This window comes from Ostrinia nubilalis, chromosome 20, assembly GCF_963855985.1.
Source record: "Ostrinia nubilalis chromosome 20, ilOstNubi1.1, whole genome shotgun sequence".
Lineage (NCBI taxonomy): Eukaryota > Metazoa > Arthropoda > Insecta > Lepidoptera > Crambidae > Ostrinia > Ostrinia nubilalis.
The window spans coordinates 607,230-679,318 of record NC_087107.1 but is presented as its reverse complement, the minus strand read 5'-3'; the positions used below and the strand labels follow the sequence as shown (position 1 = coordinate 679,318).

The 72,089-nt window shown below is 38.5% G+C and overlaps 3 protein-coding genes across 3 annotated transcripts; 1 reads left to right on the top strand and 2 right to left on the bottom strand.

Annotated features, from left to right (window-relative positions):
* Positions 1 to 2,217: 2,217 nt before the first annotated feature.
* Positions 2,218 to 5,947, bottom strand: LOC135081837 (transcription initiation factor TFIID subunit 3). The gene is made up of 2 exons (XM_063976616.1): positions 5,732 to 5,947; positions 2,218 to 5,573 (listed from the first exon to the last, which is right to left on the bottom strand). The coding sequence occupies exons 1-2, from the start codon at positions 5,793 to 5,795 to the stop codon at positions 2,218 to 2,220; spliced, it is 3,420 nt and encodes a 1,139-aa protein (XP_063832686.1). The 5' UTR covers positions 5,796 to 5,947.
* Positions 5,948 to 7,623: 1,676 nt separating this feature from the next.
* Positions 7,624 to 21,999, top strand: LOC135081836 (general transcription factor IIH subunit 1). Its single transcript, XM_063976615.1, has 13 exons — positions 7,624 to 8,036; positions 8,445 to 8,646; positions 9,461 to 9,597; positions 14,949 to 15,150; positions 15,680 to 15,785; positions 16,328 to 16,450; positions 17,022 to 17,270; positions 18,739 to 18,834; positions 19,367 to 19,658; positions 19,952 to 20,179; positions 20,228 to 20,350; positions 20,399 to 20,487; positions 21,521 to 21,999. Exons 1-13 carry the CDS (start codon positions 7,883 to 7,885, stop codon positions 21,641 to 21,643), a joined length of 2,124 nt encoding a protein of 707 aa, XP_063832685.1. The 5' UTR covers positions 7,624 to 7,882; the 3' UTR covers positions 21,644 to 21,999.
* Positions 22,000 to 34,366: 12,367 nt separating this feature from the next.
* LOC135081835 (syntaxin-7) lies at positions 34,367 to 64,602 on the bottom strand. Its single transcript, XM_063976614.1, has 9 exons — positions 64,156 to 64,602; positions 62,573 to 62,797; positions 60,869 to 61,034; positions 59,895 to 60,023; positions 59,707 to 59,796; positions 59,228 to 59,317; positions 59,042 to 59,131; positions 37,618 to 37,756; positions 34,367 to 36,832 (listed from the first exon to the last, which is right to left on the bottom strand). The coding sequence occupies exons 2-9, from the start codon at positions 62,791 to 62,793 to the stop codon at positions 36,657 to 36,659; spliced, it is 1,101 nt and encodes a 366-aa protein (XP_063832684.1). The 5' UTR covers positions 62,794 to 62,797; positions 64,156 to 64,602; the 3' UTR covers positions 34,367 to 36,656.
* Positions 64,603 to 72,089: the final 7,487 nt, after the last annotated feature.

The following is a 72,089-nucleotide window of genomic DNA, read 5'->3' as shown; positions in this document are numbered from 1 at the left end:
GATTTCCATAGTGGCCGGTTGGTATCTGCCTATAGGTAGGTGCTTATATCCAGCGCCTTCCTTCTCCACCTTTGGGCTTTGGGTTGGGGGTGGACGTCCTATTGTCCCTTCGGGCATTCCGTAGGTAACGTGACCCCTCTACTACTCTCTCTTACGAAAGAGGCGATTGTGAGTCTGAATTTAGAACCTCTATAGCCTTCGCCTGCTTAGGTCATATCGAATGCTATGACATTTAATAACGCCGAAATATTGGTCGCTCGCTCCCCTCGCTCAGCCCAGCAGCCTCACAGTTGTCCTATACTTAGTAGGTTGGTAGGTAGTACGATCGTTAGTCGCCACCTGCAAGCGCGAGTATTCATACATTTAGTTATGTCAGTTACTCGATACCAAGTTAGACCGGTAAATATTTTGAGTACTAAGTTTGAAATGATAAGAATAAAAACCAACTACATACAATAGTTGCTCTACACAAAATATTGGTAGGCTACTTAGATATCCAAAGTTTCTGCTCTAGCGCATACCGCCATGGCAAGCACGTGACTGTGACAGGTGTTTGTATTCCACCCTATAGCTTCATGATCCCACCCACGTAGCATCACAGAATATCTATATATATATAAAAGAAAGTCGTGTTAGTTACTTACTCCACTTATAACTCAAGAACGGCTGAACCGATTTAGCTGAAAATTGTCAGGGAGGTAGTTTAGAACCAGGAGAAGGACATAGGATACTTTTTATCCCGTTCGAAATTAAAAAAAGTCTGCTTATTTATTGCCATTAAGGCGGAACAAAGTTCGCCGGGTCAGCTAGTTAGTAATAATACGTGGCATAGGGATGTGCCCTCAACTAAGCCCTCTTCTACTACCCTCTGCTAATGTTAGTAGGTATACGCAAGTGCTTCTTTTGCGGGCTTCTTGCTAAAAAAATATGAAAGGGTGTACTTAGTAAAGAAAAGTAATAGATTCAATGGGGCTATTCCGCTTTTACCATTACAAAAGTCCCATTACCCCATAAGCACGCCACGTGGCATTATGAATACATAGTTTTACTAAAACTTGTCCCTCTTGCCACCTGTTTTGGGATAACAGCCACAAGTGGTTGAACTGCTTTATGTTGTTAAATGGAAAGGTGCCATCATAGAGAAAAGTGCCATTTTTGCATTTCAAATGAATGATTCAGTGAACCTCTATTCCATTCTATTCTCTAGCTAGTGTGTGACAGACTACAGAGGATGTGCACATTATGTATTTTGTATTTTCGAAACTGAAATAAAAATATAAATTCATTATTCAAAATCGTATTTATTTTAATTTTGTTATAACAGCTAACGTAATTGACCTTATGTATGTGGATTTTTTGCGGACCAAAAAATTGGCACCCTACCTAAAATATATAACAATTTATTTAATTTAATCTTACAGTAAAGGAGTTAAATGATTACCACAATTTCGAGTACCAATATATTTAATTGGCCACTGGCTGAAATCAAAAAATTTACATTTGCTTCCCTCCAAGTTAGTCGATTGCGAGGGGCGCGCGGCCTCGCGCCCGCTCTCGTCTCCGCCGTCCAAAGGACTTCAGGCGCTATCCCCAACAAATAAAGACTTATATTAAACAACTGTTAATTTATGATTTTGCGTTAAAAGCCATACAAACGAAGAACTATAACTACCCCCCACGCGCCCTGCGGAGACCGGAGAGATCGCGACGCTGCGACAGCCCTATACATAAAAATTGAAGGAAGAACTTCAACAAAAAAAAAAACAGGGTTATATTAAAATTATAATATGAAAATATTCAAATATCGACCGAAAATACATCCGGCCCTTCTGTTTATTTAAATATGCACTACATTTAACTTTATACATCACCAATTTCTTAAGTAAATTCAGTTTTTGTACAATATAAAAAGAATCTTACAATATTATTCTCTATGTTTACTCGCGAGTAGTGTATAACACGCCCGCGGATCTTGATCTAACCGAGCGAACGACAAATAAGAAGAATCGTAACAAAATATCTAAAATTATGGTAATTACGGTAATCATACAGGCGACTACGCTACTCATGTTCAACATTTTATGTCAATATTCAATATCATTATCTACGCTTAACCTAGCCTACGACAGTGTAACGTAAACGGCGAAAACGTCTCATTCGTTTCATTCAACAACTAAACGGTCAACAAGAGCGCGGCCCCGCGGCGGGGCGCCGCCATCAATGGCGCTCGGCCTTCGGCTTGCGGCCGCGCCGCCGCGAGCCCGGGCCCGCGCGCTTGGCCAGGCAGCCCGCGCAGAACCAGTCCTCCGTGGCGCCCGGCTCCTCCGTGATGCCCACGCACACCCAGTGGTACCAGCCGTCGCAGCCGTCGCAGCCGATCATCGGCGAGCCGTTGTCGGGCCGCCCGCACGCCGGGCACACCCACACCTTGTTGCCCTGCTCGTCCACGTAGTACGGCGTCGGCAGCGGCCCGTCCGGCGCCGGCGCCTCGTCGTCCGCCTTCAGCGGCTTGAACAGGATGCGCTTGTACTTGGACGCCGACGGCGGGCGGTTGCGGCGCGGCGGCGAGGCGGCGGGCGGCGGCGACGCGTCCTCGGGCTCGTGGTTGGGCGCGGGCTTGGGCTTGGGCGGGCGCGTCACGAGCGCCGAGATCTGCGCCAGCTCGGGCGAGCGGCTGTGCGAGCGTGACGGCGAGCGCGGCGGACTGGCGGGCTCCTCGCGCTTGACCACGGGCTTGATGTTGAGCTTGTACACGTCGGGCGAGCTGGGCGGCATCGGCGAGCTGGAGTTGGACGAGGCGAGCTTGAGCGTGAGCTTGGGCACGAGCCCGTCGCCCGCGCGCTCCTTCCTTTTATCTCTTTTCTCCTTTTTGATCTTCTCCTTCACCTCCTGCTTCAGCTTCTTGTCTTTGCTCTTGTCTTTCTTGTCCTTTTTCTTTTTTATTTTGATGCCGTCCCGGTCCTTTTTATCTTTTTTGTGGGACTTGTCCTTCTTCCTCTCGGGGTCGGCGCTCTCGGGCGCGAGCTCGACCGGCTCGAGTTTCGGCTTTATGTCGCGCGGCGGCTCGGGCTCGGGCGGCGGCGGCGCAGGCTGCGGCGTGGGCAGGCACGGCCGCGGCGGCTCCCGCGGCGGCTCGCGCGGCGGCTCGCGCGGCGGCTCCCGCGGCGGCTCCGTCTTGGGCGGGTTCAGCTCTATCGTGATGTCCGGTTGGACGGGAGGCATTTTGTATATCGCCTTGTGGTCTTTGCTCGACTTGGACTTGTGTTTCTGCAGAATGTTCGGAATGGTCGGAGATTTGTGCTTGTCGTGGCGCTCCTTGTGCGACATGGGCGACTTGTGCAGCCCCCGGTCGTCGTCGTTGTCGACGGGGATCACCTCGAGGCTCGGCCGACGGAGCATCTGAGGTATTTTCATCGATCTCGACGTGTGGGGGAAGTTGCCCATGTTCATCAGAGGGTTGGACAGCCCGGACGCGTGGAGGAAGCTCGGCCCCGGTATCAGCCCCGGGCCCGCCGCGCCGAGCGCGAACGGATTCGTGAGCAGGTTCGGGTTCGGCAGGCCTCTTAACGCAGGGTTATTGGCGAGACCCGCGAGGAATTCCCCGCCCGGTATGAGTCCCGGATTCGGTATTAACCCGGGGCCGGGCATGAGACCTCTCCCGGGCGTCAAGCCGTGGAAGAACGGGAATCCCGGCGGCATCTGCGGCACCTTCGCGTCGTTCTTCCGATTTTTCGGCGATTTCGTACTCAGTTTCATCGATTGCCTCTCCGCCTGCGCCATTTCGAACGCCAGTGCCTGTTGCTGTTTCTTCAACAGTTTCGCCTCCAATTTGGCGGCTTTATCTTTTTTATCTTTATGTTTTTTCTCCTTCTTTATTTTTGGACTAACACTAGCTACATCTTTGGGATATGGTACTTGCAAAGACTTATTAACCGATATACTCGGCCGCGGCTCGGCGTGGGGAGCGGGCCTGGATTGTTGTGTTGTATGCGTGTCCATGGAATCATCGTCGATACTTATAACTTCATTAGTTCTTAAATCCATCACTTTAGAATAATCTAGTGCACTATTATCATTATTATTAACAACGGGTTCTTCATGTTTCACTCTGACGTTTTCGTGGGCGTGCCTTTCGACTGAATTCACATGAGTCGAGTTCTGCAACCTTGAGATCAAACTATCAGACTGCAACTTATCAGAAACAACCTCTGGAGCGTTTTTGTCTTCTTTTGATTTGTTCGATATTCTTTTAAATATATTAACTTTTGATCTGTCCGGTTGAGAAGCCAGTTTCTCGTCCTCATCGATGACCTCTTTCTTAATTTCTACATCCGGTATGAGGGAGTTCGTGGAAGACTGTTTATGTACAGGTATGGAATTCGCAACCAGCGGTGATTTGTGGATTGGAATTTTCCTCGGGACCGGAATGGAGTCCTCCGTGGGGACGGGTTGCTTGGGGGCGACGGATGGCTGCGGCGGCAGGTCGGGAGGCTCCTGCTTGATGACGGGCTTGGGTTCCGGGACCGGCACGTGCGGCGGCGGCGGCCGAGGCGGCGGCGCGGGCGCGCGCGGCGCCGCGCTCACGTGGTTGTGTGTAGGCTGCGCGTGCATGTCCTTACTCTTATGCGGCACGGGATATCCCGGGGGATACTTACTCAATTTACTACTATCCTTAGATTTACTACTCTCACCTTTATGACTCTTATCTTTTCTTTTACTCTTCATAATTTTACCATTCAATAATTTATTTTTCTTAGATTTCTTATCACTTTTGTCTAACATTGGTACTTTCATAGGATTAGAATGATGTGAGTTCGCTTTGTGTTTGTCGTAATGTTTTTCTGATACGACTGTTGGGGGTCGGGCTTCCGGCAGCTTCCCCTCTCTGGCGGGGGACAGGAAGCCCGACATGGTCATCATTACACTACTGATTTCTCTGGTCCGCTCCTCCTCATCCAGACGTAACCTCGGCCTTTTGCTGTTTGGCAGTGAAACGGGATCGATTGGTCTCTTGAATATGTCTTTAGGTTTCTCTGGACTGTCTGTGACAGATATCTCTGGGCTTGTGCATGTGGCGTTACTGTCACCGTTGTCGAGGCCGTTTTGTCGGATCTCCACAGTGCCAGCCACCGCCGGTGTGTCCCGTTCCTTCTCAGGATACATGGGAGGGAGATGCTCATGCACATGCATTGGCCTTGTGACGACTTCATGGCTGCCGGGTTTGAGAAAGTTCAAGTTTGAGTCCTTGGGTTTTGGGAACTTTTCCACACCCACCGGGGCCGGAACGGGCGGCACACACCTTGTGTACTCTACTAGCTCGGGCAACTGCACGTGTAGGTCACGAAATACTAATCCTAAGTCATGTAAATTTGGTTCAGTCCTATTAAATTGTTCGGCGTATCTGCTAGCCTGAGTGCCAAGTGACCTAATATACTTTTCCAGCACATGCACCAAAATGTCCAGTGGCGTTGAGTTTATACCGTTCCATCCTATAGTTTGGCATATTTGCGCAACATTCCTCCGTAGTATATCTCGGGCGAACGCCTCTGACATTATGACACCAACAAACTTATCTGGAACAAACGAAATTCAAACAATTACAACTAAACAATACCACAAAATGAACTGAAAAGACCTGCTTCAGCACATTGACCGCGTTTAGCGAGGACCAACGTCACGTTACAAACTATAGCATAGCTGAAACAGTGAATCTCATGATTTTCATACTTGCAAGTGTCTAGTGGTGCAGAGACGTGACTGCGAACAGGTGGAAACCTCAAGCTTGGAACGCACATGTATGCTTCACTACAGTCTTTGAAAGTCACAGATAATATATACAAACAGAAAATTAAGTTACAATGCAAAATAATGAAGTGTTTACGTAAAAACTTCTCAGCATTCTAAAAACACAGTGCCCCGTGCGCCATGATTGCATTTTGGATTGTCAATGTTCAATGCTGCCAGATTAAAATAAAAAAAATGGCGGTTGTTAATGGGTGCATTCACATTACCCGTTATTATTATACCGTTAAACACCATTTCTAAATAACCAATAACGTTACGTATGTTTCGATATTATAAAACCGGAAATCCAGTGCATGTTTTAACCTATAGCCTGACCAGGAACATAAAAACCCTCGCCATGTTGCGGAAAACTAATGGTACTAATTTCTTTTAATGGCAACAGTAACTGAAAACTTCATTGACATGTCACCTTGCATGTCAGTCTATTGCTGTCAAAGTGTAAACAAACTTTATTTTAAATGTGCGCAATTGGTTTTATGAATTGAATTGCTAAAATATTTTTATAGTCGTGAAAGAAAAGTGGTTCACAATGTGTTAAAGTATTTGTCGAAGAGAAATACTAAGGGTTCGGACAATATTTTCATTGAATAATGTTTCCGACAAAGGTTGTCAAATTGACTGACATGTTTATCGTATAGTACAGTCCACTATGAAAATTAGCTGTGGTTTGTTTCAACTACCTATTTTAAAAATTTTGTCACTTTCTAAGTGTTGAATTTTATAGGATTGGGAAAGAAGTACCGAGTTTGAAGCGTTCATGAGCAGACATTGCAGTTGAATATTCAAGTTCTGAATTTGATTATTGATGAATAATAAAATAAATTCTTCTAGCTCGATTGATGGTTTCATTTAATTTATTTAAATCAGGTTACCTATAATAATATTTTTTCGTTAATTTATGAAAATATCAAATTAGCCCGTAATCCTGAATGCTGATACATAAAGTTAGCCTATTAATTTAACACAGGTACGACTGTACTCAGTGTTGCACTATCAAATGCAATTGAAGCGCCTCTATGCCAGGGTTTTTATGTTCCTGGTCAGGCTATACATAATAAACAAAAACATGTCAACATTCAACAAAATTGCTTAAAAAAAAATGTCAGTCGAACACGCGCGTAAGTTTACGCTGGAGACCCCGCTTAATGATAAAAATCATAAAAATAATAATTAAACTAATATAGGGTGAGTCAGGTAGCCACGTCCGCTATTGTATGATTTGTATGTAGGTATACCACGTTGGATTTGTAAGATATAAATATTTTTTGTTTGGTTTTGCGATAGGTATGTAAAAAAAATTCCAACATCATCAAAAAAGAAGAAGAAGAAGATGTTTCATGTAATTCTTCGCTCTTTAGGTATTACAGTAGGGTAGGGCTATTATTATTGTCAAAATGGCTACCCCTTAAGTATATTCTACGATTTTACTAAACTTAGTTTAGGTCTAGGATCTAACCTAGACTCTAGGTTAAAGACCGGAACAGTAAGAAAATTTATTGTCTATTTTGATAATATACAAAGGCCTCTATTTAAAATATAAATATGAGTTTAGGGTTTTAGGTAGGTAATCGTAAAGATACGCACAAAATGAAGACATTTTAATAAGGTTTGTTGTGATTAGTTAATGTTCTTAAAAGACGTAGCATGAAGGGCATGGAAACGTGCTGACTTTTAAAGAAGTCCGTGGCACTAAAACGGTTATAAACCATAGCATGATCGCATTAAAACATACGAGTATTCAATTATGTTCAATTGTATATCTGAGTCAGATAATTTGATTGTTCACTCACCTCACTATAAATTTGACAGTTTGTCAAAACTGCAAATGGTTGATGGACTTGTGATGTGCTTTTTGTAGAAAAAAAATTTGTTAAACCCATTTTTACACTCTAAAACCACTTCTCTGATGTGATAAACATTATATTTTTGCTGCGACGTGCGAGAAATTTAAATTTTGTGACTCTAGGGGTCATTCACACCGAGTCAAATTTTCAACCTCAAGTTCGGACTTACAAAAAAATATAACTTTGGTGGATTGCTGATAAACTTGTAATAGATTTGTTCTGAAGCTGAGAAGATGACGACGTCTTCGGAGGACGTCTTGCTCAGCGTGGGCCATGTGCGGTTTAAGAAGGGGGATGGTACATTATATGTTATGAACCAAAGATTGGCATGGATGCTGGAGAATCGGGATACAGTAGCCGTATCTCACAAATATGCTGATATTAAAAGTGAGTAGCTCTATTATATGGTAGCTGTGGAGTTCTGTGTCTTGTCAAAAGTGTTGTTCTGTGTGTGTCGGTGGAATGAAAAGGAGCGGTGAATGTATTTATTTGCAGCATTTTAATGTCTATGCTACATACTGCAATCCTCAATAATATTCAAATACAGTCCCAGAGCAGTCCCATTTGTTGATTGGATACAGTATTCACCTTGTAAGACCTTTAATCTGCTCGGCGATTAGTCACAACTTGTGAGTGTACCAAGACAACAAATTAGTTCGTACTGTCATCGCACCAATAAAATTAAGATTTTATTACTAAAGACTGTTGTTGATTTACTCTGTTATTAATTAAAGGCCTAATAAAACCAATGTTCACAAATATTATTTAATGCTAGTGGGTATTTTTTATTTTCAGCACAAAAAATATCACCGGCTGGCAAACCAAAAGTTCAATTACAAGTAGTGCTGCACGACGGGACATGTTCGACGTTCCACTTCGTGAACCCGGCGGGTGCTGAGGCTCAGGCCAAAGACAGGGACCAGGTCAAGATGCTATTGCAGAACTTGCTGCCGAAGTTTAAGAGGCAAATTGATGGAGAGCTGGAAATGAAATCTAGGTGAGAAATACTTCTTCAGTTATTTCAATTCAGCTAACTGGCCACTTATTATTCTGTTAATATTTGTACATTGATATAATGATTGTAGTAAAAAGGAATAAAAAGTGGCAGATTAACTCTGTGATTGGGATGATAACATGCACTTAATAATTGTGTGTCAGACATGTTTTCATGTAGACTGATTTACAAATCTAATAAATAGACTTGAAAATGTATTGAACATTGATGCATAATTTTAGACTCAAATTTTGCTTTATAACACTATTTTATTTAGGTGCATTATTTCTTAAGTTTTAATATGAATTTATTAATCAATAAATCAAAACATGAATCTTGACGGGACCGAAAACGCGACAATTTGCGTTCATTTGGTCATGTAAATATGAAAGTATGAATAACTGGAAAGGTCACATTGCTACATACTTGTCCTGACATTTTGGCCTTGACTTGTTTGTCTGGGGCATTGATATTGTATGTAAATATGGACCACAATTTGTAATTTGATTTCCTTTAAGATAATTCCAAATGTGATACAATACAAACTAATGTAGGTATATTGTATAAATCACAATACATTTTATTTACATCTTAAAGTCAAACACCGTTATCTAATAAAAGTGTAATTTTGAACACTTGTTTAAAGTGATGTTTAGTTTGGAAATGTCATTTTAAATAACTGTTCAATGCTTGTGTAACTTTTTATTAGTAAGGGGGTTAAACTTAAAATAAAACACACAATTATTGCAATATTCATCTATTTTGTACTTATAAACATAAAATAGTCAGGAACCAAATTTCTAAATGATTGTTCCAGGTTATTATCCCTACACCCTACCCTGAAGCATTTATACGAGGATCTGGTCATATCAAAAGTGATAAATAGCGAAGAATATTGGAACACACCTACATTAAAAAACTATACAGAATCAAATAACATTAAGCAGGAAGCTGGTAAGTTATGTTAAGGCTTGGTATTTCTGCTAAAGTAGGTATTTCGCGCTGTCAAAATCTGCGCGCGCAATACTTCGCCGAAGACAGCGCGCCAAAGAGCTCTCGCGGCTACACAGTATAGAAATACGCAGTTGGTTAGGTTAGGTTGACTTCCTTCCGTTCAAGCGTCACACTCACAGCACTTTCTAATACAAATCATATCCAAGTGATACAAATTAAAACAACTTTCAAAATTTTTGGGAATATATTTTAGAATCGAATAAATTTAGAATATAACTGCCAAAGTAAACACGGTTCAAACAGGGGTGGCGTCACCCGACCTTCCGGAAGTTCCGCGCCGGCTAAAAGAATTTCAAGATTACGTCACTCGACCTATCGGTAGATCCTCGGGAGCTTGAGCGATTGGAAAAACATTTTATGATCAGTTACTCGTAGTAGCGATTATTTAGAGCTTGGATAATAAATTATAGTTGTTGCAATTCACGAAACTTTGCATGAGGTTAATTACATTAATCAGTACACGCATCAATTTTGTTCAGTCTTTTTGTTTATTAATAAATAAAAATATCATACTAAAATTGCATACATATTTGTTTGTGGTCTGGGTGTTTTCTTTCCATAATTTATGTATAACGTATGTACGGGGCTCTGTATCGAAAATCACTATGAGCAATGAGCATCACACACGGTTACCTGGAGTGCATTACCGCAGCAAAATTTTCATAAATGTTGTGCTTTAGAGAGTCGAGAGTAGGTATAGCAGATAATTAGTCCATCGTGAGCAGAAAATTGTCCACTAATAGCAAAATTCGTTGAAATTATAGTTTTAAAGTTATTAGGAAAAAACAGATTTTGCTGGGGTAACGTTCAAACATTACCCTAGCAAATTTTTTTTTGAAAGTTCTATCCCGGAACCAAATACATGGATAGATAGCTCTTGTTGCGTAGTAATTCGTCCACGAATAGCAAAACTTGTTCGTGTTCCGGTTCTCAAGTTATTTAGAATATTGCTGGGGTAATGTTTTGTGATGTCCCAGATCTCGTAAATGGCTCAACGCAGAAGTTTGAAAAAATTACAATGATAGACCTTGATATGTCCAAATTAGTTCAAACATTAATCATTGATTTGAATGATAAACACCAGTGTAATTAAAAGATTTCGAAAATCAGATAAAACGGATTTGTGAGTAAACCAGTACTCTTACAATCGAATAAAAAGATGTATAATGTACCCCTGGTACACCTTTATAACCACAGTAAATATAAATGATGTGGCTTTGCGCAAAAGAGAGATTTCAAGAAATCTAATTTATTTTAACAGTCTTACTTTCGTGGCCGAATACGCGATTCCCTTATAACAAGGGAACATGGCATACAATGGACAAATTAAAATGTTCCTTGAATAAGCTATCCTGTTAATTTCAGCTTTATATTACGACTTATAAGAAAGTTATCGAACTGCAAAAAAATATCAGGAATTCTTCTATAAGCCGACCAAATTATAAAGGTTACAAAAAAGCGACCGTTCCATACATAAGGCTTGCCATCTTAAATGAACGGTATAATATCGAGGTTTCGTCAGTACAGTTGCGAACAAAGGTGTTTGTGTAGTGTAGTTGAGTTGAGAGGTCAGATTATTGAAATAATAAAACGAACATTTTATTTTTTAAATACATTTTAAAATAATTTACATTACAGATAACAATGAGAGGATGACATTGCAAGGTGGTGCCAGTCCAGTCTTAAATCCGTTGATATAATTATGCTGCATCTGGCATGTTTTTGGCTAAAAGATTCTTCTATCTTACGGCTTAGACCTTTAGCTACAGACCTTAGACAGTATTTTTGAAACATTCTTACGCATGGTGGAGGAAGGGACGCTCTAGAGACTCAAGTCTACAAGGAGTCATATGAACTCCAGTTTTAAATCCGTTGACATCTGCTGCATCTGCCATCTTTTTGGCTAGAAGATTCTTCTATCTTACAGCTTAGACCTTTAGCTACAGACCTTAGACAGTATTTTTATTATTTATTTGTGTCAGTGTGCTCTTCTAAAGAGTGTAAGACGATTGTATGTAGGTAATATTAAAATGTAATTTTAACTCATTGGTTTTGTCTCATATTTCAGGAATTTACTATGTATCATGAGTAGAGTCTTCGTTTAAAAGGATACGAACGATTTAAATTTCAATAGGTAGACAAAATTGATAATAAATTCTTAATTATCAAAAATTTAAGCTTCCTCCAGTAACACTGATATTATTATACTGTGACTCATCAAAGTCATCATTGTCAAAAATATTGACAAATCGCGAACTGTCACGGCCAAAAAACTGACACGCGTCCGTCCTCCGTAAGCGCCACCGCGCGACTGATTGAGATTGTCCAAGCCGTCATGGACGATTTTTCCACATTTTTTAACATAGTAACTAAATAAGACGCAATATAAAAATTTCATCCGTTAAAAGCCCTCAAGTTATTTCTGAACTTTAGTTTAGTAAAAGATTTAGAATCTCAAATCGCTTATTTTAAAAATAAAACCATAAATAGAAAACGAATAGAGGTAACTTTGGGAATTTATTCTATCGAGTCAACTTCATCAAATCGTGTTTCCATCCGTTAATAGCCCTAGAAAATATCCTCAACTATGCCCAATAAAAATCTTAGCCTTTAATTTTACTGTTTAGTACCTCAAAAATGAAAAATGAAAACCTCATTTTCGCCATTTTCTCTGCTACCCGGCCTTAACAATATGTTACACAGCAGAAAGTAATTAGTGGGTTAGACGCTCAAAATCTGTGTCTTGAGTTTATCCCCAATACGAAAATAACTTTCTTTAGGGAAATTAGGGATAACACATTGCAGAGCAGTGTGGACGTAATCGTCGTCGTCGTTTCAGCCGAAAGACGTCCACTGCTGGACAAAGGCCTCCCCCAAGGATTTCCACAAAGACCGGTCCTGCGCCGCTTGCATCCAGGTACCTCCCGCGACCTGTGGTGGACGTAATATTGCAACATAAAGTATTGTGATGCTTCTCTTTTCCTCTCCATTCTTATGAATCCGAAAAACTCATATGAATGCGTAATAATAGGGGTGCATGACATAATAAATAACTTATACTACATTGAAAGTACACTACAATAAATGAACTGTAACAGTAGCACTGCGAAATTCTCATTATCTTGATATTATATTGTGCTGTATACAGGGCCGGATCTACCTATGGGCTGATTGGGCTGCAGCCCAGGGCCCCGGGGTTACAAGGGGCCCCCAGATCCCGCTAAAAAGTAGGCAATAATTTGAAAAAAAAAAAAAGTGGTCTGTAAAGTCGGTTTACGGACGATATTTTTACGTGACAACGTCATAAGAAAATATTGATTAAAAATTGCATACTATATTTTTGAGATTTTTTTTAGTTTTTTTTTCTTCCATTTACTTCTTGTAAAGAAAACGTAATAACTTTTAAACTAAGAGGTATATCCTGATGAAATAAAAACAGTAATAATGCTAAATAACAGGCAATATTAAAGAAATACATAAAATACTCAGAAAATGGCAACAAATAATAAAAAAATGATACATTTTGAGAAAAATCTGTATTTTAACTCGTGTTTTTTTGGTTATTTGATAAATTTATCCAAATAATGCCCCCATAACAGATTGTTTTTATTACTTTGTGTTATTCTTTATCGTATTACTTTTGTAAACCTAAAAATAGCATGTCTCTATCCCTATCACAATGTTTACAATGATCGTTTGAACTAAGCCTCTCCGGGCGCGCCATTCAACACTTCGTTAACACGAAACTGAAAGTGGCTCTAGATTTGTAATTTTGATAAAAACAAGTTACATTTCAAATAAAAACAAAAGATTTCGAAGTAAAATAAGCATTTTAGTTAAAATTAAAATTGTCTCTACCTGTAGCGGATAATAATGTGGTGGCAGGCCTTTGTTCAAACGATCATAGCAAATGTTGTGATAGGGATAGAGACTTCCGATTTTTGGTTTTACAATATTAATACGATAGAGAATAATACAAAGTAATAAAAACCACCTGTTATGGGGGCATTTTTTGGAGAAATTTATCAAATAACCAAAAAAACACGAATTTAAAAGTAGATTTTTTTTCAAAAAGTATATTTTTTTATTATTTGTTGGCATTTTCTGGGCATTTTATGTATTTTTTTAGTATCGCCTGTTATTTAGCATTGTTACTGTTTTTATTTTATCAGGATATACCTCTTAGTTTAAAAGTTATTACGTTTTCTTTACAAGAAGTATTAATTGGCAGAAAAAAAAATAGAAAAAAAACTCAAAAATTTAGTATGCAATTTTTAATCAATATTTTCTTATGACGTTGTCACGTAAAAATATCGTCCGTAAACCGACTTTACAGACAACTTTTTTTTTTTTTTTTTTTTTTTCAAATTATTGCCTACTTTTTAGCGGGATCTGGGGGCCCCTTGTAACCCCGGGGCCCTTACGTTACCTAAAGTAAGTAATTGGAAGAAATTTTTTTTTTTAAAATCTCAAAAAAATTTTGACCTCTTTTTTGTCGATAAAAATAGGTCTAGTTTCACCTATTTTCATATGTGCACTTTATCGTGACTCACACTGTATGTATAAGAATAATATATCATTATAGAAACAGTTTTTTGGCATGTCTATAGGCCCCCAAGTAGTTTCAGCCCAGGGCCCCACAAATTCACGATCCGGCCCTGGCTGTATACATATTTTTCATAATGTAACATTAGAAAAAAATATAATATTGTTAAATAGTCTAGAGATGTGAGTGGTTGATGTAGCAAACTCAATAACGAATCGCGTCTATGTAGAATCGCGCGTCAGCTAAAGTACTTACCTACCTAATGAATGCAAACAATGTGACTAGTCTAAACAAGTAATGGTCCTAATGAGCTAGCTAGTTGATGACTACAATGTAATGTCTTATTGATTTACTAGGCAAAATGTACTGTGCAAGTTTAAATAAGTATTAAATGATTATGAGTTTTCAACCATAAAAGTAATTCTTGATCAAGGATATTACAGCTGCATTTCTGTTACAATTTATCAATAACTAGAATATTTTACTTTATTTATAGTTCTATCCACAGTAGTACAATTAGTCGGACTATCGATAAATCTATCAAACAAGCTATTTACTGGCATCTCTAAAATAGAGTCTTAATCTCCAAATCCCTAACTTTGCAAAAAGAAATGCTGTGTATACCTGTACTTGAGGTCATATACGCATCATGTGTTAACATGTTAAAATGTACCTAAATACTACTTGTTACTACTGTATCTGACTTTGTTGGTGTACCTAATAAATAAAAAAAAACATTTCGCAGGAGTGTCAGGCGCGTTCCTTGCTGACATACAGCCTCAAACCGACGGCTGCAACGGCCTGAAATACAACCTGACGCAGGACGTCATCGACGCGATATTCAAGACGTACCCCGCCGTGCGCAAGAAACACGGCGACTACGTGCCCAAGAAGATGACCGAGGCCGAGTTCTGGACTAAGTTCTTCCAGTCGCATTACTTCCACAGGTCAGTGGGTGGAAGAAATAAAATTAATCAAAATTATGAAGGTACTTGGACATTTCACACAGCGCCATCTAGTCGCAAATTGAACAAACTTGTGCTATAAATATCAGACAGTTGTCACTGTAATAAATAAAATAAATAAATTCTTTATTGAATAACTTATTGACAGTTTTTAACAATAGGCTAATATTAAACTATAATAGGTAAAAGTACATACGTGCCTGAACTAAGAATTATAATTCCTGTATCTCATAATAATAATATCATAATCATCATGTCAGCCACAGGACGTCCCCTGCTGAACATAGGCCTCCCCCAATGATTTCCATATCGCGCGGTTGGTAGCAGCCTACATCCAGCAGGTCGTTGGTCCACTTACCTTTAGCCAATAGTAATATACCTTTTACTATTAGCCTTTGCGAAAAAACTAGTTCTTCGAGCTTTCCACAGTGGTCACTGGTACAGATTTTTTAGATCCATGTTACGTCGACTAAATAACAAATTCTCTGTGTGATTGACCAATTATTTACAGGGACCGCATCGCCTCATCATCGAGTAAAGATCTGTTCGGTGAATGTGCCAAAATGGACGACCAAGCGATTGCGTCCGCCATGAAACACACCACACTGGATCTCACGGTAAGTTGCACAGTGGAAGAAAAAAAAGTTTCTTGTGAGCGAGACCGAGATAGGCCACAGCAGTGGCGTAGCGTGCCAATCGTGCCATAGACGGGCTCTGTATCAAAAGTTGTTGGGTTCCCTAACCCACTTCATCGTAGAAATCGTAGGACCCCCAGGCACTTGTTTCCTCTGCTTATTGGTTATTTCAGCCTTCTCTACACCCCTGGGCGATAGAAACCTAAGTCCAGTAACGGTCGCGGTCCCGTCTCGGTCGCTTATTTATTGTGGCGTGAACCGCCGATTTTATCTGTTTCCAACACATTTGGAATTCTTTGCGGAGGAAATAGGGACCAAATTATTTATTTCGAAACGAAGTTTTAGTATCCACCTGTACAGCACCAAATAGCACTTTCATCATTTCAGCGATAGCTCATAGGTCGTCCACTGCTGAACATAGCTTCCCCCAATGCTTTCCATGTTGATCGATTGGTAGCGGTCTGCGTCCAGCGCTTCCATAATAACTCTTTATGTAGTGGTAATGGATCGATAATTGTTTCCAGGTGGACATACCGTCGTTCACGGAACCTCAGCCGCTGGCGGACGACGAGCCGCCGGAGCCGAAGGGCGACTCCACGTCCATCCACCGCAACATGATCAAGCGGTTCAACCAACACTCCATCATGGTGAGAGGGCTTGATGATGCTACTTTCAGTTTTAGGGGACTTGGCAGTTAGGTTCCATGCCAGGTACGCACGGAAAAAAATGTGGGTTAAATAATTCAGAAGATTATTCCGTAAATAAGGTCAGATGATATCTAAAACAAGAGTATTATGCCCGTTTTCACCATTAATTCCTAATTTTTAAATGACCGCTATGAAATTCGTCTACGAAACTAAAATAGTTACTAAACGCTTAAGGATTGATGGTGAGAACGGGCATTAGAGAATAGGCTAGATGACAAAATTTCAACTATTTGTCCGTCAAACAGATAATTAGAAAATATTAGACTCATATGACGTCATATGTAACGTATTCATGCCAACGTCATAGTATGAGACGCTGCATGTATTTTCTCTCGCTAGTTATTATTTCAAGGCTTCAGCACCAGAAAGTATTTATTGATGAAATAAATATTTGGACATGTTACACAATGCCATCTAGTCCTAAACTAGGCTTAGTTTGTTGTAATATGGAGCTAGGCAACTGATATTTTATTATTTCATAACTATGTATAATTGTCTAATCTTGTTCCAGGTGCTCAAAGCTAGTCATAAAACAAATAATAGTAATAACAGTAGCAGTAGTAGTAACAGTAACAAAACGACAAACAACAACAACAAAACGGAAAACGGCGTCGTCGGCAACGGAGTTGAGAAACGCGCTGCCGAGACCAAACCCGACGCGCCGCCGGATAAAAAGCGGAGGATAATGGAGCAGATACATTACGAGGATTTAGAAGCGGGAAACGATAATGGGGAGACGCAGGAGTTGAAACTGTCTAAGGTAAGATAGATACAACACATTTTATTGTACACCACACAAACCAAGAGAAGAAAAAGAAATGAACAGAAGTTACGGCACAATTTAGGCGGTCATATCGCTATAAGGCGACCAGACAACCTAGAGGACAGTAAGCTTTGTAGGATTGTTTGATGTCACAACAATTTTAAGGTACTGGTATAGGTGGTAGATGTACTTTTATAAAGCATCGTCGGCGACGGTGTGGCCTAATGCGTGGACGAAACCAAACCCGACGCGCCGCCGGATAAAAAGCGGAGGATATTGGAACAGATACATTACGAGGATTTAGAAGCGGGGAACGATAATGGGGAGACGCAGGAGTTGAAATTGTCGAAGGTAAGCTTTGTAGGATTGTTTGAATAGAATAGAATAGTTTTTATTTGAAAGAAAGACATACAAGCAGGCAAGACATAGGTACATAATTAAAGAGATACACAAATGGACAGATAGCTGCTTGTGCCCCTCTGACAAAAAGGCACCGCTCAGCATACGTCAAGACCGCGCCAGGGCTTGTCTCGAAACTGATTTTCAGCGGGGGCCCTCTGTTGTCAGCAGAGGAGCGCAATGTACAGGAAGAGAAGAAGAAAAACAAGGCAAACTTATAAGAGTAAACAAACAAAAAAAACACCATAACTATTAAATTTACATTGAAATTGAATTTTATTAAATTTAGATTGTAATGTGGGGACCGGTAGTGAATGTACACATACTACCAGATTTTAATTATTGATTTACTAAAACATTTTTTGACGTCATAATCATTTTATGGTACTGGTATAAGTGGTAGATCAATTTTGTCGTTGGCAATGGGGTGGATAAATGCGTGACTGAAACCAAACCCAATGCACCGCCGGGTAAGAAACTATAGATACTTGAGTAGATACACTATATGGATATACGATACGGATTTAGAAGTGGGGAACGATAGGACCATAATGTTTACCCAAATATGTGCAAATAAATATTTTAATTTGGATTTGATAATGGGCTAACGCAAGAGTTGAAACTGTCGAAGGTAAACAATTTTAGCCGTATCAGCAATGTGGTGAATTCGGAAAAAGTGGGTGGTCCTATTCTAGACCCCTCCCACTCTTTCCATGGATGTCGTAAGAGGCGACTAAGGGACAAGATATGCGAATATCAGGCCTTCCCAACCCGTCTGTTTCGAGAGGGAAGTGTGGACCAAATCCTCCATTTGCCGTCGGTAAATTAGATATGGTCATGCTCCTGCAGTAAAGACCTGATGATGAAGCAATGTTGTTAGAATTTGACGTCAAAAAAGTTTCAGGTTCATTTACACATTTGTTCTAATGAGACAAGTCGCAAACATGATAGAACAGCGCAGGATCCTTTGTTATAGAAATCTTTGGGGGAGGAAAGAGGAGACCTTTGTCTTTTGATTGTAATTAAATGAAAGAAAAACGAGTGCCAAATGTTTATCGTTTTGCAGGTGGAACGATATCTCCTCGGTCCTTCGTCGCAGGTGCACCAGAGCGGGCCTAACACGAATCCCCCGCCATTATCAGCGCTAGCGTCGATATGTCAGGTAAGCCGCTTTTTCCGGTAAGATACACAGCCAGTTTCAAGTAGAATATGATAATAATTTAATAAATAGACGATGTTTCCCCACTCCCTTTGAGTTTCAGCAAAAATATAGCACTTTATTATTAAACTGTGAAGTCTCAACATCACATTTAAAATGCTCGAGAAATTGTTTCGTGTGACAGGTGCCACGCTTCATGGCGCTTCCAATGTGACATTCCAATTTGACGTATCGTCACTGTCGCGTTGACGTCTCGTCACTGTCGCGTTGACGTATCGTCATTGTCGCGTCACCGTTTCGTCAATGTCGCGTCACCGTCTCGTCACTTTCGCGTCACCGTCTCGTCACATTCGCGTCACCGTTTCGTCAATGTCGCGTCACCGTCTCGTCACTTTCGCGTCACCGTCTCGTCACTGTCGCGTCACCGTCTCGTCACTGTCGCGTCACCGTCTCGTCACTGTCGCGTCACCGTCTCGTCACTGTGGCGTCTTCATCTCCTTTCTTGCTGGTTTTTAATAATTGATTTGTATCCCAGGCGTGGAGCAGCGGGCAGCAGTGCTCGCGGCCGGCGCGCGTGTCGGCGGCGGCGGCGGTGGCGGCGCTCGGCGAGCTCAGTCCCGGCGGCGCGCTCATGCGGCACCACCACGCCGCCAGCATGGCGCGTGAGTACACAGCCGTCTGTGCTGTACCCCAGGCGTGTCGGCGGGGCGAGCTCAGTCCCGGCGGCGCGCTCATGCGGCACCACCACGCCGCCAGCATGGCGCGTGAGTACCTGTGTACAGACGGCTGTCCGTCTGTGCTGCACCCCAGGCGTGTCGGCGGCGGCGGTAGCGATGCTACAAAACTTAGCTCCGTTCAGTCCACCGCTACGTCATAGACTCAATCGAGCACCGACAGCGCTGCGGCGTCCGTTTTGACGTAACTAATTAAAAAGAGGCTGACAAACATGACTTGAGTTTCTTTCGTCACTTCTTTTCAACAACTGCCCATAGGTTGTCCCAAAGTGGTGGTAGAGCCAGCTTTATGAATTTGGGCCCCCTGGAAGGAGCCTAAGTCTTGTACTGAATAAATGATTCGATTTGATTGATTTGTTAATATTTCTTTTATTTGATTCCCTCAGAACTAATACCTCCCGACGTGGCGAGCGAACTCCAACGCATCTACTTGTCCGGCGGGGAGTTGCTGCGCGAGCTGTGGCGCTGCTTCCCCGCGCCCGCCGCCGCCGGCGCCGACGCCGACGACAACGTGGCCAAGGCCGACAAGTTCTACGAGGCGCTGCTGAGGTTCCGGAACGTCAAGCTGCGCCCGTTCGAGGTGAGCGACCTGTCTGTTGCTTGTGACGTCGCCGGTTACATTGCTCCTGATGTAAGCTAGTCACAACGCATCTACCTCTGAGGCGCCGACGCCGACGACAACGTGGCCAAGGCCGACAAGTTCTACGAGGCGCTGCTGAGGTTCCGGAACGTCAAGCTGCGCCCGTTCGAGGTGAGCGACCTGTCTGTTGCTTGTGACGTCGCCGGTTACATTGCTCCTGATGTAAGCTAGTCACAACGCATCTACCTCTGAGGCGCCGACGCCGACGACAACGTGGCCAAGGCCGACAAGTTCTACGAGGCGCTGCTGAGGTTCCGGAACGTCAAGCTGCGCCCGTTCGAGGTGAGCGACCTGTCTGTTGCTTGTGACCCGGCGACATTGCTCCTGAGTAAGCGAGCTAGTTACATTGCTCCAGACGTACGCGAGCTAGTAATAACTAGGTTTAGGAAATTATCACTTTACGGGATTTATTGCAACAATATATCTATTTTAACGGTCTGCCCGCGACCATGACTCGTGCAACCGAGCCGAAACGTCGGGAGGGTAAATATTTTATTTACCGTTAAAATAGATATATTGTTGCAATAAATCCCGTGAAGTGATAATTTTATAGTAAAAATGCAACATAATAGTTTAAGGTTTAGGAACGTCAAGCTGCGGCCGTTTTAGTTGAGCGACCTGTCTGTTGCTTCGTGACGTAACCAGTTACATTGCTCCAGGTGTAAGCAAGCTAGTTCGTACGCGAGCTAGTTAAATTGCTCCAGATGTAAGCGAGCTAGTTACATTGCTCCAGATGTAAGCGAGCTAGTTACATTGCTCCAGATGTAAGCGAGCTAGTTCGTACGCGAGCTAGTTAAATTGCTCCAGATGTAAGCGAGCTAGTTACATTGCTCCAGATGTAAGCGAGCTAGTTACATTGCTCCAGATGTAAGCGAGCTAGTTCGTACGCGAGCTAGTTACATTGCTCCAGATGTTACATTAATCCTGACGTAGCCAGCAAGTTTACAAACTAGTTACAAGTTGAGGCTGTTCAAGATCAGTAATGGGACAGAAAAGTTCTCGAGTAGCGAAGACGGAGTGTAGGCAGGTCTCCATTAGGTGTACTGACAATTTGGTGAAGGTAGCAGGTAGCCTGGATGCGGGCAGTGTCGGACCGGTCGTTATGGAAATCCTTGGGGGAGGCCTTTCTCCAGCAGAGGACGTCATTTGGCTGAAACAGCGAACGAATTGGGCGGAGGGCAAAGTTCTATTTGATTCCTTCTAAAGTAGTACATACTTACTACTTAGTTCTCTTCTCAATATTAAATTTTGATCCAAAATTACTAGAACACATCTTCATTGAACGTTCATAACGTAACTTTCTTCCTCATTCCAGGAAAAGATGCTTCGCGACCTCACACCGCTAGCGACATCTCTGACCAGACACATGAACCAGATGATCGACGCCGCCTGCGCCAAGTACGCCATGTGGCAGCAGCGCCAGGCCAAGCTGCGGTAGTACACGCTAAGTAAGACTGATGACTTTTCATAAAATTCATTAATATTCTGTGAGGAGTACAGCTAAATAAGCCGGTGAAACTCTCACACGTAGGACTGATACAATACTTTAATACTGCGTGGCGTAACAAACGAGCGGCAAAATGCTCACCCGTAACTTTGATTCGTGACAGTGTGAGGAGTTTAGTACAGTTAAATTAGCGGGCAAACTAACCCGTAGGAATGAAAAAATATAATTGTAAGGAGTGCAGCTAAGGCGGCAAAATGCTCACCCTTTAGACTTATTCGTAAATACTATGTGGGGAGTACAGCTAATTAAAGTAGCGAAATGCTCACCCGTAGTCGGAGAAGTGATGGCTAAAAAATGTGTGAGGAGTACATCTAAATATGGCGTGATTTTTGATTATTGAATTGCCCACGCGTTAGACTGGTTCGTAACAGTCAGTGTGAGGTGTACAGTTAAATATCATCCGCTAATCTGACAAGTGATAATTGTGTCAGAGTAGCTGTGTTGGAGTTGAACTGACAAAAATCTAAAAGTTTTTATATCGTTTAGGACGCCCAAAATGTTTGATGAATTCGGTCGTGAAGTTGTAGGGCTTTGCCAATTTGACATCACACCCTACAGAAGTCAAATCTATCTCTACTGTTTTCAAAGTGGTACGAATTAATTGATTCTTTTTCGATATAATTTGCCTCATGAACATCATAGAGACCATGAAACAAGCCATATTTCACAAGTAGTGTGATCGCACTACTTGTGAAATATTACTTGTTGTCTTACTACTTGGCAGTGTGTGGCTTACATATTTAAAAAGGGCTCATAATACCTAATTATTACGAAGATTAGATTGAATTGAAGAAAATCTTTGGAAAGTGGAAGATTCTTAGTGAAAACAGTTTCTATTCAAGTAAGGCAGCACAAAGAAAAAAGTCAAGGAACCTCAAGCTAAGTCGGTAAGTCGTGGACATACGGTGCATTTCAGGCTTTTTCAAATAAGATGCCTTTAACGGCCAATGAAATATGCACCTTATGGCCACGACATTGAGACAATTTATCAGTGACCTTGCTTTTATTATCTTGTTTGTAAACGGCTATAGGACTTTGTTATGGAAAAATAAAAGTTACGATTGAGGGTACGTTGGTGCATAGAAGTGGAAAAGTGTTCAAAAATAATGTATTATAATATCGTCAGTAAGTGATTGTAAATTATCATTGTTAAATTCATTAACATAACATGTCATAAAAAACTATATTATATTGCCAAAAAAAAAAAGATATAAAATAAAAATATGCACAGGTATACTCTCATACATCGACTTTTCTACAATGATTAACTAATAATTTGACCAATTAGGCTGCTGTTCGTCTATTGTCTTTGGTCTATGTTCAAAACTAGGGAATGCAGAATCGGTTCTGGTTTGAGGAACCGGGTTTTTCGGGTCTGGTGATCATAAGAACCGGGAGCCCCGGTTTTTTCGGTTCTTTCGGTTCCAAAAAAACAACATTTTGATTATGTTTTTTTTTATTGAAATAACACTTCTTTGAATAGACTAGGAATAATCAACAAACATGATTTAACTACAATATTTTTCTATTTTTACTAAATTCTACTCCCAAAAATAAAATAAAAGTAAAATAATTAGTTTTCAATTGAGGTACAGACGACGGCACGTCAAGGTAACCACTGTGGGTTCCTGTGTAGTTGTAATAGGGGCGAGTTTGCAACAAAAATGGGTAGCCTGATGTGCTGTCGTGTGTACCACAATCAGTCTTTTTCATCCAACTTATCGATATATTTGACTATTTATATATTGACTGTCAGATGCAAAGCAAATAAAGGAGAAGTAGTGTTGCCAACTCTCACACAAAAATATCATCATCATCATCATCATTTAATTTTAAACCATAGGATAGGACGTCCACTGCTGAACATAAACCTCCTCCAATGCTTTCCATGTTGATCGATTGGTAGCGGCTTGCGTCCAGTGCTTCCCTGCTACCTTTATGATGTCGTCGGTCCACCTTGTGGGTGGACGTTCCACGCTGCGTTTTCCGGTACGCGGCCTCCATTCCAGGACCTTCCTGCCCCATCGGCCGTCAGTTCTACGTCCGGGTCGGGCTATGTCCGCTGAATCCGCTGACATGGAAATGAGGAGATCCGTAAATGAACTAAAGTCGCTACTTTAGTTCATTTACGGATCTCCTCATTTCTGATTCGATCTCATAAAGAAACACCGAGCATAGCCCTCTCCATAGCACGCTGTGCAACTTTGAGCTTCTGTATATAAGGCCTATAGTGAGAGGCCACGTTTCCGAGCCATAAGTCATCACTGGTAACACACATTGGTTGTAGACTTTCGTCCTCAGGCACTGAGGTATTTTGGATGAAAAGATGTTGCGTAGTTTGCCGAACGCTGCCTAGCCGAGTTGGATTCGACGATTGACTCCCTTTTCGAAATTGGACCTACCTAGCTGGATCGTCAACAATCTCGAGGATTGAGCTCCCAACCGAAACTGGGTAGGGCGCAACATGGACATTGGACATAAGCTTTGTTTTGTCCATATTCATCCTCAGGCCTACCTGTTAGGAAACTCGATTAAGGTCTTTGAGCATTGTGCCAAGATCTTACAACGATTCTGCCATGACCACAATCAGTATCGTGGGCAAACCGAAGGTGAGTGATGTACCCGCCATTAATGTTTATGCCGAATCCTTTCCATTCAAGGAGTTTGAAAGCGTCTTCCAATGCAGTGGTGAACAGTTTAGGAGATATAACATCTCCCTGCCTAACGCCTCACTGCAGAGGAATCGTCCTCGTGCTCTGCTCCTGACTCGGACCGACATGGTGGCGTTTTTGTACAAGCACTTCAGCACCTCGATATACCGATAGTCAATACGGCACCGCTGAAGAGACTGTAAGCACTGCCCAAGACCCGAACGAATCGAAGACCTTCTCATAGTCTACGAACGCCAAGCATAGTGGCAAGTTATACTCGTCAATCTTCTGTATAACCTGTCGCAGCGTAAGCGCAAACAAAAATATGCCAGTGATTTAAAAAAAATGTAAGAAAAATGCTTAAAATATTTACATATCTCATAAAAAAAAAAACAAAACCAATAAGTAGGTAATCTTTATTAGTAGCTAATCTGATATCTTTAGGTTCTCTATACGTTCGCAATGTTCTTGTTACGACTCATGCCTAATACCTATAACAGATTTTAAGATAAATATGCAAAACCCGAAAGTACCGAAAGAACCGGGTTTTGAATTTTTAAAACCCGGTTCTTAAGCTGTCGAAAAAACCCGGGTTTTCCCGGTTCTTTCGGTTCCGGGATTACCCGGGTACAAACCCTATTCAAAACCACAGAATATAGCTAGCTTCTTGGTCAAATTGTAAAGAAGTTCAATATAATCATTGTATCTGGTATAACTACTGATTTACCATTACTGGTCAGGGTCACTATTCAATTCAAAGCAATCTATAAAGTAATAAAAAAAACATATTAGATAGGTTTTAAAATTATTTTATATACTTCTATGTTTTGTTCGTTTAGTCCGCTATTCTATGAATAGTGTGTTGTTTCTTTAAAAAATATTATTGTGATTCTTTTCATAATTAAAATTATTTATAAGTGTACGCGCCAGCATTAAAACCTCATGCAATTCAAACTCATGTCACACTATTCTATCACTCATTCTGACAGTCCTTTTTCCTATCCTCTCCCTCCCACCTTCAGTCTCGCTCTCGCATCGCAACGCGCCGCTTCGCCTACCTATCTGGGCGTTAATACTAAATAAGTATCCAAAATAAACCAATTCAAATAAACCCAAATCGCGCGCTAAACTCATCTCAATAAAAATTCAAGTGTTTGTGAAAGTGAAAGAAGAACCAAGCTTGGACCGTCCTGTGGAGTCTGCTCAATCGAAGGTATCCCATCCCATTCCTATCCCAATCTCCTACAACTCCTTTCTGGTCCTTCGAGCCGCATGGTTCATTTCCTATCCTTTACACTTACAGAAAATCACAACTACACATTTTCACGCATCCGTCATTTTGACAACTCTCTAGAAAATTCTAGAAAATTCGCTCGTTTGACACATTCTTTCTGGAAAGTTCGATTCGTTTGACATTTGACACATTCTAGAAATTACTATTCACTCAAACGTCAAGTCGTTGTTTGTAAACACGTGTATTTTTTAAATTCAATCTTTTAAAATTTTATTTCAATTCAATTTCAAATTCGCTTACATACGCTACGCATTTTATTTTCCTACTGGATTATAAATAAATACGCTCAACTCAACTCATTTTTTAACGCTAGCTCTCGTGCGTGTGTTTGCTCACCTACAATACAATGGAGGGAGTAAAACGCAAAATTAATTTGCTTGAAGCTAAAAAAGAAGCGCTTTTTCAGAGGGTTCAGGAATTATACGACCTCAGCCTAAAGGTCTCCGACCCTCAGATTGAACAAATTTTCATGTCTCGCATGCATTCGATTGAAAAAACAAGATCGGATTTTCTTGATACTATTGACGAACTTAATTTGTGTTATATGAAAAATGATGAGGAACTCAAACCTACATTTGCCGCACTCAACTCGTTTGACGATTTGTACTGTAACATCCTTTCGGTGCAAAGCTCCATCGCACAACTAAAGGCCAACACAGAGCGTCGCAAACAGGATTTCGTAAAAAAATTACCGCCTTTAGAACTAGTCTCTTTCGACGGAGCCCCTTCCAAGTGGCCCGTTTTCTACCAAAATTTTAAAACGCTTATTCATGAGAACACTGGTTTGTCTCCAGGTGAAAAGGCTCAATACCTTATAGGAAAACTTTCCGGAAAAGCACTTACAATTTGCTCGGGTATTCCACCGACTGGTGAGAACTATTACATAATTTGGAACAACCTATTAGAAAAATACCAAGACATAAGAGTACAAGCCTCTATGTATTTGGAACAATTAATAAACTTCAAATCGCAATCTTTAGATGAATTTTTGGAACAGTATTGCTCAGCTGAAGCTGCCTTACGACGTTTACAGATTGATGACCTTTCCGATTTCATTTTGACTCATATTGCTCTCAGTAAATTAGACAAAGACACTCTAAATTTATTTGAACAATCCATTAAGCACGTAAAAATGCCTACGTTTAATGATCTCAAGACTTTTATAAAAGAACAGAATAAGATCCATTCTTTACGCTCATCTTTTACGCAGAATAAGCCGTACGTTAATTATAATAAAACGAATTTCGCATCGCAGTCTAAAAACTCGAAACCGACACAGTCGTTTGTTTCTAATACAGCTTCTGGAGTAAAACCCAATCAACATTACTTCCAATCTCAACCGAATTCGCAAGGCTCATACACTCCATCCGCTGTACGCAAGAATTGTCAACTTTGTAAGACGGAACCTGAACATGCCCTGTTCAAATGCAGTTATTTTCGCTCGAAAAATGCGCCAACTCGCTACTCTTTAGTGAAAAAATGTAACTTTTGCCTCAATTGTTTGGGCTTTCATAATGTTAAATATTGCAGATCTCAAAATCGTTGCTCAGTTTGCCAACGTAAACATCACACTCTTATTCATATAGATAACTTTAACGTGAATAGACCTATGACGTCACAACAGCTGACTTGCAGCGCTACGCTTTCGCCGACCGACGCGTCCATGTCCGCGCCCGGTCCGGTCACGCCGCCGTTGCAATCGATGCCAACCAACAATGTATCTCTCTCTGCAGTCACGCCGTCGATCGCTGATGAATCTAGTACCACGGTCTTATTACCCACCGCGTCAGTATATACTTATGACAATAATAAGACGTGTCAAAAATTACGCGTGTTTCTAGACACAGGTTCGATGAGCAACTTTATCTCAAATAAATGTTGTGCGCGACTGAACTTAAAAGTCAATCCGCTACCTACCACTATTAAGGGCATAGGTCAGTCTGAAAGTGTGTCGCTAGGATATGTATCTTTCACAATTGCCTCACGCTTTGATCCCAGGTGTAAATACACAATTAACGCACGCGTCATTGATACAATAACCGATTATTTACCTAATGTAAAGGTTGACATAACCCAGTTATCGCATTTACAAGGTCTTCCTATGGCCGATGACAGCTTCGATATCCCTGCTGAAATCGATTGTTTGTTAGGCAATGAGATATTCCCGCTTCTTTTAGGTAGTAATAAAATAACTTCACCGCAATCCTCTGTCATCGCTATCGAAACCACGCTCGGATATCTCGCTATGGGACGCGCTCAGTGCTACTCAGCTCATTCACGCAATGATAATAAAGCATTCTTTTGCAATGTAGACTCGCACTCATTAGAATCACTCACGCAACGCTTTTGGGAGCTTGAAAGTGTACCTACTAAGAGACACATCAGCCCTGACGATGATATATGTGAAAACATTTTCCAATCAACTCATTCTCGCGACGACTCTGGGACGTATACCGTTTCTTTGCCATTTAAACTCGACCCATCAGAACTCGGCGATTCTTACTTTACTGCTAGGCGTCGCTTCTATAACTTAGAGAAAAAGTTAGACTCAACTCCAGGCTTACGCACTAACTATAATGAAAATATTCAAGACTGTATCGATCGCGGTTTTCTGTCAAAAGTCGAAAACGCATCGAATTCAGAGGAAAATACTCCAAATTATTATATACCTCATCATGCAGTATACCGACCAGATAAACTCACTTCAAAAACTCGAGTCGTTTTAGATGCAAGTTGTAAAACAACTTCTGGAAAGTCGTTAAATGATGTTCTTTACACTGGCCCAAACTTACAAAGTAATATTTTTGATCTTTTAATTAACTTACGCATTTTCTCAGTCGCTTTATCTGCTGATATTGAAAAGATGTATTTCTGTGTAAAGCTTGATCAAAATCACCACCCGTTTCAACGCATATTATTTCGATTTGATCCTGAATCACCGATTGATACTTATCAATACAATAGGGTTTCTTTTGGCGTTTCTAGCTCGCCTTACCTCGCTATGCGTGTCGTTCGCCAACTCGCTGAGGACGAGCGCGCGAATTATCCTATCGCCGCGTCTGAAGCTCAATCCTGTATGTATATGGACGATTATGTCTCATCGATGGACGGGTTAGAAAAAGCTGAACAATCTTACCATCAAATGGTTAAGATGTTCATGGCCGGGGGGTTTAAAATGGTTAAGTGGATCTCGAACAACCCTGAGCTTATAAATAAGATTCCCGATTCGCATAAAAATCCACAGCTCGTCGATTTTGACACTGACTCAGAAATTACGACAAAAATCATAGGCATGCAGTGGCTTCCTAATGATGACGTTTTTCTTTACAAAATTAACTCTACTAACTCTGACCAATGCACCAAACGCACGATTCTCTCCGCAACCGCTAGATTATTCGACCCTTTGGGTTTGCTAGGCCCTGTGACAGCGTTTCTCAAACTCTTAATTCAAGAATGCTGGCAGCGCGAACTTGAATGGGATCAGCCAGTTCCAGACTCAATAAAAAATAAATGGAATCGGTTTGATAGTGAGATTAACTATTTATCGCAATTAAAAATATCTCGTCATATAGGAATCACCGCGGGTTGTCACGTCACTATCATGGGCTTCGCGGACGCCAGCGAAGTATGCTACGGAGCTGTAGTTTATGTGCGCGTGAGCTCTGATGCAGATTCACCCGGTGAAGTCTTTCTTATCGCATCCAAATCGCGCGTCGCGCCTTTAAAGAAAATATCTCTTGCGCGGCTTGAACTGTGCGCAGCGCTGCTCTTGACAAATCTTTTATTATCGGTTCGCGATAGTATAGAGAATCGTTATGCTGTTAACTCAATTTGCGCATTTTCAGACTCGACTGTCACTCTCACGTGGATACATTCTCCCGCGTACAAATTTCACACATTTGTTGCGAATAGAATTACTGAAATTAATTCGAAACTCAACGCCAAAATTTGGTATCATGTTAATGGAAATGAAAATCCTGCAGATGTAATATCGCGACCTGTAACTCCTAAAGCATTATTAAATCAATTAAATTGGTTTCACTCTCCTCAATGGACAGCTCAGCCAATCTCGCAATGGCCTATCGAGCCATTTCAAGTTTCATCTAACAGTGTTCGACTGGAAGAGAAAACTATCGCTCTTGTTTCAGAGACAAGCTCTCAATCGAACTCTCACCCTTTCGATCGATTAATTGATCGCATTTCCACGTACCCAAAATTATTACGCGCTACTGTGTACGTGTTACGCTTCGCTAAAATACTACGTTCAAACGGAGTGGTTACATCCTCTGATTTAGAACTCGCTGAACTCTATTTAGTACGCCATATACAGGCACTATTTTTTACTCAAGATATGCACGCAATTAAAAATAATAAACCCTTTAACAAATCGCTTCTCAAACTTAACCCTTTCATTGACTCTGATAATATACTTCGTGTCGGAGGTCGACTCACTCACTCTCAACTCAACTATGGACAAAAGCATCCAATCATTCTATCGCCAAAACATCGCTTCACTCAACTTTTAGTTGATTACTTTCATGTATGTAATTTACATACTGGTCCTTCACTTCTACTCAGTCTGCTTAGACAGAAATTTTGGATACTTTCCGCACGTAACTTAGTACGTCAAAGAGTGCATCAATGCAATATCTGTTTTCGTTTAAACCCTAAATCTACAAACCCTCTTATGGGCGACTTGCCATCATTTCGTGTTTCAGAAGCTAAAGCCTTTGTTTATACATCGGTCGATTATGCAGGTCCCTTCTTTATTACTCACATTCGCCGCAGAGGTGTTAAAAGCCAGAAGGCTTATATTTGTTTATTTTGCTGTCTTACAACTAAGGCTCTACACATAGAGTTAGTTTCAGACTTAAGCTCTGATCTATTTCTCGCCGCTTTTCGTCGATTCATTTGTAGAAGAGGCCCCGTTTCCATGATATATAGCGACGGAGGTACTAACTTCATTGGCGCTAAACGCAAGCTTGACGAAATTTACGCTCTTTTAGAATCTGACTCTCACAAAAATTATTTAAGTTCACATTTGGCTGAACAACGCATTAAGTTTCTTCATAGTCCACCATATGGTCCGCACTTTAACGGCATCACAGAGATAAATGTTCGTTATGTAAAAACGTATCTTTATAAAGTTATTGGTCTTCAAGTGTTAACATACGAAGAGTTCAACACTGTACTTGTACAAATAGAAGGCTTATTGAATAGTAGACCATTGTGTGTTCTTAGCTCTGACCCATCTGATATATCCGCTCTCACTCCCAATCACTTTCTCAATATAACTCCACTGAAATTCTTACCAGTAGAGAATGTCTCTGATATTTCTGACAATCGGTTAACGCGTTATCAGTTAGTCAATAAATTAGTGCAAAGCTTTTGGCGTCGCTGGAGTCAGGAGTATTTAACTTCTCTACAACGCCGTGAAAAGTGGAATACGGTGACCAAACCGATAGATGTGGGCTCTGTTGTTGTTATAAAAGATGACAATGCGCATCCTCTTTGTTGGCCATTGGGTGTGGTTGTGGAAGTATATCCCGGAAAGGACAAAATCATTCGCACCTTAAAGATTCGCACTGCAACCGGTACTTATGTTCGGCCTGTAGTTAGAGTTTGTCCTCTTCCTTTACAGTAACTCAAATAATGCTCTTAACTTAATTTTTTTCTTAACTTTAATTTAACTCAACTTTAATTTTAATTTAACTCAACTTTAACGCTTATAACTCGTTTAGTTCTCTCTAACGCATGTTTTTTTTTACGTTTTTAACTTTTTTTTTACAAACGCTACTCAATCTAGAGGAAGACCTCTAGGCCGGGGGAGTTGTACGCGCCAGCATTAAAACCTCATGCAATTCAAACTCATGTCACACTATTCTATCACTCATTCTGACAGTCCTTTTTCCTATCCTCTCCCTCCCACCTTCAGTCTCGCTCTCGCATCGCAACGCGCCGCTTCGCCTACCTATCTGGGCGTTAATACTAAATAAGTATCCAAAATAAACCAATTCAAATAAACCCAAATCGCGCGCTAAACTCATCTCAATAAAAATTCAAGTGTTTGTGAAAGTGAAAGAAGAACCAAGCTTGGACCGTCCTGTGGAGTCTGCTCAATCGAAGGTATCCCATCCCATTCCTATCCCAATCTCCTACAATAAGAATGTGCCTGTTTCTGTTGATATTAAAAATAATTAAAGATGACGTTACTCATAGTTTCTTTAATGTCGATTTAATAGTAATTTGCAGTTTTAATTTGTCTACCTATTAGTTTATTATTTAATTCTCGACTAGTAAGCAATAATGTGAATGCCTCGTTAATTAGTTATTGTATTATCAAACGATAAAGTTATAATTTCTGCGGCCTACAACGGCAGAGTCATTTTTTCTTGAAGTTCGATGGAGTTAAATTTTTCGTGATAAGGTCTACTCATTTCTTTTAAAAAGCAATTAGATTTTGTTTCTCACTTCTTTCAAAACATATTTTATAACTTAGATAGACAAACTATTTTGTTAATTTGGTGTGGAGAATGATCTAATACTAATAGAAAACATTATTAAGTAAATATTAAATAACTGAAATGTATAAAATGTATATACCTAGCAACGTTCACTGTATAAATGTCCACGTCTGTGAATACCGAATATCAAATTAGTTTGTAATAGTAATTAATTTACTGATAAGCATGAAAATAATGCATTTTGATAAACCAAATCTGACTGTTTTTGATATAATTTATTGTGATGCACGCTTTAGTCTACTCTGCGAGATGTTTTCGACAGGATTATATCCGTCTCTTTCGCTCGAGACGCTCGTTTGAGTGAGAGAGAGAGAGCTATTATTTCGAAGTAGACTTTGTGTCGAAGTAGCATTCTGATACTTTTAGATTTATGTTACATTTAGTATCTGAACCATATAAGTCACTTCAAACCTCGCTGTGTAAGCAAATAACTATAGGTTAATTTAAACAATCTAACTTTTTAAATGCAGACACCGGCGTCTTAATAATTGACAATATTTCACACATAAACACAATTTTATGTGCACATAATATCGCCTTGAGACGTTGGTCCCAATTAGTTACTAAAACTTTGTCATAATTATTCATATTTTCTTCCCAAATTCATGTATGTGTCGTTAATTTATCTCGAATTAATAATTTTAATTTATTTGAACTTCATCAACCTTGCAAATTTTAAAAATATTTATTTGAACTCTAAAGCAAATTATAGTATTTTAAACATGGTCTTACATGACTGTAATATCAAAGTAATAATATTTCATTTTGTACTAAAATTAAACGGTGACAATAAACCCGTTAGCGTGTAAGAAATCCAAAATTCTCGTTACCACACATTCGGTTTAGTTATATTTTGTAATGTTAATTTTAAGAATTTTCGGATAACTGTGGTATTCTTTAAAATGAAACAAAAAGCAATAAATGTTACATTTTCTAGAGTTCTTACTATGCAAATGATTTACAGTTGGATTTTTAATTGGTTTTCGAAAATTAAGATAAAGCTACACTGCTATTATTATATTTATGATGATTTCCAATTAAAAATCTGGCTCAGGAAGAATATTATTATTGTGTAATAAAATACAGTCAATTCACATACATTCTTAGAAATGTATGTTTTCCATTGAAATGCAGACTTGTCTTCTGTCTAATGTCATCACCATAAATAGGCATCTTAATTTATAAATAACTTATTATTATACAAATAAGTTAGCAATTAAACAATTACTTTAACCCTCTTATTCATAAAAAGTTTAACTTTACGTAGTGTTTATCCTGTGAGTAGTCAAATTTCAAATAATTTTGTATAATTATAGTCATATTTGGATGACGTATTCTGAATAATAATGTGTTGGTACTCACAACATAACAAAAGCTTTCGAGATAACATGTATCTCCTTTGAAAGTGACCAAGCATTCAATGGCTGAAGCAAGCACTTGTTTCACTTTTTCTGAATAAGGGGACAATTACACTGCAAGTCTGCATTTTGCCTTATTAGGGTTGTCAGGTATAATATTCCTTTTGGCACAAAATATTGAGTGAGAATTATATTTTTTTTATTAAATTGCTATTCTCTAATCTTTAGAGAAACGACCAAATTACAATTGCGACGTTCTTTTCATTTTTGTTGATATTTTTTTACCTGGCAATCCCTTATAATATTTTGAAGATCTCGTAAATGTTGTATTCAAGTCAGATGTTCCTCAGTCGATACGTGTCAGGTTTATGTTTTTGTCGTGTAACAAAATTAATGACGCAGCAAAATAAAAGACTGCAGGGTTCTTGCTCAAAGATTATGAAATATTTTTTGTAAATAAAAATAACCACTGCCCAATCCATCGTTGCCTTTTGAACGTCCCATAATATTGAATGACCATTTTATGAACTAATGCCTTCAATATCTTTAAACCGAATTTTTAATCCTGTAGCTGATTTTTAAAAGTTTTTGTCAAAGTTTTGCTCATTTAGTTAAAAAAAAATGACACTGACAACTGACTTTCATTTGTTTCGCTGTTTATTTTGTTACACGACAACCCTGATCTAGTTCGCCCGCTTTAGTCCAGACACAAACGGCGGGTTTGTAAATTATTCGTTTTATATTATGTACCTTATAATGTTATGTGCGCAATAAAAGATTTTTGAATGACTGAGTACTTTCATTTGAAATTAAAATAAAAGAAAAAATACATTATAATTTCTTTATTGTTCGTATTATTGAAACGATATTTTATTGAGAAATGTACATTTTGACAATTGAAAAAATGTGTTTCCATGCGTTTTTATAAAAAAGTGTACAGAAAATATTTTTAACCGTTTTGGTTTTACATATTAAGTGATTGAAGTTTTGAGACCATACAAAGTTGCAATCAAGTCGAATATGTACTACATTTGCGACTTAAATAATTATTATCAGTGAGTCTTTTGGAATGTTGTTTTCAAATACTTTTTATTTACTGGATAATGAATGAATGTTATACAAAAAAATAAGGTTGCAACTATTATATTAATAACCAATTAGCGACAACCCTATTTTTATTACATTTATTAGTTATTATACAAAATCCTACCTACGTTAAATAGTAATAATAACATAGTACATACTAAATAAGGCCTTATATACACAGCTACATTAAACAAAATAAAAATTTAACATAGAGGTAATTGTAATACTTCAATAAATAAACTTTAACTCACTCGATATATTTCACAACTGAATTAAAAAAGGGCCCAGTAAGTTATTTCATATTATTGTTGGATGAATAAAAAAAAAAGAGAAACATACTAACGTTTTGATACATAATGGAACTATGCCCTAATGTATGTAGGTACCTATCTATAACAATTGCATCTTTACAGATCATAATTATACAAATAAATTTATAAAAAGAAAAAAATATACATAATATAATTTTCATTGCACAATTTCGAGACATCACTAGCAGAATACGATATTATTTTTACAAAATAAAGTTGATAAATTATATTATTTCCATTTAACTACTACATATTTTTAACAAAACGCAAATCTACGTTTGGCTTTTCTGCAACAAAAATTTTTTTTTCAATGACTTTAAACTACTTTTCTTTCGCTTTACTTGTAAATTATCGTTTTTATTTACAAACATTTAAGTTTCCTTTGAGACTTTCGCATTTGCATGTTACATTATTTAACAAAGTTGTAATGGTTCATACATAAATATTTAAAAGGTACGTTGATTTAGAACTTAGTCATACTAAAATACTAAATCAACTACTTACTAATAACTTAATTGTGAAATAATCCTTCAGTTATACAATCGAGACGATAAATAACTATCTATACTGATTAAACAATACACTTCTAGCCTATATACTTTTTGAGGTTGTAAATACCTCGCATGGGTTGCCAGATCTAAAACTCTTGAACATAGAGTGAAGTCAATAAGAAAAAAAAACTAACCAGAGATAATGTGAGGTTAGCTTTTCAAAATACTGACATGTTTATCATGCTCTCTAACATTTCTTAGTGGGCCCAAAGAATAAAGACGTGCAAGATTATAGTAATTTATTGTCTTGCAGTTTGTAAGTAGAACATGCTCAGACGTGAATAGTAAGACTTAAATAATATCATTAGACTATATTTCTTGTGACACGCAATATATTTTTTATGAACATGATTAGTGTTTCGGAATAGTTTAAAATTCGAGGCAGTAAATTGAAATTTGAATTTGACTAACATTGACTTGGTATGTTTGCATTGGCATGCATATTGATTGATGCATGGAAAAAAGGGACAGTTCAAAATTCAATTCAGTGACTTCAATTTTATTCACAAGTCTATAAGAAAATGGTGGATAATGGAAACTAGACTTGGTTTCTCTTCCAAGAGTACCAAAAAGTTCAATTAGTTGGTTCATTGTATGAAAACTTTGCGATATTGCGCATGCACAAGTCATTCCCATACATTTTAAAGATTACACATTTATAGGCCAGCCATTCTCAAACCTTTGGCGACAGAATCCCCACAAAATGTTCGACCCTAAATTCAAGCAAACCCTGTACATTTATTAGGTTGCATTACATTTTAAAGTCAATATTTAATATTTTCGACGTAGCCCGGTACATTTCCGACTGTACTGTATGTACAGTCAACTGCAATCCGACTACCCATTTTAGTTGCAATATCTCAGTTATTACAACAACATCCTTCTTATTACAAAAAAATAAACTGGTTGAATGAAATGGAAATATCAGTGTTCCTTTTTTCGTAATAAAGCCTCTTAAGTTTTAACTGGCTTGATGTGCCATAGTTTGTTTAGGCTACGGTCTGCTATTAATCGCTAATACGCGTCACACGTTTCTTCGACATCCATACGCCGACGTCTGAATCAGACCACAACAGTGCATTTAATAAGCATTGCGACGCGGCCTACGGCGTTTAATGAAGACCATAGCCTCTAGGCTTTAGTCGCACTTTCCTAGTCTGGATTATAGTTTACTTGAAGGCTTTGACGATCCAGACGACGAATATGATGCCCACGATGAGAGCTATGAGGATGAGGATGAACATTTTCCGACGGTAGCGGCGCTGGTACTCGGCGGCTTTGGCCAACTCATCGACGCCGGATTCCACTTGAGCGCTTGCGTCTTCTATGTGACTCGCCACCGTGTCTAAGGGAATGTTAATGTGTTATTGTACATTTTGTGTAGTAATATCGATAGAATGGCAAAGTCAGCGTCAAATAGTTCCAAACATCCAAAGTTAAAAAGTTGACAACACAAGGCTGCGTTTCCTCGGCAAATTAAGCGATTGGTTCTTTACAAACACATCCATCGCTACGTATCCTCGCACATCTCTGGTGGATGGACACAACACAGTCTAATAATTACTTGTTGCGAACTTTTTGGATACTTTTGGGTGTCACCACGACCTATTTTACGCTGACTGTACGAGATACTCAACTGAAAAGGGTCTGCATTACATTACTTTACAAAAAATCAATTTGAATTTGTGGAGCGCCAATACGGCTTGTTATGAGGCCACAGGAAGGCAGAGTTCCATAGCGTTCCCTCTTTTCCGCATGGGATGATTTCGGGATAGCTATTACTATCATATAAAATGCATGAACATATCGGTCTAGCAGTGGTTCTTAACCGGTGGTCCGCGGACCACTGGTGGTCCCTGGAGGCATTCCAAGTGGTCCACGAAGTGCACTTGCACATCTTGGTCAAAACCACTTTTAACTGATTTTTGCAGTCAAACTGGTTTTGATTGATTATGAGGTGGTCCCTGACAAGACAGAAGTTTGGTAAAATGGTCCCTCATGACTTAAAGGTTAAGAACCACTGGTCTAGCACGATGCAGCCGTTAGAAGGTATCAGACAGGCAAAGTAACTTTAAAAATTAATAACATAATTATGGAGACAGTTAAGCTTTCTGATGGAGAGCCACTTACCAACGGTCTGTCCCTGCACGCTGACCATAGCAGCGAGTTCCCTCATGATCTGTCCCACATCCAACACATCAGCTTCTATCTTGCTCATGTAAGCTTCCCGCTCCACCAGCATTGATGTCTCGAATTGCACTAGTCGCGCCTGTGAAACATACCAGTGTTGAATGCATCCGTCTCTTTCACGCAAATCGAGATAATAGTGCGCGAGAATGACAGATATAACCACGAACGAATATTAGTCATTATTTGCTTATACAGGGCATTACTCAGTGAAGTAACCACTACTTTGAATGGACAGTGTTGGGAAGTCTTGAATGCATCCGATCCTTTCACGCAAGGCGAGATGCTAATGTGAGCGACAGTGACAAAATATTAGTTTGTCTTTTATAGTTCGTTTCATCAACGAAGACGCACTCCACCAATTTTTGGTTGAGGAAAGCGCGGGGTGCGGGGAGTTTGATCCGAGCAATCCGAGCGTCATTATTGTAGTGTGCGTGTGCACTCATGGATGATTTAGCGTGTACCGATAGCACTCAAACATTAGGGGAAGAATGGTGGGGCGCGTCTTCATGGATTGAAACGGTCTATCAAAGTCAAAGTCAAAATTTCTTTATTTGTTTAGACTAATAAATAGTTCTTACAAATCGTCATTTTGCTCTTAAGGAGCCTCTACATGTCTCATAATCTTTTTACCCTACCAGCGCTTCGAGACCAACATTTGGCAAGTGCTGAGAAGAAGCGCCGCAACAAACTCAGTCACCACTGTCTGCCGGTTAATATAAATAAATAGAAATAGCAGTAGTAGGTACATTCGATTCAGGAGCAGTTCACTGAATTTACCATGCATTCTTGTATAGTGTATCTTATAAGAATGGGTATACAAAATTGCGTGGTATATTAAACAAGGTAGTGACGTGCTAATATCTAGACTTACAGATTACATACTTAAATACTTGTAGAAATGACTCGCATACATAAGTTGGAATAACTTGGATTGACCAGTCCCCGAAAGCAGCGCCTGTTCACAGACATGACGAGTGAACCAGCCATCGCTTCACTCGACCATATTAGAGGGAATGTAACGACCCGCCTCACTACGCCACCACCCCAGAGACATTTTAGTGAGAATGACAATACCAAGTTATCTCTTAGAGAAAAAAAAAACCAATAATAAAGCTAAGTAACAGTCCAGATTGAGAAGCATGACACTATAACATTTTAGAAAATTAGATTAGTTTATACATTACTTTTCATAGCACGATTTTAATTCTTTTTAGTGCGAGCATGAGACGACCATAATCCTACTCCCAGGATGACTTATCATTAAGAAAATCTCGAGTTGTATAATAGGCTTTTTTAAGCATGTCGCACCCCCCCTGGAAGAAGTATGCAAGTCCACTTGTGCGATATTTTTTTTATTGCACTAAAAAATCAAGAAGGAGGTAATACATATTGTCAATTTTTTTCATAATTTTTCTCTTAAAAATGAAGAAATTATGTACGAATATGTAAAATATTGCAACATTAAAATATCTAAATTTCCATAGCAAAAACGAAGTAAATACATTTGCACTTAATTGTTTAATAAAGTTCCGTATGAATAATAGCATATTAATAGTTACGTACATCTTCCACGAAGATTTTAAAAATTATTTTCGCGTATCTATTGTTGCATACTTATTTTAGGATATTATTTGGTGGGTATCGTGGTGCAAGTTTAGTTGCTTAGTTTTTCCACGAAACTTTTGTGCACATTATGCTGGTAATTTTGTGCAAGTCTAGATGCCTAATTCTTCCACGAAACTTTTATTCGAATAATAATACATAACAATGGATACGTTATTTTCTACGTAGATTATCTTTGTGCAAGTCTCAAGAATTTATTTTACGAAACTTTTGGCGATGTTGTGTTTTATACCGATATTGATACATTTATTTAGATGTAATTTAGTTATTAACAAAGCACAAATTAACTTAGTTTCAGTTATTTAAGTATCCGAACCACTACTTCTTGCTCTAAATACTCTTGTAAGACTATCAGATCCTGTGTGTTTATCAAAAATTCGTACCAATGATGGTGGTAAAATGATCGGTCTTTATGAGTACAAGATCCATTTTAAATTCTGTCTCTCTCTTCAGTGAACCGTTATCGTAGTAATCGTGATAAATATTCATCTTTCTATTAGCATGAGTTCATTTATCAGCTTCTGCGTGTAGTGCCAGCGTGACAAGGTATGTCTTTACGTCTTTCAAAGCAGTAAGCAACAATCGGTGTGTCCCCAATTATAGAATGACACAAGTTTTTATATGTATTTTAAGGATTATTGTAATCAAAAGGACATACTCGTAATGGTCAGACGTTTAAAAATGCAACAACCTGATTCAAAACTGTTGCCATCTTTTCGTATGTACGATGAGGGAATACTGACTGTATTCTTTTCAGGTGGTACTTGATCGACCGGACGCCAACCTTCCGCAGACCTCCACAGATTGTACTTGCCACTGGAATGTAGTGCCTATCCTAGTGTTGACGCTATTTGTCCAGTAAACTGCATTTATTTCCAGGCCTTATGAAACTCCTGGCTCAGACAATGTTCCTATCCTGGTTGCTTCACAGGTCCGGCCACTCTTCAACAAAGCGTATAAAAGCACCTATAAGTTTTGGACCAAATAAAAACTGTTCTTTCTTTCTTTATAGGTTCAGCCAAACCAACGCAATCTCAAGCGATCAGCCGGCGTGCAGTGATGGCGATTAGACTTAGGGTTCGGCCAAACCAACGTGATCACAGCGCGATCAGCTGGCGTGCAGCGATGGCGACCAGACCTAAATGCATTGTTCGCCATCGCTGCACGCCGGTTGATCGAGTGTGAACCTTATAGGATTTGGAAGTGATGTCACCAACGAGTTCAATGTGGGTAGCTTTTGTAGTCATGCAGACAATAAATATCACTATATTATAGGCTTCTATAGTTTTGTTCCCTTGGACATCAAAATTTAAAAGGGTCCTTCAAAATCGTCTCCCTTGTTCATGAATTGTCTAGATTGAGATACTTGCTGTTCTGGTAAATCTACCATTATTTGTACTTTGGCAGTAGCATTCAATTTAGCACAATTGAAACATCTGTGCACGTATTTTCTCGCCAATGGTTTCGCCTTGATAATCCAAAATGTGGAGCTGTATCAGCTTTCTTATGAATTATAGTATTAATTATTATAAACGTTTTCGACTTTCTCCACGACGCGGTTTGCAACAATAGATTTCCACCTATTCGTCTCTCCAGACAGCTAGGCGATCACAATAGAAAAACCTGTTCACAGTGTTCGAACATCTGTGAGGTTGGTATTCTTCACATTACTTCTTCTCATTTGCTTCATCCAGTTTACTCAAAGCACCACATAGCTCAAGACGTGGTAAAAAAAATAGTTTTTAGAGAGCACTTGAGTTTTTTAGCAATTAATTTCGTTTCAAATCCTTCATCTAGTTGATAGTGAACGGCTGCAGTTTATTGCACTCACAGAGGCATCGCTAAATTAATTATATTGTATTTTTACTCGGCCTGCATCCAACGCCTTCCCGCTACCTTTATCAGGTCGTCGAACCACCTTGTGGATGGATGTCCTAACGCTGCGTTTTAAAGTACGTGGCCTCCGCTCCATAACCTTGCTGCCCCATCGGCCGTCAGTTCTGCGTACTATGTGCTTCCAACCGCGCGATGTGGAAGTCATTGGGGGAGGCCTATGTTCAGCAGTGGACGTCCTGTGGCTGAAATGATGATGATGATGTATTTTTTCTCTGTATCTACTATACATAGATAGTATACCAACCTATATCTGTATTTTGTCAATGTGAATCAAATCCTGCCGTATCTTAATCCAATCTTTTTCTAATGAGTTACTTATCTTTCCATCCTTACTAGTTTTTTATCAGCCAAAGTTTTTGTTTTGAAACAAATAAATACTTTCTATTCTATTTCCATTAGAATCTTAGCCATGACTGTACTTAACGCTAAGCTCCAGCCAAGGGGATCAAAAAGTTTGATCAGATGTATAAGATAAAATGTTACGTTTCATGGTTGGTTTTTTTGTGGTATATTCACATTGCATTGAAATCTGTGCTCAAATTCCATTCAATACCCAATACTTGGACTGTTCCATCAAGGTTCATAAAACTACTTTGGCACTAGCTTATATTTTGTTGTCTTCTATTGACTTCATAAACTCAACGCAGAACTAGGTAGCAAAAGGTATTTGACCGCAATTGCATGTGATGTTAAGTGAGATGCAGTATAAGATGATAGATATCTACCTGTAAGTGCCTATAAGGTCCGGTATAGTGCTCAGGAGAGACAGCAGCAGGCAGCGACCTGTTCGCATTATAAAAGAGTTTATCGAAACGCTTAGTGCAAGCTGGTGGAATGTCGACAATGTAGGAATGATACGTTAACCAGCGTCTGATGATGGAAGGGGGCTGGTGGAATTAGGTCGAGTAATTCCTTCGCACATTCTCTGAAGTGTAACCTGGTGGATGGTCACATCAGATGTATTATTATCTGCTCTGTAAGTTCTCATTAAATTATAGCATTATAGCTTCAATTGACCAGTCCACTCCTGATAAAAGGTCGTTGATATAAAAATATTGTTTTATTATTTTATAGAAATCGGTACTCCGGTAATCCGAATCATTTTTTGTCACATAAATCTGAAGACCATCTTCATAATGTCATCTATGAAGCAAACACGTTTCATCTCATTATAATATTTCTCGGGTTTTCTTGCAGCTGGGAACCTACAAGCAGTTCGTTATTCAGTGAAATATAAATCGAACCTTAACACAAAGCATCAAATATTATAATCGTGCGCGAGTTGTCTCCGTATTATTCCAGACGACCGCATGATGAGGTAAGTATACTGTCAGTCTTGTTTCTTTTTCTTTTTCAGGTAGGTATCTTTTTTAATAAAAAAAATCTGTGTGTTCGTTAATCTTTTTTTAGGTCTAGTGATTTCTGTAACTTCCTTTCTAATTGAACGGACCTGAGTGGTTATGTTTCTGGGTTTTTAAAAGGGAAAGGAGGCAAACGAGCAGACGAATCACCTGATGGTAAGTGTTTACCCGCCGCCCATAGACACCCGCTCCTCGGTGAGTTACAGGTGCGTTGATTGTCTTTAAAGTATTAGAGTCTGCTCTTAAAGGTTTTAGGTCGTATTGGTCCGCAAATACTGCAAACGGCAGTTCATTCCTCGGTTTGGTGTCTGCAAATGGTGATTGTGGATTTTCTGTTTTAAATGGTAACTTTACAAAAATCTATCTACCGCTTCCGTAAAAAAAATGTCCTGAAGCAGTGGTTGGGTTAATACTGGGGAGTGTAAAACTATAAAAGTGCTTTATTAAAGCCTACTTGCAAAAATAAATGAGTTAGTCCTTTTGATAGCTCGTCTCTCCCTAAAAATGCAATTTTCGAAAATTATAATATAGTTATGCAAAAATATTGTAACTTTTTGATTTTGAATAAAGCTATAATTTTAAATACAACCCTAAGTTATGTAATTTTTCACAAGGTAAAAGTACGTTATCCTTTTTACGAATTTATTTCGATACGAATAGTTCGAGGAAAAACTACGTAAACTACACATACACGTTGAATGCACGACTAAATCTGAACGCCAATAAGTAGTTATCTGCAATAATACCAAACAGCATGTATTCCTTTACATGTTAACAATGCAATATTCATAATTACAACAACAAGGTGTTAAATATGTTTCGCGGAATAAGTAAGCAACGCTCTATTTTAAGTTTTTCTCAAAACCTATTAAGTGTATTTTAAATATAAATACATAGGCCCCTCACAGACATTTTTAGCTATCTTTTGATGTATAACACATATTTTTAATAATGGTAATAAATTTTTAGGACAGTTTTTTTACGCTCCTGAAAAGTTGGCATTTTTCACTTGCGTACTTATTCCAGGAAGGGTGCGATGTGATCTTTAACTATACCTTTAAATTTATTGTACGGTAGCTCTTTATATTTATCAGGGACTTTGTTATAAAAATGGATACCTTGTCCCATAAAGGTGGCAAACACTTTATTAAGTCTAAAAGCGGGTATAGCCAATTTATTTTTATTTCTAGTATTGATTTGGTGAATATCACTTTTCTTTTTGAATTCATTAATATTTTGTTGAATAAATAGAATACAGTTTAAGATGTATTGTGAAGCGGCCGTGAGAATGCCAATTTCTTTAAACAATTCTCTAAGGGACGCTCTTGCTTTCATTTTATACAAGTATCTTATGGCACGTTTTTGCAGAATAAATATTGTTTCAAAATCTGCAGCTTTGCCCCATAGCATGATTCCATATGACATTAGGCTATGAAAGTAGCTAAAGTAGACTAAGCGAGCTGTTGAAACATCGGTTAATGACCGTATCCTTTTTATTGCAAAAGCCGCTGAGCTGAGCTTTCCCGCCAGAGTTTCTATATGGGAGCCCCACTGGAGTTTTGAATCCAAGGTAATTCCCAGAAATACAGTAGATTCTACCAGATCGATTGCATTATTATTAAGTTCTATTTGGGTACTAACTGTTTTTACGTTAGGCAAAGAGAATTTTATACATTTTGTTTTCTTTGCATTCAGTTGTAGATTATTTGTAGTGAACCAACTTAAAACTCTTGTTAGTGCATTATTTACATCGTCAAAGTTATTTTTACTTCTATCAATATTAAAAATCAAAGATGTGTCATCAGCAAATAACACGATTTCGCAAGAGTCTTTAACAAAATATGGTAGATCATTAATGTATATAAGAAACAAGAATGGACCCAGAATGGACCCCTGCGGAACTCCCATTTTCACAGGTGACCCAGAAGACAAAACACCATTTATGTCGACTTTTTGAACTCTAAAGTTTAAATAGGATTGTATTAAATCCAAAGCCGAGTCCTTTACCCCATAATAGTGCAGTTTGCGAATTAGCGTTTGATGTTCTACGCAGTCAAAAGCTTTTGAGAGATCACAGAAGACCCCTAGTGCATTTTGAGAATTTTCCCAAGCCTCGAAGATATGTTTAAGTAGTGCAACCCCGGCATCGGTGGTGGAACGACCCTTGGTAAAACCATATTGTTCACTATGAAATAGTTTATTAGAGCCAAAGTGAATCATAAGTTGCTCCTGTATGATTTTTTCAAAAATCTTGCTCAAAGCTGGCAAGATAGAAATGGGTCTATAATTGCCAGGGTCGGTTTTGCTACCAGACTTAAATAATGGCATTAGTCTACTGTGTTTCATGAGGTCGGGGAAGATTCCCTTCTCTATGCAATTATTGAATATTATCGCTAACTGTGGGGAAATTATATCAATAATGTGTTTGACTATCTTGACAGAGATGCCCCAGATATCAGTTGTACTCTTTACATTTAAAAGATTAAAAGTTTTAGTGATATTTTTATTTTATTTTATTTTATTTTATTTTATTCAGAAAACAAACAGCTTACAAATATATAAATTGCATAGGTACAGTGTAGTTGGTCAAAGCCTATAGTTTTCACCTCTATATAACCAAGGGGTATAAAATTTAACAAATTTTAATTATACGTAGAAGCAAAGAAATTGAAATGATGAATTTTAATTTCTGTGACGGGTCTGGGTGTGACTATGTATAATATTTATGTATTTAAAAAAAAAAAAGTATATAAGTAGTATATCCGTTAAGCTAGCACCCATAACACAAGCATTAAGTTGCTTACTTTGGGGCTAGCTGGCGCTGTGTGAAATTGTCCAAAGATTTATTTATTTATTTAAAGAGAAAAACAAAATGGATAGAAAGAAGTTCGAAGAAATTTGACTATATGTCAGGTCGACGAGTCTGACGCGTGAAATCACCTGCAATCAGTTTTCTTACAGCAGTAGGGTTGGTACAAAATAGGTCTACATGCGGGTGAGCGCTAACTATCTCATTGAACCTATTTGCCACCCTACAGAAGAACGAGTTCCGACGGTAGTTCGTGCGAGTCAACGGCAGGTGCAAGCAGGGGCGCTTTCGATTCTGTTTGTTGGGGACTCGTAGGCGGACATTACTTAAAAGTTGGGAATTATCAACACGGCCGTTACATATGTTCATTAAGTAAGTGATATCCGCAGCCGTCCTACGCAACTCAAGAGGAATAAAGTGGTGCCTCCTGCAGCGCACATAATAGTCTACATCGCGCTTCTTAGATTTGAACTGCAAGTATCTTAAAAACCTTCTTTGGATGGACTCAATTCGGTTACAGTATACTTTGTACTGGGGATTCCAGACCTGAGACGCATACTCGAGGATGCTACGAACGTAGGAACAGTATAAAATTTTTATAGGTTTTAGATTGGAAAAGCGTGCACATGATCTCATAATAAAACCAAGAGCCTTTGAGGCCTTCTTAACTATATAATCCACATGTCCATCGAACAGCAGTTTCGAGTCATGGATCACTCCCAGGTCCCTTATATGGTCGACATGAGCTAGACTATGGTTATTAAAAGTGTAATTAAATTTGGTTGGATTAGCTTTTCGAGTAAAAGTAATAGCTTGGCACTTGGATACATTCAGATCCAGCTTGTTATGAATGCAGTAGTTTTGAAAACGAACTAAATCATGTTGTAGTAACATCGAATCATCTAAATTGTCAATTTTTTTAAGTATTTTCATGTCGTCCGCGAATAATAGAAATTCAGAGTTTTGGAAACACTTACCTATATCGTTCACAAATATAATAAATAAGAGGGGGCCAAGAAGTGAACCCTGGGGCACACCGGATGGGACAGACATCCATTTAGATTTGTACCCGTTCAAAACAACTATCTGAGACCTATTCTCAATATATGACTCGAACCATCTAAGTAGGTTACCGTGAACGCCGGCCAACTGCAGTTTCTGTAGAAGCATCACGTGATCAATTCGATCGAAAGCCTTACTGTAGTCCGTAAAGATAGCATCGACCTGGCCACCAGAGTCCATAGATGACGTTATGAAATCGTTGGATAGCAGAAGGTTCGAAACTGTGGATCGACGTTTAAGAAAACCATGTTGTTGTGGTATAAATGACGGCGCTAGAGAGGAGTAAAGTTGCTGGTATACAACTCGCTCAAAAACCTTCGAGAAAATGCATAGTTTCGATATGGGTCGATAGTTTTTAACATCGCCTCTATTGCCCTTTTTGTGGATAGGAGTAATGAAAGCAGATTTCCAGATGTTCGGAACAATACCTTCAAGCAATGAACGCTTAAATAATATAGAAATCGGTACAACCATACTTTTAGCTAATTTTACTATAAAGATGGGTGGTATTTCATCAGGTCCTGCACCTTTGGTTAAATCTAAGGACTTTAATAGTTTGAGCAGATCATCTGTATCCACCTCAACATTACCTATACTGCAGCAGGTGTCGGGGCAAGAGTCGGATATGACGTGAGTGCAAGACGTGCCAGCTTCAGACCCTAAAAAGGTTGAATGAAAGTAGGTAGAAAAAAGTTCACAAATAGCCTCCCCTGAATCCGCCGATCTATTTTCATAGATCATTGAAGCCGGAAAAGAGCATTCGCTATTTTTTAATGCTTTTATATAGGACCAAAATGTCTTTGGGTTATTTATAATAGAAGTTTCAGCTTTATTAATATATGTGTCATAACATTGTTTTTCTAAAATTTTTACTCTTTTCCTTAATAAAGAAAAGGTTTGATAATCATGTAAGTTATTATATGTTTTAAATTTGCGAAAATATTTATGTTTCTCTTTTAAAGCTTTTAAGAGTGCTGGACTAAACCACGGAGGTGATCTGCGTGTAATGATGGTTTTAGCAGGCACGTACTTATCACGCAAAGTGTATAACTTATCATAAAACAACTTCACGGCATTCTCGAGCGGTACACCATATAAACAATCATGCCAATTCGTCTCATCCAAAGAAAATGATATAGCCTCGTAATCAGCAGTATTGTACAGGTATTTACGTCTAGGTCTGGAGTCAAGAGACGGTGGGACAGAGAGATTTGCCAATATCTCCAGCGATTTGTGGTGGGGGTCCTCAGGTACAAGTGGATCGAGGCAGCACTGCACTGAGAGAGGCAGGGATGAACTAGAGAAAACCAAGTCTAAGACTCGATTATTCACGTTACGATTGTTGTTAAATTGAATTAGATTACATAATGTGATTGAGTCAAAAAAGTCTACCTGATGTTCGCCAACTACCCCCACTGGAGATAGATCACCATGGTCTTGGATCCAATCGACGTTGCTCAGGTTAAAATCGCCCATTAAAATAAACTTATCTTCCGGTCGTGAATTACACACTTCAACCATTTTATCTGAGTAATTTTTTAATTGAGTATCAAAAGAATAACCTTTGTTTTGAGGACACAGATATAGTACGCAAATATGAATTAAAGTCTGCTTATTGTTACTATTGTTAAAGATAATAGTTAACCACAGGTCTTCGGCAGTACTACACCATATCTAATGGAGTAATATGTTTAAAAGAGAAGTGCGAGTCACAGGGTGTCACGTGGGTTTTCAATATTTCTTCAGCCTCGGAGGGAGATGACTTTAAGTTGGCAGTTGTTGCTGAAGCTATATTAACAAAAAATTTGTTAAAAACTTCTGCTACATCTTTATCTGCAGATATCAAATTGTCGTGAACTTTGAGAGAAAAGTCATTATCTCTTGGTTTTAGTTTACCAGTCTCTCGGTTGATAACATTCCAAGTTTCTTTTATTTTATTACTGGCGTTTCCTATCTTGTCCCGAATATAAAAAGACTTAGCCATGAAGCAAACTTTCTTAAAAATTTTTGAATACTTTTTCACATGCTCAAGAAAAGATATACTATTATTATACTTTTTCATGCCATAAAGCTCATATAACGTATTTCGACTTTTGTATATTCCCTTAGTAGCCCAGTCACTAAACTTAGATTTGGTATTTGGTTTTATTGGCTTTACAGTAAAAACTTTGTCATGTTCGGTTTTAATACATTCGAAAAGGTTATTGTAAAGAGCATCTGGGTCTCCCTGCACGTACGGCACTAAATGCAATTTATTTCCAAGATTATTCTTAAAACGTTCTAGACGACTAATGGTTACAGGTCTACATACGGCATTTTTGTTACTTGTATTATTAGAATTATTAAAAATAAATTCTACTTTAATACCACAGTGATCTGACGTAAGATTGTGTATGACAGCTTTTTTGTCAGGGACACAGCTAGAGAAAATATTATCTAGACAAGTAGCTGTGGTTTCCGTAATTCTAGTTGGCTCCTTAAATTGACTAAACAAATTAAATGACTTAAAAAGGGAAAGTAGTCTTACAGAATATGATGATGAGCTATCTAGTAAATTGACGTTAAAATCTCCACAAACTAAGACCTTTTTGTTGCTGTTACAAGTTTTATTAAGAGCATCCTCAATAGCCGCTTCAAAAATACCAAAGTCCCCAGAAGGGGGTCTATACACACATACAATTATGTAACTCTCAAGCTCGACACAGGAAATTTCGATAACACGCTCAACTGATAGCCCTACTACATCTTTGCGTTCTTTACATTTAATATTATTATTGACAAATATTAAGGAGCCTCCGTGAATGGCAGACTTCCTGTAAAACGCGCTACATAACTGATAATTATCTATGTAAAGAGAGCTTTCATATTTCTTAAGCCAGTGTTCAGTAATACACATTACATTAATGTCAAAACTTTTTAAGAAAAGCTCTATTTCTAAAACTTTGCTGGTCAAGCCTTGAATATTTTGATGAACAATCTTGAATGTTCCAGACTTGGCCTTTGTCGAGTGCCTCAGTTTAAACAACTAGTAGTAGGTACAGTCTTAATATTATTACTATTTACATAGTGAGAAATCAAATTATTAGTACCCTGATTATGATTATTTTTATGAATATGATTACATTTAATATTGAATGCAATCAAAGAGGCTAATTTATTCTTTAATTTTTTAGAGAGATACATTGTATCTACAGTCAACTTAAGGCCGGGTAACAGAGAAAATGGCGAAAATGAGGTTTTCATTTTTCATTTTTGAGGTACTAAACAGTAAAATAAAAGGCTAAGATTTTTTTTGGGCATAGTTGAGGATATTTTCTAGGGCTATTAACGGATGGAAACACGATTTGATGAAGTTGACTCGATAGAATAAATTCCCAAAGTTACCTCTATTCGTTTTCTAATTATGGTTTTATTTTTAAAATAAGCTATTTGAGATTCTGAATCTTTTACTAAACTAAAGTTCAGAAATAACTTGAGGGCTTTTAACGGATGAAATTTTTATATTGCGTCTTATTTAGTTACTATGTTAAAAAATGTGGAAAAAATCGCCCATGACGGCTTGGACAATCTCAATCAGTCGCGCGGTGGCGCTTACGGAGGACGGACGCGTGCCAGTTTTTTGGCCGTGACAGTTCTCGATTTGTCAATATTTTTGACAATGATGACTTTGATGAGTCACAGTATAATAATACCAGTGTTACTGGAGAAAGCTAAAATTTTTGATAATTAAGAATTCTGAATTTTGTCTACCTATTGAAATTTAAATCGTTGGCATCCTTTTAAACTAAGACTACTCATGATACATTCCTCAAATATGAGACAAAACCAATGAGTTAAAATTACATTTTAATAGTACCTACATACAATCGTCTTCACTCTTTAGAAGAGCACACTGACACAAATAAATAATAAAAAATTAGGTCAGTGGGTCAAATATAGGGGCAGCTGCACGTCACTGAAAGACGATTCTGTTTACTCGGCATCTGGGCTGGAGAACATGAATCCTTGCTTACAGATGCAGATGTAAATAGAGTTATAATCGGACAAATTTTACATGAAATGTATAACAGAACTCAGTTAAAAGACACATACATGGAATACCAATAAGGTTGCGGAGGGAAAGCTACCTATTATAAACTAGCGGCCGCCCGCGACTTCGTTCGCGTGGACCTCGTTTTACCCCCGTTAGATATAATGTTTTACCTCATTTTACCCATGTTGATAGATGGCGTTTCACGGTTTCCCCCGAATGAATATTTACGAACGTCATACCGTAGTTTGTCCAGTGCTGTAGATTTTAACCAATGACGATAGATGGCGCTTTTAGACACGTCTTATTTATTTATTGAAATTTATTTGCCACATATCGTCATAATGTTAATCTGGGTTATAAACAATAATACTGTAAAGTTTCAACAAAATCCGTTCAGTAGTTTTGCGTGAAAGAGTAACAAACATCCAGACATCATGACATCCAGACATCCAAACTTTCGCCTTTATAATATTAGTAGGATATTTCACAATACAAACTAATATTTACTATTTAGCATTTACTTACAGTAAATATTAGTTTGGATCGTGAAATATTTAAAATAAAAAAAAGAATAAAACAAAACAGGGTTTCAAATTACCTAATTATAATCTAATATTATAAAGAGGTAAAGTTTGTGTGTTTGTATATTTGTTAAATTGTAAGGGGTAATCTCGGGATCTACTGATCCGATTTTAAAAAATCTTTCACCAATAGAAAGCCACATTATATCTGAGTGTAATAGGTTATATAAAAACCAAAAAATTCCACGCGGGCGAAGCGGCGGGCGGAAAGCTAGTTTATTTATAATTATGTAAGAGCATAATTATTAGAGTCGAAGTCAAACATTCTTTATTTGTGTGGACCTATATTAACAAGAGATTACAAGGCGTCAAATATTTCAAGAAAAAAATTAAAAACTATCATAAAGCTAAATTTTGCTCTCATGGAGCCTTTGCCTACTCTGACAAATTAAGACTTAGAGAAGAAACTAATAATAAAACTATTTAACTGTCCTGCAATGAAAAGCTTGATCGGGTACAACACCTCAAGTTATTTCAGAACTTGATTTCATTAAAAGACTCCGAATATCAAATCGCTTAGGTATCTAAAGTCAAACGATTCTGAAATGTCAAGTGGACTAATGAATAACCCATTAAGATAGTAGCGCCCTCCTGTCAATGACATACCTGGAACGATAGAGTTTTGAACAACTAATAAAAATGCTTTGTCCTAAATGACTGACGGATATCGTAGAGACCTGAAAGTTGGAAGGTGTGTTCTTTTTATGACGTAGGCATCTCATAAGAAAAGATTTTCCGAAATGGGGTCATGAAATGAAGGGGGTGAAAAAAGGGGGCAAAGTTTGTATGGGACAAAGTGATTCCTTGGTTCAATCTACTTGAAATTTAGTTTAACAATACCTTAATATAATTCATGAACGGGTAGAAAGTAATTTTGGCAGTCATTTTCTTCGAAGTTGATATCAATACTACTTAGTGCCTTTGATTTAATTACTTTTTATTTTTACAAGTGTTTGAAAACTCCATTTCAGATTGTGTTCAATGTCAAGTGAAATCTCAAATTGAAATGTCTCAATCTCAATGAGGAGACTCTGTATTTATTCCTAGAATTCCCCAAACACCGTCAAATTACCCTTTCGAATTCAAGACAGTGCAGTTTCCCATCAGTCTGCTTCGTAATGACTATAAACAAAGCTCAAAGTCAAACTCTAGGGACCTCTGCTTAAACTCCCATGAGTGCACAGAGGTACGCAGGTAACCGCGTGTGATGCTCATAGCAATTTTTGATAGGTACAGAACCCCGTACATACGTCATACATATTATAGAAAGAAAACACCCAGACCAAAACAAACAAATATGTTTCTGCAATTTTAGTATGATATTTTTATTTATTAATAAACAAAGAGACTGAACAAAATTGATGCGTACCTATACTGATTAATGTTATTAACCACATGCAAAGCTTCGTGAATTGGAACAACTATAATTAAATTTATTATCCAAGCTCTAAATAATCGCTACTAAGAGTAACTTATCATAAAAAAAAATTCCAATCGCTCAAGCTCCCAAGGGCCTACCGATAGGTCGGGTGACGTAATCTTGAAATGCTTTAAGCCGGCGCAGAACTTCCAGAAGGTCGGGCGACGCCACGGCCACTTTGAACCGTGTTTACTTCTGCAGTTATATTTTATATTTATTCGATTCTAGAATATATTCCCAAAAAGTCTGAAAGGTGTTTTAATTTGTATCACTTGGATAATATGATTTCTATTAGAAAGTGTTGTGAGTGTGACGCTTGAAGGGAAGGAAGTCAACCTAACCTAACCAACTGCGTATTTCTATACTGTGTAGCTGGAAATTGTGGCGGGAGCTCTTTGACGCGCTGTTTTCGGCGAAGAATTGCGCGCGCAGATTTTGACAGCGCGAAATACCTACTTTAGAAGAAATACCAAGCCTTAAAGCTAGAAATAAATTTATTTATGTCAAAGAGTAAAAGTGCGTCGCTATGACGATAAGTCAGGTTATACATTAGTATATTTAAATCAAATATTTTCTTGTTGATCTTATTGAAATTATACCCTGAATTTACATAGGGTAAAGCACACAAAATTATCTTAAATTTTAATCTATTTTGCAAATCCAAGAGTTGGTCAATATTCTGAATTATACTCTTTTTATCTACTAAGTAACTATTACCATACATTATGATAACATTGGAGTTCTCATCTAATTTTTGGTTTTTACTAATTTCGTAAATTATCTCTGTAAGAAACCTACCCGGATAGCAATAGTTCAATACTTGTGTATTCAAGTGCTCCCTGAGCATAGAACCTAACCCTTGACCAAGTTGATCAGAATAAATAAAAGTTTTCCTTTCATTACAGGTAGCACTAATTTTTTTAGGCAAATCAGTTACATTAGTTTGGGATTTAGTGAATGTGTCCTGCCCCGACTCAGATTGAGTAGACTTTGGTATTATAATGGGCTGAAGGCCATTAATACAGTTACAAGAATGTTTATTTGATAAGGACTCAAAACGCTCAGTTTTATAATTACATAGGTCAACAAGTTCGGAAGTGGCCAGTACATGTTCATTGATTTGTTTCTGTGCCATTTCATACCGAGATTGGATCTGTTTAAGATAAACTTCCAAGTCATCGATTTTCTCATGTAAGATTAAAGTATTGTCATCATACAACTTTTTGTTTTGTTCTATTATTAAGTTGTATGATTTAAGCTTTTCTTTTAAAAGATTTTTCTCTTTCATTAGAATTAACTGTTTAGGTATACTACGTTGAAATTTAATTAATTTTTTGGTTTTCTTGATAAATTTCTTGATTTTAATATATTTTTTAAGTTTATTATTACTATTAAATTGATACTTTACTGCTGGACCGGAACAAGACACATCACATGTCAAGTCTATTATAGGTATAGTTGGATTCTTCAATTCGTGATCACTGTTAATCAATTCATTATACAGGCTCACGGTTGAGTTCAATTCTTGAACCTGTTTTTCCTCCTCCATAGATTTTATGGTTTTATGTGACTCACATAGGCTCTTTTCAAGGTCATGGATGCGATCCAGAGCCTGCTCATGAGTGTTGTTGCATTCACTGAACGAATTCACTGTTTGTTGCAACTTCAAACATTGCTCCGCTAAGTCTAGATATTTGCCATGAAGCTCGGCAAGCTCATTCTTCAGTTGTGAGTTCCTGTTTACAACTTTTTGGATCTCCTGTTCACTGTCTTCACGTTCCCGGAGCAGCTGGTCGCTGACCTCTCGTGAAGCTTTGAGGTCCAGGAGAGCCTGCCTCAACTTAACTTCCATGTCCTTCATGGTGGCCTTACGGGTCAACATCCTTGAAGCTTGTTGCAGTGAAGTTTACCAATGGAAATAGGATTTTGTGTAGCGATCCCGATCGAAGAACCGAGAAAAAAAATTAAAAAAAGGGTTTTAGTGATTTTGGCAATAATAGTAGGTGATAGACTATTAGGGATCTGTATTTTAATACTATCTTATTAGCATTTAAGAGTCTTAGTACAGAAAATAACCAATTTATAAAGTAAAGCTAAGTTGTGTGGGTAGGAATTTTTTGTTAAAATAACTGGTAAATAATTTGTCTACTTATTTTCACTTATAATAAAGGATCTTTTACACGCATTGTATTATTTTACAGAATAAAGTTTAAAATTGAGGAATTCTAAGGCAAAAATAAGACTATTTACATGAAAATATAACCTCAACGTTGGGAATGTACTGTTATAATTTCAGTGTATAATGAAAAATACATGTAATTTACCCATAGATATTACTTAATTAATGAATAAAAAGAATACTCCCCTGTTATTTTGTTCCGTAAATTTGAATTTATGATGATTTTTCGTTGACAGCTGACGAAATTTTGTCTTCACTTTTTTGTCTTAAATATTATGTAGTTTCGTCGTATAACATTCGTATACATTATTTATACGATATAGACTTGATTTCAGTATAATTTATCACAATATTACACGAAATTACAGTAAAATAACATTAAAAATTTGTCCCGTTAAAATTACGCGTCTGACAGCTCACTTTTAAGGCCGGGTAGCAGAGAAAATGGCGAAAATGAGGTTTTCATTTTTCATTTTTGAGGTACTAAACAGTAAAATTAAAGGCTAAGATTTTTATTGGGCATAGTTGAGGATATTTTCTAGGGCTATTAACGGATGGAAACACGATTTGATGAAGTTGACTCGATAGAATAAATTCCCAAAGTTACCTCTATTCGTTTTCTATTTATGGTTTTATTTTTAAAATAAGCGATTTGAGATTCTAAATCTTTTACTAAACTAAAGTTCAGAAATAACTTGAGGGCTTTTAACGGATGAAATTTTTATATTGCGTCTTATTTAGTTACTATGTTAAAAAATGTGGAAAAAATCGTCCATGACGGCTTGGACAATCTCAATCAGTCGCGCGGTGGCGCTTACGGAGGACGGACGCGTGTCAGTTTTTTGGCCGTGACAGTTCGCGATTTGTCAATATTTTTGACAATGATGACTTTGATGAGTCACAGTATAATAATATCAGTGTTACTGGAGAAAGCTTAAATTTTTGATAATTAAGAATATTATCAATTTTGTCTACCTATTGAAATTTAAATCGTTCGCATCCTTTTAAACGAAGACTCTACTCATGATACATAGTACATTCCTCAAATATGAGACAAAACCAATGAGTTAAAATTACATTTTAATAGTACCTACATACAATCGTCTTACACTCTTTAGAAGAGCACACTGACACAAATAAATAATAAAAAATACTGTCTAAGGTCTGTAGCTAAAGGTCTAAGCTGTAAGATAGAAGAATCTTCTAGCCAAAAAGATGGCAGATGCAGCAGATGTCAACGGATTTAAAACTGGAGTTCATGTGTATCCTTGTAGTTTTGAGTCTCTAGAGCAGTGGTTCTTAACCTTTAAGTTATGAGGGACTATTTCACCAAATTTCTGTCTTGTCAGGGACCACCTCATAATCGGTCAAAACCAGTTTGACTGCAAAAATCAGTTAAAAGTGGTTTTGACCAAGGTGTGCAAGTGCACATCGTGGACCACTTGGAATGCCTCCAGGGACCACCAGTGGTCCGCGGACCACCGGTTAAGAACCACTGCTCTAGAGCGTCCCTTCCTCCACCATGCGTAAAATTTTTCCAAAAATACTGTCTGAGGTCTGTAATAAAAGTCTAAACTGCAAGATAGAAGAATCTTTTAGCCAAAAACATACTGTGGTTATAAAGGTGTACCAAGGGTACATGCTACACCTTTTTATTCGATTGTAAGAGTACTGGTTTACTCACAAATCCGTTTTATCTGATTTTCTGAAATCTTTTCATTACACTGGTGTTTATCATTCAAATCAATGACTAATGTTTGAACTTATTTGGACATATCAAGGTCTATCATTGGTATTTTTTTCAAACTTCTGCGTTAAGCCATTTACGAGATCTGGAACATCACAAAACATTACCCCAGCAAAATTCTAAATAACTTGAGAACCGGAACACGAACAAATTTTGCTATTCGTGGACAAATTACTACGCAACAAGAGCTATCTATCCATGTATTTGGTTCCGGGATAGAACGACTTTCAAAAAAAAAAAATTGCCAGGGTAATGTTTGAAACGTTACCCCAGCAAAATCTGTGTTTTCCTAATAACTTTAAAACTATAATTTGAACGAATTTTGCTATTAGTGGACAAATTTCTTCTCACGATGGACTAATTATCTGCTATACTCTCGACTCTCTAAAGCACAACATTTATAAAAATTTTGCTGCGGTAATGCACTCCAGGTAACCGTGTGTGATGCTCATTGCTCATAGTGATTTTTGATACAGAGCCCCGCCGTACATACGTTATACATAAATTATGGAAAGAAAACACCCAGTACAATACAAACAAATATGTATGCAATTTTAGTATGATATCTGGGGGCACGGCAGTGCCCCCACCAAGTCGAGCAAAAAAGCGGCACGGCCGTACCATCCTTTTCTCGAAGCAATTCAGGCCATTTTCGACTGCCTGTAACTTCGTTGTGGATAAAACTAGAAGGCTGAATTTTCATTAGCTATGCAGGCATTGTAAAGACACGGTATATTTAAAATTTTATTCAATTTGAACCAGTAGTTTAAGAATTATAACGGGTCAAAGTTACTTAATTTTGTCACTCACTGACTCACTGACTCACCGATCATCAAAACTCTAAGGCACTTCTAGCAGACCTAGAAGCTTCAAATTTGGAATATAAGTAGTGTTTGGTGTATGAATCAAGGAAAAACTAAAATATTTGGGGGCACGGTAGTGCAACCGCCAAGTCGAGTAAAAATTTTCAATTTCGGTCCAGTTTTCTAGATACATAACTGCTGTCTACAAAATACAAAAAGAAATGAGATTTGGGGGCATGGTAGTGCAACCGCCAAGTCGAGTAAAATTTTTCAATTTCGGTCCAGTTTTCTAGATATATAACTGCTGTCTACAAAATACAAAAAGAAATGAGATCCCATCAAAAACAATACTTGTCACAACTTTTTACCGTAGAACAACTGATCTCACAACGTTTTACCGTAGAACAACTGAGTTGCGAGACTTGGTTTTTTTGACAAGTATTGTTTTTGATGGGATTTTTATTTATTAATAAACAAAAAGACTGAACAAAATTGATGCGTGTACTGATTAATGTAATTAACTACATGCAAAGCTTTGTGAATTGCAACAACTATAATTTATTATCCAAGCTCTAAATAATCGCTACTACGAGTAACTGATCATAAAATGTTTTTCCAATCGCTCAAGCTCCCGAAGATCTACCGATAGGTCGGGTGAAGTAATCTTGAAATTCTTTTAGCCGGCGCAGAACTTCCGGAAGGTCGGGTGACGCCACGCCTCTTTGAACCGTGTTTACTTTGGCAGTTATATTCTATATTTATTCGATTCTAAAAATTAAATATACAGGGTGTTAGGTAAATGGGTATATGAGCCGACACTAGCCCATGTTAACATAGGCATATAAATGGTATTGTGAAGTCAGAAATTTGATATCATGATTTTAATTTTTTTAATTTTCATACAAAATATATTTTACAAGTTCCGATTTGTATTAAAATTAAAAAAGTTAAAATGAAGATATCAATTTTCTGACTTCACCATACCACTTATATGACCATGTTAACATGGGCTAGTGTCGGCTCATATACCCATTTACCTAACACCCTGTATTCCCAAAAATTTTGAAAGTTGTTTTAATTTGTATCACTTGGATATGATTTGTATTAGAAAGTGCTGTGAGTGTGACGCTTGAACCAACCAACTGCGTATTTCTAAACTGCGTATTTCTATACTGTGTAGCCGCGAGAGCTCTTTGGCGCGCTGTCTTCGGCGAAGTATTGCGCGCGCAGATTTTGACAGCGCGAAATACCTACTTTAGCAGAAATACCAAGCCTTAATCTCAGCTCATTTAAATCTTTGGTAAGACATTAAACGGTGATGACCAAGCTTCATTTCATTCACCAATTTCGTCCATCCATCTCTACTACGTTTATTGAAAAGTTTTCGTAAATCACACTGTTAAGATTTTATCAATAAACTAGCGAGCTAAGAGTGAACAAAATTTTCTCTGGAGTCTGGAATCATCCTTGCTGAAAACTGCATTATAGTCCGTTGCGTACTTTCAAAGATGTAGGACTTAATAAGCATACAGACAGTTAGCGACTTTGCCAAGTACTCTGCTACGAGAAGCTATACTTGCGCCTACTGGTTGCCGACCAGCGCCTGCTGCTAGATCATGGCGGGGTCATTGCAATATCGCCCATATTCCGTCTACACAAGATACCTGCGCCTGCTGGTTGGCACGATCGAGAAAGGCGGGGTCGTTGCAATATCGCCTCTATTCCCACTGCACAAGGTACCTATGCCTAGTGTTATTCCGTCTATATAAGATACCTGTGCCTGCTGGTTGGCACGATCGAGAAAGGCGGGGTCGTTGCAATATCACCCCTATTCCGTCTACACAAGGTACCTGCGCCTGCTGGTTGGCGACGAGCGCGGCCTCCTCGTCGTCAGCTATGGCCTGTTGCTCCAGCGCGGCGGGGTCGTTGCAATACCGCCCCTATTCCGTCTACAAAAGGTACATGCACCATGCACCTGTTGTTCCAGCGCGGCGGGGTCGTTGCAATATCGCCCCTATTCCGTCTACATAAGATACCTGCGCCTGCTGGTTGGCGACGAGCGCGGCCTCCTCGTCGTCAGCTATGGCCTGTTGTTCTAACGCGGCGGGGTCGTTGCAATATCGCCCCTATTCCGTCTACACAAGGTACCTGCTATGGAGAGGGCTATGCTTGGTGTTTCTTTGCGAGATCGAATTAGAAATGAGGAGATCCGTAAACGAACTAAAGTCGCTGACATAGCCCAACGGATTAGCAAGCTGAAGTGGCAATGGGCAGGGCACATAGTACGCAGAACTGACGGCCGATGGGGCAGAAAGGTTCTGGAATGGAGGCCGCGTACCGGAAAACGCAGCGTGGGACGTCCACCTACAAGGTGGACCGACGACATCGTAAAGGTAGCAGGGAAGCGCTGGACGCAGGCCGCTACCAATCGATCAACATGGAAAGCATTGGGGGAGGCCTATGTTCAGCAGTGGACGTCCTATGGCTGAAATGATGATGATGATGATGAAGGTACCTGCGCCTGCTGGTTGGCGACGAGCGCGGCCTCCTCGTCGTCCGCTATGGCCTGTTGTTCCAGCGCGGCGGGGTCGTTGCAATACCACCCCTATTCCGTTTACATAAGATACCTTCGCCTGGTGGTTGGCACGATCGAGCGCGGCGGGGCCGTTGCAATATCGCCCCTATTCCGTCTACATAAGATACCTGCGCCTGCTGGTTGGCGACGAGCGCGGCCTCCTCGTCGTCCGCTATGGCCTGCTGTTCCAGCGCGGCGGGATCGTTGCGCACGCGCGCCGGCCGCGGCATATGGGCAGCCATCTTTTCTGACACCTCCTGGGAATTTGAGGAAATAAGATATTTAAACAGGCATTAATAAAAATATATAATATTTACAAGTGTAAATGTTAATGTATGTCTTAAATTCAACAAATTATTTTGTATTGTATTGTATTGTAATAAGCCACGGGTAGTATGGTAACTCCTGGTCCTGGAGGATAAAAGTAGTAATAAATTGCGGTTGATCTTTTGCTAGTCACCTAGCTGGAGAGAGTCTTACAAAGGCTTGAACTACACTCGCCGACTCGCGATTTCCACTCAAGAACTCGTTTTGTTTAGCAGTTAACGGTTCTTCACCAGATAATAACAAGCCCTGCCTCTTCTGCTTTTAATCTGTATGGTTTGGGTGATATATTTCTAAGAAGGAAGAAAAGACTGGTCATTTTCGCTTAAACAATGCTGTGCAAGGTTCCATATCTCTTAGGTCACCTATAAAGTAAGGTCTAAGGTGCGGTAAGAGCACCTTGGATGCGGGCAGCGCAGGTTTGGTTGTTCTGGAAACCTTTGGAGGAAGGCCTTGTCCAACAGTGGAAGTCTTTGGCAGAAACGAAAACAAAACATAAGATATGTTTGTATGTAAGTTGCAAGCAGGCGTACACTAGTGGGCTTAGTGGGAGTAAATACCAAATGTCATCCTAGCGATGACTGCGACGACTGCGTAAAAAATGACATTAAATGTATGACAGATTGTACAGCGTTCCTAGCGGATACTTTCAAGAACTAAAAGCGACGACGTTCAATGCAAACTCGCACTAAGGCATCAGGGGTATAAAGATGAATACGCGTTTAGTACGCTACGACGCACTGTGGACGGTAGTAGCATGTAGGGTGTTCGTGCATACCTTCTGCACGGCGGAGTACTTGGCCAGCGCGTCCTTGAAGGCCTGCGTGAGGCGCTCCACCTGCAGCTTCTGCGGCTTGTCCCCGCGCCGCACCACAACTCCGAGTCTTTGTAAGTCCCGCGCCGTGGCTGAGACGCACGCGTTCACAGACTGCTGGCAGTCGTGGCTGAAGTGATAAAGTTATTAACGTCACTTCGTTCGTTTCAGCCAAATGACGTCCACTGCTGGACAAAGGCCTCCCCCAAGGTTTTCCACAATGAACGGTCCTGCGCTGCCCGCATCATCGAAACGTCATTTATTTGCTGCAAATAGACGTGGGACGTCCACTCACAAGGTGGACCGAAGATATTAGTAGTCATAAAGGTAGCAAGGAGGCGCTGGATGCAGGCCGCTAAAACCGGCCAATATGATAACATTGGGCGAGGGAGACTATGTTCAGCAGTGACCCTCCTGTGGCTAAAATGATGATGATAGGGCTTCTAAAAACCACTTTTTTATTTTTATTTTACGGCACAATTTAGGCAGTCCTATCTATTGATATGAAGAAATGCTATACAATTTGCAATATTTACCGATAAAATTCTTCAATATTCACCGGTTATTAACCAGTAATTCACCACCTATTCCAAATGTTTGCACTCTTTAATATAAACTAATTGGTTTGGCTGCAGCTCAGCCAGAATATTTCGGGAAAACTGCTCAACATCTATAACCAATCCATCATTATGTACCTAAAGTGACCGTTAATATCAGCAGCGACTGTTATCCTTCCTATTAGAATACATAAATACATAGAAATTGTAAACAGCTGCAAATGTTTTGATATCAGTTAAACATTACTCCTCTTATGGATTGATAAACAAAAATAACTCATAGGAATTATGCAACTGCTTTATGACTCATATTTACGTTCGTTCAAGGTCGTAGCTTCTTTCCGTACACCATACTAAGTAACCACCACTGGCCATTTGTATGTAACATCATAGTGATACCACTGCCTTGCCTACCTCTTCGCTTTCGCCATTCTGGATTTTACATGTAGTCGTTTTGTATGTTACAGTCATCACTTCTTTCTGCTAATACTTTCTTACACTGTGTTAATATGCAGTATGACCACAGAATAATAATAAGTACTACGTACCTACAGAAGTTTTACTTCGCGAAGGTATTTAAAAAAATGTATGCTCAATGTCATTAACAATATGGTGTAATTTAGCTTGTCTCAAGAGTCAAGCACCATTTTGTTGACAAACATCAGTGATCGGTACTGCGCCGAAGCTATAGGGCTGACTTCGGTAAAATGATGTGACGTGAGGTGCCAAACTGCAGAAAATGGCGGAGGAAATACATGATTTAGCATGAATTATCATGAATAATATTAACTACTTATTTATCTCTCAGTGTATTCAGGCAACTTAGAAAAGTATATTCTGTTTTTATTATTATTTAGGCAGTTAAATACTGCACAGTATTTAGTACACCATTTTCTTCCATCATACACAAGAATACGCGTGCGTGAGTCAATGTTCGCTCGTATGTGAGGCCTTGTCGAATAGTACTCCTGTAGGGGGCCATCGTGCGTGTTTTGTTTTCGATGTAAACTCGCGGAGATGAACAGGCCTGGTATGACTAATTACTACGCTACACGACTTAGCTGGTTCCTTTTTTAGACAAATTTTGAACAACTTAGATGGATTCACTTACATCTTATCCCTCAACTGCACACTGTCATGGGGACCCCCTATCTGCTTCATCATCTTCTCGAGCGACCTCAGCCCGCTGTTGACTGAGTTGACATTCTCTGCGATGCCCTCGCTCAAGTTGTAGAGCTCAGTGGGACTGAAGTCCGCGAAGCCCACCGCTGGAGGCGCTGCCGTGGCGCCGTAGTCACGGCTCGACCCAGTTATCGGCTCTCGCTCGGTCATTGTGCTTCTGGAATTATGTGAAGCGTAAGTGATGATTGTGTGAAGCAAAGTATATAAGGGGTTTGACGGATTAGTATGGGATAGTGCGCATTTTGCGAAGTGCACATTTTGCGCCAGACCCGATGTGAGCTAGGAGAGGTAGTCAGTTTGCTTGCCCACACCACCTCCTCAGGCTAGACTGCCGCATATTATTTAGGCAGGATTTTCCACGATTAGAAATATAAGACAAGGTATGTAGGGACGTACCATTTTCAGGAGGGAGGGATAGCCCTCTGCCTCTTTTTGGTATGCCCTTGATTAGTGAAGTGATGAAAGCAGTATGAGTGGTGGTCCCCAAGATGGTAAAATGCATGCTTGAATCTACTGATTAGAAGCTTGTAAAGGAATGTTAAGTCCAAGGCTTATCATTAACCACAGCCCACATGACAGAAGCAGATTAATTGTAAGTTATGTTGTAAGTGATTGTCTAGTTATTAAAATAATGATGCACATAATTTTCCTTTCCTTGACATAGCTTGGAAGTGGTGTATAATAGGATCATAATTATATTAGTGGTACCTACATTATGGTTGATGAGGCAATAAGGCAGTGCTCACCTGATAGACGGTTAAGTAATGAAAATTATTGGTTTTAAAATAGATAAAAGAACATGTAAAGGCGAAAGCAAAGCATTCATAAGTTTTAAATATAATTATGGTATTAAAATTTGTATTATTAGATAGATTAGATAAATTAGCACACAATATTAATTGCTACTTAAATGTTTAGTAATAATGAGTTATAAATTAAAACATTTGCAATCTAAATTGGGTTCAACAATCAGTTAATTTAAAAAGGTAATTCAATTTACTGAATCATATTGTTGCTAAATTTTAATCACACTGTGCAAAATTTATGCTGATTAATCAATTTCCAAACCCAAATAACTTGATTTATTGATTTTGTTCTAAAAGTTTGATGCAATTTAACAAAATGTTCACCAAATTACAGAACAGAGTGCTACAGTTTTTGATGTGTAGTTATTTAAAAGTGTTTGATTCTAATCAGATTTTTATAGAACTTAAGATACCTAATATTTTCATGAGATTTATTACGTAGTATTTGTTCCTAAGTTTTATATGAAAATTAGGTTCAAATCATTGCCTACCTGTTTTTATGGGTGTAAATATATTAATTTAAAAATTAATAAGGAAGTCATAGAGAAGTCCCTGATTAATGGTGATTATAATAACATTTTATTATGAAATATCTTGTTAGAAATCATTGAAAGCAACTTCAGAGTACAGGACGCACAATAGTTTTAATATAAAATACAGTAATAAGTTTGAAAGATATGCTATTAAATAAAAGAAAATATTTTACCCAGTTGGTCAAATCCTGTCAAGTCCTTGATAAATTACGCTTCCCAGTATCCACACATGTGGAGATAAGTCAGATTAATGTTATGATTCACAATAACACTGATTACTCATGGAATCACTTATCATCACAAAGGAAAATAAAGAACGCAAATGGCATAAAAATAATCTCAATTACTACGTTTTCACTCGGGATGGTACGTGCTGCTCGCCTTTACTATTAAAAAACGTGTATTAGATAAGTATTTAGAACCGGAATGTTTAGTAATATACCTTAAAATGTAAATTAGGACTGCTTATATTCCGGTTTTCACACTAAGTTTTCACATAGAAAAATTCACTGAATCGACGATGGTCGACGATGACGTTTGCTGTCAACAATCAGCTGTCAAGTCGTCAGCTGCGGAAGCGGATTATTTTTTAAAGTTGTAGGCTTTTATTGATTATTTATTTGTTAAAAGATTTTACGGCTTATCATAAACTTTATTGAAACGATTTATCGTAGTTGTGACAAGTTAAATTAATCGCAAGTTAATCATTGCGAATAACTAATACATTATAAGTAGCAAGTAGTGCGCCAGACATAAAAGAGATGGCGCTTACATAGAAACTGCTTCGTTTCCCATTCCCAATCCACAGGTGTCAGGGCAAGGAGGGAAAAGTTTTTCCTTGAAACGAAAAGTTTACCCTCGCATATTTTTTATCACAAATTAATTTCAAATGATTTTTTATTTCATGTTGCGATTGTCACGGTTGATGGTGAATAATGTATTTGTAAAAGTGTTTATCTTATTTGTTTTCTAGAAGTGAACTTAAAATTATATTTTATGTGAGTTGACAAATTAACTTGATAGATCTTGATTTATGATACCTACCTATTTAATTTCTTCAATGATGATGAATTATTTTCTCTTTTTTTCCAGCACAAGATGTACCTGCACCCTGGACAAAACCACAGCTTCGATTGTCCAGCTGCACCCGATTCAAGTAAGTAAATCGTTTTTCTATTTTTACCAGTTCCCCGAGTGATCGTGAAGTATTCACATCGTGACCGACACTCGCATTTTTCCCATAAGCGCACGCGCAGGACACATAAAGTGCTCGACACCTGCGCGACACGACATAAATTAGTAGCCCTTTATGACTGCTGCGTTTTAATCGCAAAAATAGATTTATTTGTAATCGCCACTGGAATTTTATTGTTTGTATCTGAAGTGAGACTGAGGACAATAACAATACATACTATTATTACTTACAATTCCCTGTTGTAGAAAATTCCTTTACTATAATATTAGTAAGCACAAAAGTAACTGTATGTTGCTTTTTTACATTTTCATGAACCAAATTAATAAAAATACTAGATTGGATTTGAGTGTCGGACATATAGGCAAGTAGGCTACATTTTGTTTGTAGAAAAATATTGTCCAGATAGGTACGAAATAAAAGTTTGTTGATACTGAAACACACAGAAATTCATAAATGAGGGGATAAAAATGATAACCAAGTGAAATGACAAATGACAAACCGCAGGGACATGAGTCAGTCGATTTTATAATTATCCCGCAAATATGGCGCGGTTCGGATATTTATCACGCGGTGCGATGCTAAACTGGTGACAGCATTAAAATAATGCTTTTGATGCTGTGTCCAACTGTCCATGTTAACAAGGGCTTGGAATCGATTCTTAGACAGGGCAGCTCTTTTCACTGATATAACAGCAGGGTTTTCATAAAAATTGTCATTACTTAATTGAAAGGAATTTGAACAGGATAGGTTTTCTTTCAGCCTCATCTTGAGACCTGCTTTCTACACTCATACTTATTTCAGTAACCTATTTGTCACACAAATCCCTGTGACACCTAACTATGTTATAATATCATTTTACTGATAGCGACTGTAGTCGATTGGTCAAGTTAGCTCTAAATATGAATCCAGGAAAGTTAAGCGGCTTAAAACTCGCACGCTGGTTACCCTCAGGGAAACTTATTTAAAATAGGTGATGCTCATTAAATGTGATATAATTATAAGCACGCGTGAAATAAGGAAATAGTCATCATCATTATCATCATTTCAGCCATAGGACGTCCACTGCTGAACATAGGCCTCCCCCAATGATTTCCAAAATGGCCGGTTGGTGGCGGCCTGCATCTAGCGCCTTCCTGCTACCTTTATGAGGTCGTCGGTCCACTTTGTGGTCCACCCACAAGAAAATAGTATTATTCATAATTCCAAACTGATGGTGACTCTACAAAATGACGAAGGGGCAAGATAATGATGCGAGTGTTCGTCATTGACAATAAGAGCAAGCACTTACCGTCATGGCGGCTCTCAAGGGCGCAGACGGTGACGTGCGAGACTGGGTTGACAGTCACCTACATAGATTTGTAAGTAATTTTTTATATGGCGAATAACTTGAGGTACACAACTGATATTAAGTATGTTTTGTCGAGTTAAAGTGAGTCTCCACAGCATAGCTTTATAAGAGGTTAGAGTTTGGGTTCCAAACGTTAAAGTTTTTTGAAGTTACTGTTCTTCATTTAGTTTTCAATCTTTGTTATAGCTACCATACATACCAAATCAGTCGTATTCGTATTGTGTCCACTGTCCAATCTGTCTAAAAATATTTCGTTTTTCTGTAAACCCAAGTGGATGCTGTTGTCTTCCATTAAAGTTTCTTCAACCCAGTAGCGGCGTAAGGGGGGGGCGGTGGGGGCGGTCCGCCCCGGGTGCCAAGCATCAGGGGGTGACAAAAGTCGCGCAATTAGTTCTCACTGACGCATCTGCATGGCAAGGACGGTCGTGATTTCATGACAGGGGGGGGTGCCATTCTGGGATGCCTTAGGCTATAATTTATATTATGACGGGGGGGGGGGGGGGGGGGGGGTGCCGCCCCGGGTGCCAACCTATGCTACGCCGCCACTGCTTCAACCTATGTTTTCACAATCTTCCTGATTTAAAAACGATCCAATGGCTCATTGTAACTCTAATATAACCTTTTGTGAATGGATTTTTAAGAATCACAAACACGTTTTTCATTTGTTTGTTTGTTCACTGCATTGAGGAATGGAAGTTTTTAACACACTGCACTCGTTCGAATTTACTGGATATCGAATAAGTGCCGATTCCTCTGATGGTACAAAAATATACAAAAGCGGAGATTTTCATGCGCCTGAGTGCTTCGTTTTGATTGCAGTGCTTTGTTCGTTGTTGAGAAAACAAATGCAGTTTTTATGTTCTTAGTAGGTAGTTGTAATTCAGAAATCATTACGTAGGTAGGTACTTATTTTTCATGAAGTTCTATATTTTGCGGCAATCAGAATATTTTGTTGATGATCTGTTTACTCGTTTGATGATTTTCTTACATATGGCAATGGGTACGTAATTAAAGTATTTTACAGCCAAAGTTATTTCGAGATAGATACTTTTCCCGCAAGCTTTATTAGCTAGCAATTATTAGTCACGATAGATACATTTATATTTACTTCAGTTTAACTTTTAGTTATTCCGTACCTTCGCAGCTCACAAATAGAGAAAGTAGGTACGTCTAAATCAGGGTAATTTACGGGTTCGCTTGCGCCTGCGCCACTCGTTAGCAGAAATAATTCGCTACGCTTAATTAAGCAATCTTAGGTTTGAGACGCATCTGTATGCTTATTTGTACGTGTTAAGGTAACAGTATGTACTTATATTGTTAGAGTGACACAACAAGATGTAGTCATCGCTATAAACATAGTGCATCAGACCACAGAATAAGTTGATCAGACTTAAAAAAATCTGTGTGTTTCTGAAATGTAGAGTCATTTGACAGTAAGTTTTATTTATTTATTTATTTAAGGATAACCAACAAAACAAAACAACAAAGGTGTTGCCTTAATTAAAGGTTGCCACGACATGCACAGAATGTTGGAAAACAATGAATGAGTTTCTACCTAGGTACACTTCATCTCCATTTACTAGCAGTAATAAAGTCGCAATGTTGCTATCATCATCATCAGATCAATTTGTCTCCACTATAGAGCATGGCCTTCCCTAATTTACTAGGAGTAAACGGGATTCCTTTGTTTGCTTATTTATGTAGAAAGCTTTATACTGTATGTACCCATTACCTATATCGCAGTAAACTCTACAACTATTTAATTTGGTGATAATCGGTTGAAGAGAAGAATCAGTATTCTGCAATAAGAAGTTCGTTCCTAATCTTCCCGGACATCTGTAGTTACTTTACTTTTTCCATGAACTTCGTAGTCTTGTGCTATACCTACTCATTTATACAAGGTTATTTTTTGTATATATATACGAAAGCCGAAACACGTGTCACGTATTTTAATCTTTAGAATCAGTATAAAAAAAATGATACCTTAAAAACTCACGAAGTTCCAAGCTTTATTTGTTGCCTCATTATCCGCACGCGAGTGTAGACATCGTACAGCGCGCGGCACTTTCGTTGTTGACAACGCAATGTTTGTTAAGCTTTGACAACATTTTACATACGCGCAGAACATTTTAGTAAGGTGTCCGTAAATTATGGATTTGTAAATATTATTTAGTCAAAATGTAACATGATATGAAAAATATTGCGATGGATTCTATTACTGATTCTGAACAAATAGTTTTAAGGTTTCGTATATACTAAAAATAACCTTGTATAGTCTTTCACTAGCAATTATACTTATTCCCGCCATCTCGCGCAGTGCAGCGAAGGAAGTTTACGCGCGTGCGCAGTTCCGCGTCCACAGGATGTTTTGGCGCTATTTCTGCCCTTAGAAATAGGTTGCCAGTGCGGAATTAGCCGGCTCTCATAGAATAAATAGTAACGCACTAGCACTAGCTAGGCACAAAATCATATTGAAATTTTACAAAATTAAGGTAATTTTGTTGTCTTCCGAACTGCAGTGTGATTCTATAAAATATTTTCTTTAGACATCGCAACTGAATCAATCGCAAAGTTGCGAGTAGAGTTTTTAAAAACTCTCTCGTCGATACGAATTTACTCTAGCGCTACTTACACGAATTTACGCTAGTGTTCACAAAACACTAATATTCAAGATGATTCTATTAATGAATATTTAATTTTGTTCTTTGTATACTTAGTCGCCTTTGTTCTGATGGTCTGGTAAGACTGCTCTTTTTTAAAATTAGCTACTTAAGTTATTTTAGGATAATCTTGCCCCGCCAGCAGGGCCACTTCATTTGTTGCCTAAAGAGCATGAGCCATATCTGGATTAGAATCTAGACTGCGCGTCTCAGTTCGGTTACGCGTTAGTTCATTAGGTAGGTAGCTTATTTAGGTATTTCCCATTTCAGCCCATAATTTTTGAAATTTTCGATTTCATAGTAAAGCTATCATTACTACTTTACTTATTACATTTTAAGGCCTTCCAGTGGCAAGGTCAATGCTGCATTTGTTTGGCTTGGAATGTATTCTAATGCTTCTAAAGAAAACTCTGCGCCACTTCAACGCGAGTGGTGTGGATCTGGGGGCACGGCAGTGCCCCCACCAAGTCGAGCAAAAAAGCGGCACGGCCGTACCATCCTTTTCTCGAAGCAATTCAGGCCATTTTCGACCGCCTATAACTTCGTTGTGGATAAAACTAGAAGGCTGAATTTTCATTAGCTATGCAGGCATTGTAAAGACACGGTATATTTAAAATTTCATTCAATTTGAACCAGTACTTTAAGAATTATAACGGGTCAAAGTTACTTAATTTTGTCACTCACTGACTCACTGACTCACCGATCATCAAAATTCTAAGGCACTTCTAGCAGACCTAGAAGCTTCAAATGGCAATGCCAGATTTTGTATGGAAAGTGGCGTCTTTTTTTTTTCGCGCGGCCATCGACCAAACTTTGTTTTTTGATTACAAAATAGTGTAATAAGCCAAACTTACTATGGCATGTATACCTCTAAACTCAGTCTGAACTGAGTTAAGAGCATTAGAAGTTTGATGATTTTCATACTAGATTTGCTTTTTGTGCGCAAGTTTTGTAAGAAATTGCAACAAAATATTGCGTTATTTTTTTATTGCGCTGATTCTGCTCCATACTGATGTCTGGAGCCTTTAATGGATGATATTGTTTGTTTACACATACAATCTCACTATTTTGTTGCAATTTCTTACAAAACTTTGCGCGCAAAAAGCAAATCTAGTATGAAAATCATCAAACTTCTAATGCTCGTAACTCAGTTCAGACTGAGTTTAGAGGTATACATGTCATAGTAAGTTTGGTTTATTACACTATTTTGTAATCAAAAAACAAAGTTTGGTCGATGGCCGCGCGAAAAAAAAAAGACGCCAATTTCCGGCATTGTCTTTTGGAATATAAGTAGTGTTTGGTGTATGAATCAAGGAAAAACTAAAATATTTGGGGGCACGGTAGTGCAACCGCCAAGTCGAGTAAAATTTTTCAATTTCGGTCCAGTTTTCTAGATACATAACTGCTGTCTACAAAATACAAAAAGAAATGAGATTTGGGGGCACGGTAGTGCAACCGCCAAGTCGAGTAAAATTTTTCAATTTCGGTCCAGTTTTCTAGATACATAACTGCTGTCTACAAAATACAAAAAGAAATGAGATCCCATCAAAAACAATACTTGTCAAAAAAACCAAGTCTCGCAACTCAGTTGTTCTACGGTAAAAAGTTGTGAGATCCATGTAATACCAAGTCCAGGCCAGGAAATCTTTAACGTTTTACATAATATATTGACTTGGCCATCGCATGAAAACACGTGTAAATTAAATTATTTAGTGCGATGGCCAAGTCAATAATTTATGTAAAACGTTAAAGATTTCCTGGCCTGGACTTGGTATTACATGGATCTCACAACTTTTTACCGTAGAACAACTGAGTTGCGAGACTTGGTTTTTTTGACAAGTATTGTTTTTGATGGGATTTCTTTTTGACGTTTTGCAAATGTTATGCTACGCGTAGTAGACGATGCAAATGTTATGCTAATGGTACACGATACAAGTGAGTATGAATCTTACTTGAAGAATAAATTGAAGCCGAAAACTGAGCTTATATTGATGTCAGTGTTTGAATTTCACCAAAAATGGAATATGGATTTTAATTATAAAATATGTTTTAGACTAATAATGATATAAAATAATGCAATGACTTTTGATAATAGAGATAGATGGAACGGGATAGAAGAACATTTGAATCACCTCACCCGCCGGATCTTACTTTAATGTTTAACATCTGGGTTTTATATAAATACTGTTTGTTTGGGTGGAATTTATTTTATGTGTGCGGTTGAAATGGAAGTTTTGTTATACTTCTGTTTTAGGCACGATGACAATGACATGACCTAGGTTTGTAAGAATTATTTTATTTTTAACGTCATATGAAAATTTTCACTTGAAGTGCTGGAACTTACAGGGTATAAAATATTAGTTCTTTTTGAAGGACCTTCCGTCTTACCTCATTTTGTAAAATTTAACCGTTCAATCTTACGAGGTAGGAAGAAACTAGACGAAACTGTGTTTTAGTCAAAGCATAAGCTGTTTAATTTCTGTTATTTTTTGGAATTATAAAAGTAATACAGGTAGATTAATCAATTTACATACATATTTTGTAACATCTAAAAACACTAAATGCCCTAAAAATGGACTAACATGTTTTCATGAAAGATTATTTAAAGGTACTATCTTGGGATTCCTGGGTAGTTCTATTATTTATCATTTTGTCGTATCAGCGCTACGATTACAAACATTTGGCAACTTAATAATAAACATAGGCGTAATAAACTAATACCTATATTATTGAAGGGAAAATCGGCGGCTTCACACCCCATATTGCAACATTTTTGTACCTACTCAATAATTACTGGATAATGTTTGTAATCGTTTACTAGATAATGTTTAACTACAACTAATAATGTACCTAATGATGTAAGGCAGTGTACTGTATACTTTTTTACTGAAATAAATATTCTTA

Excerpts from the sequence above, each read along its gene's own strand:
- LOC135081837 (XM_063976616.1), bottom strand. The coding sequence starts at position 5,795 with ATGTGCGTTCCAAGCTTGAGGTTTCCACCTGTTCGCAGTCACGTCTCT. Across the intron at positions 5,574-5,731 it reads CTCTGCACCACTAGACACTT|ATAAGTTTGTTGGTGTCATA; the intron begins GCAAGTATGAAA and ends CGTTTGTTCCAG.
- LOC135081836 (XM_063976615.1), top strand. The coding sequence starts at position 7,883 with ATGACGACGTCTTCGGAGGACGTCTTGCTCAGCGTGGGCCATGTGCGG. Across the intron at positions 20,180-20,227 it reads TGTTGCTTGTGACGTCGCCG|GCGCCGACGCCGACGACAAC; the intron begins GTTACATTGCTC and ends TCTACCTCTGAG. Across the intron at positions 20,488-21,520 it reads TCAAGCTGCGCCCGTTCGAG|GAAAAGATGCTTCGCGACCT; the intron begins GTGAGCGACCTG and ends TCCTCATTCCAG.
- LOC135081835 (XM_063976614.1), bottom strand. The coding sequence starts at position 62,793 with ATGACCGAGCGAGAGCCGATAACTGGGTCGAGCCGTGACTACGGCGCC. Across the intron at positions 59,318-59,706 it reads TCGCCAACCAGCAGGCGCAG|GGGCGATATTGCAACGACCC; the intron begins GTACCTTCATCA and ends TAGACGGAATAG. Across the intron at positions 37,757-59,041 it reads TCGCCAACCAGCAGGCGCAG|GCGCGACTAGTGCAATTCGA; the intron begins GTACCTTGTGTA and ends TATGTTTCACAG.